Source organism: Chenopodium album, chromosome 18, assembly GCF_948465745.1.
Source record: "Chenopodium album chromosome 18, dcCheAlbu1.1, whole genome shotgun sequence".
NCBI classification, from domain to species: domain Eukaryota; kingdom Viridiplantae; phylum Streptophyta; class Magnoliopsida; order Caryophyllales; family Amaranthaceae; genus Chenopodium; species Chenopodium album.
In genome coordinates, this window is record NC_137851.1 from 11,765,433 (window position 1) to 11,837,495 (window position 72,063).

The 72,063-nt window shown below is 35.3% G+C and overlaps 2 protein-coding genes and 1 pseudogene across 5 annotated transcripts; all 3 read right to left on the reverse strand.

Annotated features, from left to right (window-relative positions):
* Positions 1–8,090: 8,090 nt before the first annotated feature.
* Positions 8,091–54,412, reverse strand: LOC145591492 (protein KAKU4-like). 3 transcript variants are annotated; one of them, XM_081647955.1, is made up of 11 exons: positions 54,021–54,412; positions 51,719–51,786; positions 51,041–51,114; positions 49,457–49,521; positions 49,228–49,358; positions 48,565–48,735; positions 46,799–46,979; positions 46,517–46,581; positions 46,278–46,329; positions 8,565–8,646; positions 8,091–8,458 (listed from the first exon to the last, which is right to left on the reverse strand). In XM_081647955.1, the coding sequence occupies exons 1-11, from the start codon at positions 54,283–54,285 to the stop codon at positions 8,140–8,142; spliced, it is 1,473 nt and encodes a 490-aa protein (XP_081504081.1). In that variant the 5' UTR covers positions 54,286–54,412; the 3' UTR covers positions 8,091–8,139. The 3 variants fall into 3 exon arrangements, with proteins under 3 accessions (XP_081504081.1, XP_081504084.1, XP_081504083.1); XM_081647958.1 differs by lacking the exons at positions 8,091–8,458; positions 8,565–8,646 and adding exons at positions 44,990–45,653; positions 45,760–45,814 and having other exon boundaries at positions 54,021–54,409; XM_081647957.1 differs by lacking the exons at positions 8,091–8,458; positions 8,565–8,646 and adding exons at positions 44,990–45,653; positions 45,760–45,841 and having other exon boundaries at positions 54,021–54,409.
* Positions 9,915–12,911, reverse strand: LOC145590621 (putative disease resistance protein RGA1). The gene has a single exon (XM_081647040.1). It carries the CDS (start codon positions 12,909–12,911, stop codon positions 9,915–9,917), a length of 2,997 nt encoding a protein of 998 aa, XP_081503166.1.
* On the reverse strand, positions 20,829–22,701 carry LOC145590755 (F-box/kelch-repeat protein At3g06240-like; annotated as a pseudogene). Its single transcript, XR_014102146.1, has 2 exons — positions 21,608–22,701; positions 20,829–20,949 (listed from the first exon to the last, which is right to left on the reverse strand). The product of XR_014102146.1 is annotated as an F-box/kelch-repeat protein At3g06240-like (transcript).
* Positions 54,413–72,063: the final 17,651 nt, after the last annotated feature.

Genomic DNA, 72,063 nt, shown 5'->3' on the forward strand with positions numbered 1-72,063 from the left:
AATAATCCCAACTTTGCTCGATTCGCTAAGAATAATCCCAACTTTTCTCGATTCGCTAAGAATAATCCCAACTTTTGATTATTTTTTAATAATCCAAACTTTAATATGAATTTGCTTTTAATGACCGATTGAGACTATTAGAACAATGGTAAGACAGATGTTAGGTGAGTTGTTATAACAAGTTTTATGACCGATTGAGACTATTAGAACAATGGCAAGACACATGTTAGGTGACTTGTTATAACAAGTTTTATGACCGATTGGGACTATTAGAAGCAAATTCATATTAAAGTTCGGATTATTAAAAAATAATCAAAAGTTGGGATTATTTTGAGCGAATTAAGCAAAGTTGGGATTATTTTTGTCAATTTTTCCTAATAGAAATGCCACAAGGGGGGGGGGGGGGGGGGGGGAGAACAACTCACACAGGCCACAAGGTCATCATACATTGCTAGAATTATGAGCAAATCTACAAGACCAAGGTAGAAGAGTTAGTATTAACTAGAAATAAGAATTAAGAGAACATTAGCATGCTTTATCCAAAAAAAAGGGAGAAAATCAGCATGTAACATAGCTTAAAGTGAGTTAAGCATACATTAAGGACCTAAACTTTTTAGTTTTTCACCCTTAAGGACCTCATGTTTTTGTTTTCACCTTTAAGGACCTAAGGTTAGCATTCTGGACACTTAACTCATCGTTAACCAAAGGTTGACTGTCAACCATAAAATACTTTTTTTTTTTTTTGAAATAATCAACCATAAAATACTTTAAATCACTAAATTATTAGAATTAAAACAACAATAACAAAAACCATATTCAATGCAAAAGTAATTCTTAACAAAATGACATAATTGTTTTCAGTTTTCATTTCCCAAAAAATACTTCCCCTGCTTTTGCAAAGAATCATGAACAAAAGTAGCCAAAATTATAATCATCTTCTTTGACCTTCCTAACTATGCACCCCCTGAAGAAATTATTATTTTTTTTTTTAAAAAAAAAAAGATGATGAAATGTGAATTAGAAGAAGTTGATGTCAGAAGATTAAGTTTCTTAAGATTGACCAACCACATTAAATAATTTAAAATTTTTAGCAACCCTATCCCCTGCTTTATGGTAATTAAACACAACACCACTAAAAATTTCACAATCTTAAGACATGCAAACTATTCTTCCCATAATTAAACACAACAACACTTAAAATATGTAATTACATTAGTTGCTACCACAAATAAACAAATTAATTATAAAAAATTAATATATTTCAAAAACCCTAAACCAATACAAAAACCCAATGATATAACACCCTCAATTATGTAATAAAAACACAGAAATTGATTATCTAATGCCTTACCTTCAATTTCTAGATGAAATTTGCTGCAAACCCTTCAAATTCTTGTAAAAATGGAGGCTTTCACACTAGAAACGCTGCAAAGAAGTTTAGGAGTAAGAGAGAGGGAAGATGGGTTGGCGCCAGTCTTGTAATTGTTCCCAATACTCGTATGTAAAATTTGGGGGTAAGTATGATACGAGTAAAATTTTGTTTTCTCCGAAACATTTAAGTAAATTGTCATTTATTTACATTTAATAATAATAAAGTATTAAAATTTAACTAAAAGGGAACCACTAATTTAGAGCTTGTTTGGCATTATTTTTTGTTTTCAGTTCTTTGTTTTTTTTTTAAAAAAAAAAACAAAAAACCAAAAACAGGAAACAAGAAAAAGGAGTTTTCACTTTTTGGTTGTCAGTTTTCAAAATTATCATGACTAACAAGTTTAACTAATTTTTGATTCATTATATGACATATATCATGTTATTTTGAAAAATAAAAAACCAAAAAACAGAAAACCACAGTGATGCCAAACGAACACTAGAGTGGTTAATTTTCACTGGAAAAGTGTCAACGGGTCCTTAACGGTGAAAATAAAAATAAGAGGTCCTTAACGGTGAAAAAAGTAAAAGTTAAGGTCCTTTGTATATGCTTAACTCAGGAATGAAGTATGAATCGAAGCAAGCTACCGAAGATGATAACAACAGTTGGCCCACCAAAAGAATTTACTCACTTTGATATTCTCACAACAACTTCCAAATCATCAATGAAATGACTCAAGCACTTAACATAGTTGTTCTTATATTGAACATTATAAATTACTTGCTCCAAGTCCTTAAATTGATCTCTTGATTTGATTCAATTTATTGTTAATTGTAGGCCAAATTTTAGCAAATACATGCATCATTTTCATATGACAGTGCCAAATTTAAACCCATGGAAACCAAAAAATAGAGCAAACTCAACACTAAATCAGCGTTGTGCAATTGCATTTCCATCAAAGCATAATTTACAACAAACCCTATGAAACTCGTAAGATGACTTAGAATGTGATTTCCTTACAATTTGATCCCAAACCTCTAAATATTTCACAAAAATCAACAAAGTTGTAGCACATTAGCAGTAAATTGACAATGAACAACAAATTAGCACGAATCATGAATAAAACTTAAATTTCAAACTAAAAACGGAATAAATTTCAAAAAATAACCAAACATAATTAAAATAAGAAAATCAATAATATCAAGCAAGTAAAATACATTAAAATGAATTTTTTTTTTAAAAAAAATACTAGCATTTTGATCGGCTTCACTAGCAGGTGTATTTTTACCCAATTTCTTCATCGATTTACTCAAAGTTCTTGAACTGCTGAAAAATTAACAAATTTTTTTAAAAAAAAAAAAAAAAAGCAAAAATCTGAAGAAAAATGCATAAAATTGAAAAATTGAAGATCAAAACAGAAGAAAATTATCAAAATAAAAAACAATAACATAATTGAAATTGAAAATAATAAGACCTTTAAGTGCAGAAGAGAGAGAAAGTGAAGAAAAGAGAGAAAGTGAAAGTAATTAACAAAAGGAAATACAGAGTATAGAAGAGAGAGAAAGAAGAGAGTAAAATATTACATGTTCACACATGTAAGATTCAGTTTTAGGAAAGAATAGCTTTGTCATACATTAATGCTAGTGTAAATCGGCCTTAAATGAACATTTGTAATAAATTATGAAAATGTAATGTGAATGATCGACATGCTGATAAATTATAGAGAGGTAACAATCAAATTTTCCAAAGGTAACATCAAATTTTCTATTCAAACGATTGTCGGGAACATTAACATTACCAAACAATCCTGTAACTGCTTTACAGAAGAAGCCGTCAGAAGGAGCACTCGAAACAACATCATCATCCGAATGCTTCCCCCCCTGGCCGCCAAAACCCTCACGACATCAATTGGAGCCAACTATGCAAATTGCGGTGATAGGGAACAACGGAGATGTTTCATCATCTCCGGACATTGTATGAGTTTGAAGAAAAAAAAATCAAGAAATTTAACCTGCTCTTAGCTTAACACCTTTAAATTATAAAGAGAATATGATAAATTGAATAAACTCAATTGCTTGGTTTTCATTAATGACGGCCATGGCCAATAAATAATACAAGGTTTTCCTAACCCGATAGAATTAGGAAAACCAAAGATCTCAAAAAGATAATATGCTTGGCATAAAATATGGAAACTAAATATATCCTATTAATTTCCTAAAATATATCTCAATACATACTCCGTAAATGATTTCTAAAAATATAAAAATACTTCTATATTTTTCATTTTGGTCACTCCACTCACTTCAAATAAAAATGGACATGATAATCCCTATTTATTCAAATCCAGTTCATCATCAAAACTCACCTAAATAACAACCTTTGCCACTAAGCTCAGGTAATTTGCTTTAACTTCCATTGCTTCATCAGTCTATCCTTTTTTTTAAAAGCAAGAAGCAGATTTCATTAATTAAAGAAGATCAATTTCTGCCAAAGTTGATAAACTTTGTGGAAAAGGACCAAGATATACGAATTCATCACATCTAAAGCTGTCAAAAACTGATCTGACCCGAGAACCCGACCTGAATTGGCAATGATCTGAACCTGATTTGTACCCGAACAATACGGTGAAACTAGTGACCTGTAACCTGACCTGAATCGACTTGATGTTAACTGACAATCGATTTAATCCAATTTTTTATGACCTAAACCCGAACCTGCACCCGATCTGATAGTTACCATCAACCGATTTAATCCGACCCGACAACAATTCAAACCCGAATTAGTACCCGATCCAATTAGAACCTGAAAACGATTATAACCCAACACAACCTGTTATTGACCCGAGCCATGAAAGGTTTAATAAAATTTTACACACCTTTCGTTCAGCTGGTACAGTTCTGTAAACCCTCAATCCTTAACAAAATATTGGTACAATTTGTTTAGCTTATATACCTTATGTTCTCTATTACTTCGCATATCGTCTTAATAAAATCTTGATAATGTTTGATCAAATTATAAAAGGCGTAATTATATAGGTTCAGATTCACCACATCGATATTTATTCGAATTGAATTTGAACCAAAACCAAGAATGATCTAACTTTAAGATTATCTGACCAAATAATTATCTAACCCAACCCTAACCCGAACTCGAATGTACCATCTATTAACCCACCCAAACCCGACTCAACACAACCCGAACCTGAAATTGAATCCGATCTGAATTTGACTCGATTCGAACCCAACCTATACCCGAAAAGGTAAACGACCAGGAATAATCTAAACCGAAATTGACCCGACTTGAACCTGAACCTGATCTGAGGCTAGATTGACCTGACATAACCTAATCCTAATTCAACTCGAAACCTGATTTGACTCGACCCGAACCTAACTTGAATACCCAAATTGACAGCTCTAATCACATCCCTAACATCCCACCTTGCCACACTATGAGCTAGAGTATTACCCGACCGCTTAACATAAGAAAAAACAAAAGAACTAAAACTGAAAGAAAGACTAATTATAACATCATACAAAAGGAAGATAGGAGAAAATCCTATTAATTCAGTTCTTTTTAATTATTATTTTTTTTACACCTTTTTTAATTATTATTTATTTTTACAAATAGTTTATTTAAATTTTGATTTACAATACTTTAATTTCTTAAGCTATTTGTCAAAAGAAATAATAATCACAAAGAACCAAAATTTTTAAAAAGGTTGGTCTACCTTGTACAATTGTGGTTCATAAAACATGCCTACAAAAGTACTGTACTACGTAGTGTGAAATTGTGAATAATTTGATGGGGGCAAAAGAATAAGACACTCGCTGGGTCAGTGAGGAAATAATTCAGATGTGAAAACTGAAAAGATGATGCAATCACTGTCTTTATTTTGTCATATTAATCTGAATTTAATTGGCTTGAAATTTAGGGCTTGTCCAGTTGATCTTCATGATTAACATATTTTGTTAATCTAGTGCTTATTCATACTAGCCAGCTCATACTTGTGCTTTGTCAGCCGCTTAATCACCAAGAACGCAAGCCTAGATCTTAACTCCGTTTTCTAACGGTAACAGTAGTAGTGTTCAAGCTGCTTCCTCCATTGAAGCTACCATACCACAATCTTCATCATCTCCAAGCTGCAACCAATAAACTGACCACCGACACCGTCAATACCACCATTTCCGGCGGCTTCGCTGCCGAATCAAACGAAAACCTGAAGAAGAAAAGGTGAAATTAAGGGCTTGGTCAAACCCAAAGGTTAAAGGTGACCATTTTTCCATGAAATTACTAACCTAGGGAGCTTTGTCAAGAAGCTCTTGGACATAATTCTTGCCGAAGTTGACGGATGAGAGATCGATTTAAGTACGGACACCACCACCACCACCCTCCGTTGCCGGAGTCATAGCTAGTTGTTGCCCAGCACTAGTTTCAGTTTCATTGTCACCGCTACACCCTCCATCACCGGAGCTACTACACACCCGCCATTGTTGGGACTTTGAGAGAGAGGAGAGAGAAGGAGGGTGGGGATTTGGGGCTTTGAACTTAGTTGTTAATGCCATTATATTGCATACCTGGCAATATGAACATGTCATTACATGTGCAATGACATTACTATCCTTAACTTAATGAATGAAAAGACACTATCACCCCTATGATTGACAAATTATGTTAATCATGAAGATCAACCAGTATTTCCCCTTAAAAAAAAAGCATAGCGTGAAAAGCAAATTCATTAGCATTTTGCTACTATCTCAATCACAAAGACAATAAAAGTGGGAAAAAAAACTTAACATACATAAAGGCTACCATACATGAGCAATTGAGCAGCCACTTATGTTATTTAGATGAAATACTACAAGAGGGGGGTGAATTGTAGTATGGAGATTGCTAGTCACTTTTTGCGGAATTAAAAGAAACTTAACGCAATAGAGAAATAGTGCAAGAGAGATTTTACGAGGAAAACTTCCTAGGCCAAATAGGAAGTGAAAAACCTCGACCCAAAGGGATTTTGACTCAAAACATTCCACTAAAATAGGCTAACGACTCTGTTACAACCTATGAGGAACTTGAGCCTCTACCGAGTTCCTCAACAAACTCATATCCCCAACAACTATTCCCTCTAATAGTTGCAGCTCGAAATCTTCCCTCAAATACCTCTCTTCTCACTCAAGACTTCCCTCAAAGCCTTACTCTTTCTCTTTCTCTCAAGCTTCACTCAAAGCTTTAATCTATATACAAAGAACTCACTCAAGTTCTCACCCCAATACAAGAGTTCACTCAAACCCTTATAAATTCCCCATTACAAGAGTTTACTCAAACCCCTTAACAACTCTCAAATACATATAAAAGATATAATGTATAAAACTAATATGTTGGACACTTTGAGATATGTAAGGAACTTGGAACCTGGAGGAACTGGCTCACCAACGTGGAGAGAAAATAAATTTCTTTTCTACTGCTCTACCACTTGGGACGAACTCCATTATAGAATGACTCTCTTAAGCCAGACAGTTTGAAATGAATGAAAACATCTCTTTTTATAGGTTTTCAAAGACGAACACATTCACCCCATGATCTTCAACCATAATAGTAGTGCTTCCTAAATTCTAGGCATTATCTCCATTAACTCCATGAGCATAAGAAGTAATGGAAGACATGGATTGGAGTAAAAAACATGTTCTCCATGATCTCCTTATTTTTCTCCAGTAAAAAGTTGTTTCAAATTAAACGTGAAAAGTAATTTTTATTTTTCCAAAAACTTAATAAATAAAAATAGAAAATATAAAATAATAAAATCCTAACAAAAATCAGATTTTTTATCAATTAAAAACTGATTCGGATTTTATTCATTCAAAATAAATATTTTATAAAGATATTTTATCCTAAAACAACTAACCCATTTAATTTGAAATATTAAACCAATTAGAGATTAGATAGGAAACAACCTAAAACAAATCCCTAAAATATAGGAGAAGATAAGGAGAATAAATTATCTATTTGACTAATAAGAAAATCAGATTTTATTTTAAAAACTTATCTTTTTTAAAAAAATAAAATCTATTTAAAATAAATAATACCAAGTCAAAACTAACTACCTAGAAAGTAGGCAAAGATAATGCAATGACTATTAATGTTGAAAACTCTTCCCCTAGATCAAATGCCGCAATAACAAATGAGTCATCTGAAGACCTACCAACCAACCAATGGATATAACCACCGACTGAAACCCCTGATTCACGATTATAACCAGCAGAATGATTATATAGAGAACTCTCAACATTCTTCCAAATACCAACATTAACAAATGCTTCAGTACAATGAAGCTTATAGCTATGCTTCTTATAAGTTTCAACATAAGAAATGTTAATAATCTTATGATCATCATTAACTGCATCATACCCAAGTCCACACATTGTAATGTTATTTTTAAGAGCAAAAGGTGAGATAGGCAACTCCTTCATGGCTGTCGTAGTTGGATTTACTAATAACCACGTGTTAAATGGTTCATTATGCAGCAATATCAACCCATCAGAGGAGGTATTATTACTCCTTTCGGTCCGAATATAAATGCGATCACTAAGATTAAGTTTGCTAGCAAAAACAGTGATTTCTTCACTCCTGTAGAGGGCATTTTTAAAATGGACAGAATAGAAAGATGAAGCAGAATGATTGGAAACAAAAAGGAGTGATTCTTGTGTTGTTAAGATTACGTCTACACTAGCATACAAGGCATGATACAAATGGAGTTACAATTTGGAGTCAGCAGTTCATTTACCCTTTCCTCTGCCTATCCGTGTGTAACCTCTCGATTTTCTCTCCTTTTGTGTGTCCTTCACTTTGGATGCTGGGCTATCTCCTGCAACCGGCTGGCTAAAATTTTGTGACAGTTCCTCCTGTTGCATGCTAGAGCTGTTTTGGGAACCATTAACCACAGCGTCAGTTGGTATGTCAATAACTGGCTCCTCTTGAGGGTTTACGTTATCTTCCATATGAATATCACGTTCTGCTTGGCTTGAATCAACCAAATTCCCATTCTCTCCTTCAGATGGCCTTGCCTCATTAGCAGTGTCCTGTCCTTGAGCCAAACTGCCCAAATGATGAGGTATAGATATGACAAGGTTTTCTTTGTGTTACAATTTTTATATATAGATAAGTTTTTCTCAAGAAAGTGTACAAGTTATGCCTGACTCACCCAGATGCAGAACACCCGTAGCCATTTTCTGCTGCTGTGTCCTTCAGCTGCTTCACTTCATCATTATCATTCTGCATCAACTCTAACACATATAGCATAACATAAGAGTAAGCTGACGACAGACAACAGATTATCAATATTCTTTTACTTTACCAGGCTTGGTGGACTGCTGTTCAAAGAGAGGGGGGCGGGGGGCGTGGAGAAAGTTTGAATCATGGAAGCAGCTTCTAAAAGCTAACATCTACGCACAAAATTATACCAGTTCCAACTTATAGTCAATGAAGCTTTTCTACTACCAAATATGCCAATACTTCAATTCTTACACAAAATGTAGATTACCAATGAAGCAGATCTATTTCTCTTTTCCTTCAAAAATAAGACACTTGCTCCACATTTTTTTCTTCTTATCAAACCAACAATGGAAAAAGAAAAAGGCTGACTTCCCATCATGTATTTTCTTCCTTTCCATTTAACATTGTGAGTACAACTGAGCAATAAGTACTGCACTAAAGAGAACGAAAGTATTACCCGACTCAAGTTGACCCGACCCAGACTAACCCGACTCAAACCCGACCCGTTTACCTGAATTGACACCTCTAAATAAGAGTTTCAAATCTAAAAATACTAATAATACAGAGTATTAAAAAGAGGGTTAATACTGTCTACTAACATCAGTCTTAACATTTAACTAAAAGTTTAAAACTGACTTTTGCCACACAAAATTAAATTTTTTTATTCCCTGTTATTTTTTTTTTAAAATATTTTTTTGGGCTATCCACTTACAATGTATCTCTGTAGAAGATTATTTTTATTACAATATTTAGTAGCATATACAACATCAAAAATGTGGTTTTTTTAAAAATAAAATGATGTTTTTCTCTTCTTTTGGTTATTCAATTGTGATTGATAAGCAAGGATTACAAACTTTTGCCAGACTTGAGTTTAAGAAAAAAGGTTATACTAGGATGACAGCACCTCAACAGCTTGACAATCACATACTTGAAAGAGATAAGAGTGAATGAGATAAAGTTAGATAACAGTGACATATTCCCAATCAAATGAGAAAAGCGTGCAAGAAAATTGAATAGCAGTGTCATACAAATTTAAAATGCCACTTGAGTAAGAGTTACACTACTTATCACACAATTTCGTTGAACAGGTGGTGGGTAGAAATATAAAATAAAGGTAGTAAGAATCACAGGAAACAAAGGAGTAATTTCATTTACAAATAACAGAGCAACGCAAGCCTAAAGACTACAAATACACTTATAATTTCGATTTGTTACACTAATTTCGTAAAATGTATGAAAAAATTCAACAGTTTACCTCATCACGATGAAACTAGTTAGACTAAGACTTGAACCCGAATTTAACGTTAGGGATGTGTTGAATGTGAGGCCAATCCTCTCCGGTTGATTCTTGGCATCTTTCTTTTATGCGTGCTGAGTAAAAATCAAATCGAAGTAGCTTAAGAGAGGTGAGTTTGGGCATCCAATTTGGCAATGATTCCAGTTCTTTACAAGCCCAAAGTGTAAGGGATTGGAGGGCAGTCAAGTAGCTTATCCAATTGGGCAGCTCCACCATATGAGACACAGAGCTTAATGTCAAGGAGCGGAGGGAGTGACAAAACGGAACCTCTCTCACTGCCGCTACTACTGATAGACTTGAATTAGAGCGATGTGTAATCTCTAACACCTCCAAGGCAGAGAGACATGCAAAACTCTTCATATTGGCTTTATTCGCACCACTCTGAAAGCGCAGCGAATCAAGCCATGCCAAGTTGTCTATTTTGACCACCCTAATATTGGAATCAATATCGGTTATTTCCAATCTATCACTGAAATTGATCAATCTTATTATAACCAATGAAGGACACTCCAGAACGCCGGTTAGGTTTGGGCATTTCTCCACGGACAATATTTTCAAAAGAGGAAGCCTTATTTGTCCCAAATTCTGCAGATTCAAACAACCATAAAATTCCATCTGAACAAGATTGGGGAGAAAGGTTGCCGGGCTATTTTCCCTTGGCCACCGCGACATTCTCACACCATGATATCTACACACAAACAACACCCTGAGATTAGAATGAGGCTGCAACATTTCCATTACTGCTTCATCATACTCCTTCCTTCCCACCGCCTTTTCATCACCAGAAAATAATAACTCTACTTTTTTGAGATGTTCCTTGTTACCAAGGCACCCTCCCTCCCTCCCTCCATTTATCTTATAAGTATTTGCACTTGTTTTCTTAAACTGGATAAAAATACGAAGAGAATCGTTCAGGTTTTTTAAACCTTTTAAATCTTCTAGCTCATCAAACACCTCTTTCTTACTTGAACTCATTCCTCCCACTACAAACTTGTTAAGAGTGTGTAGGCAAGTCAACACACCCATGCCCCTTGGCATATACCTCAGCTTATCACAAAATTGTAAATCCAAGACCCTCAATTTAACCAGCTTCCTCAAATCTTTTGGCAACTCCTTCAAATTTCTACAACATCTTAAGTCTAAAATCTGGAGATTATATAGTTTTGTAATTGATTCAGGAAGAACTTTTAGATCATAATTGCATGAGAGGTCTAGATACCTCAAATGTATCAGTTCACCTATTGAGCTCGGCAAACACTCGATCCTTGATTCACTAAAGTCTAAAGCTCTTAAATACTTCCAATTAGCTACTAATGCATCCACACAAAGCTGATCCATCTTGAAAATTCCAATTGACACATTGAATTGAAGACATGAACGTATGTGGGTCTTACTAGAAAAATAATTCAAAGGTTTACCTTGTACAGCGAAATGTCGTACTTTTTTGTCCATATCTCCATTCATGGTTTTCACCGTGCAAATCTCCTTTCCAACGACTTCTTGAGCAACATCATGCATTAAATCATGTACCTTACATGATCTAATTTTACCATCATTATCTTTGCTTACGTCTTGGAAAAAACATCTTCGCAACAAGACAGAGAAGTATTCCTCAGCAAGATCTTCCGGGCTATGAGAATCATTAAATGAGATGTAGCCATGTGCCATCCAAAGCCTTATCAATGTATCCTTCTTCATAACATAATCTTTAGGGAAAATTGCACAGTAACCAAAACAAGCCTTTAATGGAGATTCAAGCTTATAGTAGCTAAGCTTCAATATAGGCATAATGTTAATTTGGCTCTCTTTAACTTCTGCTAATCCCAGCTTCCGAATTGAAAGCCACTTATTTTTTTCTTGCCCATAGAGAAGACTTCCCGCCACTCTAATTGCAAGCGGAACGTTAGCACATTCCTTTACAATATCTTCACCAATTTTGACCAAGTCTTCAGGAGGATTGGAGTGTTGTGATCCAAATGCTACTCTTTTAAAAAGACACATTGAATCTTCCTTTGACAAGCCTTTTAGCTCGTGCCTTAGACCATCTCCTATGATATTTGCAGTTAGATGTGAACGTGTTGTAACAACAATCCAACTTCCTTTCTTACCTCCCACCAAATATTGTGTCAATCTATTCCATTGCTGGCGACTTTCAATCCACACATCATCTAAGACAAGCAAATATTTATTCTCAGCAAGTTTTTTTCGAAGTTGGTTTTGCAACATATCCATGGTGGACCCTTCATCCTTCTTATGACCCGTAGTTAATAGGATCTTATCAAGAATCCCTTGCACATCTAGCACCTCCTGATTTTCATCAGCAACACAAGTCCACAACTTTAACGAGAATGCAGTTGTGACTCTTGCATCGTTATACACAAGTTGGGCAAGTGCTGTTTTTCCCAATCCACCAATCCCCACAATAGAAAGGAAAGAAACATTTTCCTGAACATTAGAACCAAGCAACACTCCTACAATCTTCTCCAAATCAAGCTCTCTTCCAATAATATCAGCTTCATACACATAAGAGCTTGTCTCAAGCCTTCGATCCTTAATAGGATTAGGGTCAATGCTCAAGCTGAACCGCTTATCATAAGCAATAGCATCCAGCTTGTTCTTGATCTTCTTAACCCCTTGAGTCATGTTGTAAGCAGTACCAAACTTGGTAAAAACAGAAAGCACACGAACCTTGATACCCTTGGTGAGCTGCTTACGCTCAGCAAGAGTGACAAACTCATCAAAGAGATCATCGGCTTCATAAACAGCATCCTTGAGTTCTTCAATATAGACCTTTTCTTGTTCGGACAGCACTTGCTTGGCCTCAGCGTCCTTGAGCACAGCTTCGATTCTTACGACGGTGGCACGGAGTTGATCAAGTTTGGATTTGTAGTCAGCAGTGGAGCATAGCTCTTTGAGCTGAGAACACTGCAGCGCTGCAAACAAAGTTTGAGCAACAGACATGGCTGTTCCAACGTCCATTTTTGGCAGCAAGAACTTTCAGAGAGTGAGAATGAGTTTTGTGATAGAAAAAGAAAATGAGAGTATGAGAGTGAGTGAGTGATAGGAAATTTTTGTAGAATGAGAAAATGAATTTTGTGATAGAAAGAGAGAGAGAGAGCGCAAATGAATGTAATTTATTCCTAGATTTTTATAAAGTTGGCTAACTTTTAATTTTTTTTATAGGATTTCATCATCACTAAATTCGACCAACATTTTATGGTCGGTTGTTTTAAAATTTTGACTCGTTATTACATTTATGTATTTTGTCCACACCTTTTTACAATAATATATTCTAATGTCGGGAATGCCCCACTTTCTTATAGTGAGTATTTTCCTACATAAACCAACAAATTCAATTTTATTTAATTATGGAGCCCACAATAATAAATAAGTTGTTGATTTATTCACGAAAATGCTCCTATGAGAATTTCTTTCTCAATATGAGAAACAGGGAATTTCCCTATTCTAATTGAGTTGGGGTTTTGATAATTTGGGTTTGGGTAAGATGGGATTTCCCTGTTTAAGGGATTTCATTTGGTGAAGTTAGCAGAAGTAAAGAATAATAAAACTAAGATTAGACCCCTTCAAAAAAAAAAAAAAAAAAAAAGGACCTATGATTAGAAACATAATACAAACTCATGAGAGATATTAATTCTTGTACTTTGGACTCTCATAATAATAAGAGTACCTAATAAAATTCATGCATCCTACTCAAAATGAAGATTTCACATATGTATATACATTACACAGAGTACAAAATATAGTACTCTTTTATATGGAGTAATGAATATTGTAGAAGCAAAAATCTCAATATTGATTGAAAGTAAAATATGTAAATATATACCAACTATTAAATAAGAAAAATCAAATAAAAGTGTTTTGGAAGTGTTGCAACATATTGCAATTACGTATCTGCACAAGTTCACGAAATCATTAGTCAAAATTCAAGCAAGCAAGGCCTAAACAACACAAATAAAGTTGGCGCTCTTAACCTGAAACGTTATCGTACAACTTATCGACTCATACGAGATAGAAATCACAAACTCTAATAATGTGATTTTAATTATACTATGGTGTTGAGCACCAAAATTAAAGAACACTAAACATTATTAAAGTAAAGTTTAGGTTCCAATAAAAAAGAAAACTTAATGGTTTGCTGAGGTGTTGTAGGAATAATGGTATTAGTACACCACCCCGACATGATATCCGCATATCATGGCTAGGATTTACTCAAAAGCAAGTTAAGGTTGTTTAAATAATGCATGTACTACCACCGTCTCCGAAAAAACGATTCATTTGGCCTAATTTTAGTCCCAAAAAGAATGACCCATTTGTATTAAAACACCCACCAATTTGCAACAATATTTGTGCAAAATTAGCTTCTCCATATAAAAATTTGATTTTCTATGTAATTTTATTACTTTCTCTCTCTATTTTTTTTACAAATCCCATGTAAATTTATATTTTCAATATACTTTTACTTCTTTTTATTTAACTTTCTTAATACCCGCATAATCAACCTAAATGAACCGTTCTTTCGGGGACGGAGGGAGTAGTTGCTCTGCTTTCGTACTGTTTTTGTTTTCCAATTGTTTAAATAACTTGGTTATTACAATGAATCTTTTACTAAATAATCTGGGTCTACATTGAATGGCTCAACTATGATATGGGTGTCTCTTACTAATTGTCGTATAATACAAGTGAAGTAGCTGATCACGTGCAAATATGGTTCAACGTGAGCCTTGTCCTTCTCTAATATGATGTGGTTTAAAAAATAACATAAAAAGAATGAAATACTAGCTAGCTACAAAGCGTGCTATAACATGTGATTAAGAATTTGAACATGCTGCATTAATTAAACAATAAAGTTCAACCAAGTTCACTATTATTACTACGTATAAAAGATATAAAGACTAAAGAAAAATCATACCCAAGTCCAAAAATGGTGGATCATCAAGAGGATAAGGCGAGCTTGGCAACTCCACAATCTCCCTCAGCTTGTTGTTTGGTTTAATGACTACTATAACTAATCACACAATTAAAGCCTTTTTGACGAAGAAAAACAGTAATGATCAATACTGAGCTCGGTAGCAAATAAAACAAGTACAGGAAACAGAGCGTGTTAAAGAAGAGATCGAATTGAATGACCATGACAAGCCATCCTCAAGTCCATAATAGACTTCATAATAAAAGGTAAACTCTAGTTAGGAACATTTGGAAGTGAGTGCCTAGATAACACTTATTCAAATTTGGCAGAAGTACAGAAGTCTCCGGATCTATTTCCTCACATGGCAGACTGCATCAGCAAAAAGAAAAGAAAAATGTTACATCAAATTACCAGTAGCAAGGATCAAACATGTCTGACAATACCTACTACATACTTCTCCAAGGAACTCGATAATGCACAACCAAACCTCCAATAATCCAACAAGAATAAAGGCAGTAAGAATCACAGGAAACAAAGAATGAGCGATTCCTTTTCATTTACAAATGATAGAGCAATGCAATCTTAAATACTACAAATACACTAGTTATTTCGATTGGTTACATTAATCTGACAACATAAATGGTTCCCAATCGCTAAAAGAGTCGACGTGAATGTTAGGGATGTGTTGAATGTGGGGCCAATCCTCTCCAGTTGATTCTTGGCATCTTTCTCTTAGGCATGCTGAGTAAGAATAAATTCTTAGTTCCCTAAGAGAGGTGAGTTTGAACATCCAGCTCGGCATTGATTCCAGTCCTTTGTAATCTTTTATTTGAAGGGTTTGGAGGGCAGTCAAATAGCTTATCCAATTGGGCAGTTCTACCGTCTGATCAGAGGCAAACCTTACTGTCAAGGAGCGGAGGGAGTGACGAAAGGGAAGCACTGATAGACTTGAATTAGAGCCTTTTGTAATTTCCAACTCCTCCAAGGCAGGGAGACATGCAAAACTTTTCATATTAGCTTTATTCACAACACTCTGAAAAGGCAGCGAATCAAGCCATGAGAAGTTGTCTATTTTAACCTTCCTGAAATCAGAACCAATGTCGACTATTTCCAATCTATCATTAAAATTGATTAATTCTAGGTGTCCCAATGCAGGACACTCCAGAATACAAATTAGATTTGGGCAATTCTTCACGATTAATCTTTTCAAATGAGGAAGCCTTATATGTCCCAATTTCTGCAGATTCCAACAACGTTTGAATTCCATCTGAACAAGATTGGGGAGAAAGGCTGCCAGGCTATCTTCCATTGGCCAACGCGGCATTCTCACACCATGATATCCAAACACACATAACGCCCTAAGATTAGAATGTGGCTGCAACATTTCCATCACTGCTTCATCATACTCCTCCATTCCCTCTGCCTTCTCATCATCAGCAAATATTAAATCTACATTGTTGAGATGTTCCTTGTTAACCAGGCACCCTTCCTCCCTTCCTCCAGATATCTTATAAGTGCTTGCACTAGTTTTCATAAACCGGATTAAGATACGAATATAACCTCTCAGGTTTTTAAGAGCTTTTAGATTTTCTAGATCATCAAACACCTCTGTCTTATATGGACTTAATCCTCCCATAAACTGATTAAGGGTGTGAAGGCAAGTCAACATCCCCATGTCCCTTGGCATATATGTCAGCTCCAAACAACGTAATAAATTCAAGACCCTCAACTTAACTAGTTTACTCAAATCTTTTGGCAACTCCACCAACTCAATACAACCTTGTAAGTCTAAAATCTGCAGATTATATAGTTTTGTAATTGATCCAGGAAGAACTCGTAGACCTCTATTATTTGAGAGGTCTAAATACCTCAAATGTATTAGTTCACCTATTGAGCCCGGCAAACTCATCATGCTTGACCAACTCAAGTCCAATGCCCTTAAATACTTCAAATTTCCTACTAATGCATCCACACAAATTTGATTTATCAAGAAAAGTTTACACAATACTGCTGGGAATTGAAGAAATGAGCGTATATGGGTCTTACTGAAAACATGATCTAAAGGTTTACCTTGTACAACAAGATGTCGTACTTTTTTGTCCATATCCCCGTTCATGGTTTTTAGTATGCAAATCTCCTTTCCCACTACTTCTTGAGCTAAGTCATGCATTAAATCATGTACCTTACATGACAGAATATTACCATCTTCATCTTTGCTCACATCTTGGAAAAAACACCTTCGCAACAAGTTCAAGAAGTATTCCTCACCAAGATATTCCGGGCTCTGAGGATCATTATATGGGATGTAGCCTTGTGCCATCCAAAGCATTATCAATTTGTTCTTCCCTATCACATAGTCTTTAGGGAAAATTGCACAATATCCAAAACAAGCTTTTAATGGAGATTCAAGCTTATAGTAGCTAAGCTTCAATACAGGCATAATGCTAATCTGGCTTTCTCTAACTTCTGCTAATCCAAACTTCCTAAGTGAAAGCCACTTACTTTTTTCTTGCCCATAGAGAAGACTTCCCACCACTCTAATTGCAAGAGGGACGTTAGCACATTCCTTTACAATATCTTCACCAATTTGAACCAAGTCTTCGGGAAAGTTTGCGTGATGTGATCCAAATGCTACTCTTCTAAATAAGCACCATGAATTTTCTTTTGACAAGCCTTGCAGATCGTGCCTTGGACCATCTCCTATGATTTCTGCCGTCCTCCGTGAACGTGTTGTAACCACAATCCAACTTCCTCTTTGACCTCCCATCAAATATTTTGTCAGTGTATGCCATTGCTCATAATTTTCAGTCCACACATCATCCATAACAAGCAAGTATTTCGTTGCAGCAAGTTTTTCTCGAAGTTGGCTTTGCAAGCCATCCATGCTACAGCCCTCAAACTTCTTATGATTCTTATGTTCTGTAGTTGAAGCTAGAATTTTACTGATAACCCCTCGTACATCCAGCGGTTCCTGATCTTCATCAGCGACACAATTCCACACCTTCAATGGGAATGCAGATGTGACTCTTGCATCGTTATACACAAGTTGGGCAAGCGCTGTCTTTCCCAACCCACCAATCCCCACAATAGAAAGGAAAGAAACATCTTGTTGAACATTAGAATCAAGCAGCACACCAACAATCTTCTCCAAATCCAGTTCTCTTCCAATGATATCAGCTTCATACACATAAGAACATGTCTCAAGCCTGAGATTCTTAATAGGCTTAGGATCAATGCTCAAGCTGAACCGCTTATCATAAGCAATAGCATCCAACTTATTCTTGATCTTCTTAACCCCTTGAGCCATATTGTAAGCAGTACCAAACTTGGTAAAAAGAGAAAGCACACGGACCTTGATACCCTTGGTGAGCTGCTTACGCTCAGCAAGAGTGACAAACTCATCGAAGAGATCATCAGCTTCATAAACAGCATCCTTGAGTTCTTCAATATAGAGCTGTTCTTGTTCGGACAGCTCTTGCTTGGTCTCAGCATCCTTGAGCACAGCTTTGATTCTAACGACGGTGGCACGGAGTTCATCAAGTTTGGATTTGTAGCCAGCAATGGAGCAGATCTCATTGAACTGAGGACACTGCAGCGCTGCTAACAAGGTTTGAGCAACAGACATGACTGTTCCAATATCCATTTTTGGCAGCAGAAAAGAGACAGAAAATGAGAGTTTGTGAGAGATAGAGAGTTTTGTGAGTGAAAGAGAAAAGGTGAGTGATAGTACCGAACTTGATGACATAATTCCGCATGATAAGGTTGGGTAAATCTTGGAAGTCTTAAAAAATGATCTGAAATACCTGCGAAGCATATGGGGCTGCTTACAAGAAGGTGGTCCTTGTGTGAAAATTGCAAATTTTTCCAAAATAAAAGCATCTTCAATTGATCAATTTAAAATTTGTAAGAGGAGTTGGTAGAATTCAGTACAATACCAAATTAAAAAATGAGTGCGAATGGTTTTAGTGACTCCAATTCAACATGATATCCGCATTTCATGGCAAGGTTCTAAGATTAAATAATGGAACAACAACTTTATTTTCAACAACTTGTGAATAATGAAATGTAACTTTAAAGCAACTTAGTCTATTAAATAATCTTTGTTTTGATAGGCTCATCTTTCTCTTGGTTAGCCATATATTTTAGTTGTTCCAGAACAGATGGATCATGTGTGGGCATGGTGGAGCACGTGACTTGTTCTTCCCCATGAAGTTGCAATTTTAATACAAAGTAAAAATAAAAACAAAGCAAACTTCTCTTCTCAGAAATAATTTACTGTGATAACATGTGATATGTGAGTAAGAAATCGTAATTAATAGTTAAAGAATGAGAAATCATACCCAATTCAAGTCTAAACATGGTGAAACAACTACTGAGGATCATCAAGAGCATAAGAAGAAGACCTCGAAAACACCTTAATTAATCTCCCTAGTAATTGGGTTTATTAATTAAAACCAACCCGTCAATCACATGAAGCAATTTCAACTCAGCAAATGTAATGTTGTCATTTTGACAACAGAAGGTGTGCATTATTTCGGATAATTGGGAAAATGAGAATGGATTTTTTCGGTGAAGTTACTGATTATTTACACAAAAAAAAATAAATAAAAAAATAAAAAAAATAAAAAAATTCAAGCTGAAAGTCCTCAGTTTCAGTTTCAGAAAATTCAGAATCATCTATCACAGACATGAAGCAATTTCAACACGAAACGAGGGAAATTTGTACTGTGATCATCAATATGAGTTTGGTAGTGTGCATTATTTAACTGAGTGAAATAAAGGGAATAACGAAATGGAAAGTGAGGATGATCGCATTATAATGTACTCCGTAGTAAATATCAACAAAATTAATAATCTGAAGCATAAAGCAATCAAAAGAAATTCAATACACCTAAAACTTGGTAGCAGATGCTGTCATTTTGCCAAACAGGTGCTGTGCATCAGCTGGTGTATAAACTAGGGTTTCTGATGATGGTTATCTTTCCTGTTGGTTGACTTAGGAGGCCATACATCAGGCCAGCGCTTCAGCCTCTCTGAAAACAAGTTAGCATACTTTGCATGGACGAATATACATACTCTATCCTTTAATCCTTTCATCATGTGAATATTTTATGCTAAGAAAGAAACATCCTAGAAAATATTCACAAACCACAATTCAAATCACGGAAGTTCTTGATAGATAGTGTACCTTCTGGAAATTTTCAACTTCTCAAGCACACAACACATGAAGTTAAATATGATTGAAATCAAAGTGCAGCATAAAGACATAAACTGAATCTTACATATCACCTTAAAAGGACCTGTCAGGCTGTGCCTATCTACTGCAAGAATCAACACGCTCACAATAAGGTTTATATCTCATTTTCTCGAAGCAGTGATTTAAATAGGGGTATCTGAAGTACAATTCTACAGTGTCGTTACACTTCATATGAAAGGATTTGGCTGGAAATGGACTTTCTAGGTTTGCATGTCTAGCAGTACACAAACTACATAGTTAACAAACCACATTCATCAAAAAGCCTGTCACCTTTAAGTCATATGACAATAGCAATTAAAATTACCAGCATGATTGCATTTTTCTACAAATATCAACTAGATCATCGGTATGAACCGAAATTAAAGCACCTTACAATTCACACAATCACATAACAGTGCGTGAGAAAAAACATAACTGACACACTTGGGAAGGTTCTAGTGTTCTACTCAAAAGCAAGCTAAGAAAAATTGATCATAGTATCATACAAAAATATAAACATTGCAAGTCTCTTTTGGGAGAGCAGCAACTCTGTCTTACACTCTTAAAGAAACATGGCAACACGTACTTTCACAATCACGTACAGAGTAAGAAAGCGTGAAACTTTTGAAAGAAATATATACTTAGCTGTCATGCGCTCCCTAATAACTGAAATCAAACAATCTTTTGTAGTCACGCAACAAGGAGAGATAAAGCTAGCTCTCCGTGAAGATGCCTCTAACCCCAAAAACATCTGGAATGCCATAAACAATGAAATCCTTTATTCCAAATTGAACATATCAATTCCTCAGCAGACAGCAGTGGTCTCCTCGTGTATCACCAGCACCATTTGTTCCCTAATAACAAAATACAGGCCTAATCATTAGTTATTTGATTTATAGCCAAATATAAATTATAACCATAATTTTCATCATCCAGGCAGCATTTACACACCCATTGATTATAAGTTTATGACCATGAACTTTGAAGGAAACCCACAAAAGTACCCTCCAAGCAATACAAGACAATTAAAAACAAGCATCTTCCAAATAAAATCAACACAAACTTCTCTCCATCAACCAAACAAAGCTGTGGCACTTTGAGAGACTTATCTTCCTTAACTAGACTCACGACATCAATGAGTTAGCTGTATTTCAAGTGATGCAGCAACTGCATATCACCAGACTCTTCAATCTCTTTCCTCTGTCTAAGGAACAAAGCAAGGATACTCCATCCATATACATTTATTTTGTTTCTTTCATTGTGAAAGTTAAAATAAAAAAGCACATTATGCAATAAATGGCCTTAGCACTTAGCAGTACATAGAAAGTAACTTAGAAATAAATCACATACGAGGGCCCTGAAAACCAAGTTTACAAATATGAGCGCTAACTAACAGCCAAATAACATGCAGCCATTTGATTACCAAAAACACCAAAACAATGCAAGAGAAATGCAGCATAAGCAAAAAAATATGTTCTACACAAACTTCTCCATGACCAAGTAGCTACTTACTAACTTAGCTTTCTTCCAAAGCTTCAATATTCTAAACGAGGCGAGACAAGGCTCTCCATGAAGGTCCCAACAACATAAAATCCATCCAGGATGCCATGAACTACAACGTTCTTAAAAGCTTCTTCTTCTAAATTATAAATCACCAGTTTCTCATCATCCGTCTCCTCATCCTTCACAAGCACCACTGGTTCCTTTTCCAATAAGCATACAGGCCTGAACTCTGACTTCTCATGGTCAATGATCATAAATCTAGTCCAAGACTCTTCCACACCGTATTCTTTCATCACCAAACATCAGTTTCACAACTCCCACCCAAATAAAACATACAAAGACACCCTCCAAGCACCGCAAGATGATAAAACATGAACTTCTTCCTATCAACCGAACTAGGTGGTGCCACTTCGCGAAACCTTTCTTCCTCTAAATCAAGCAAGTCAATTAATACACCCACCAACAAAAGCCCCAGAAGTAAGATGACCAACAGCATGATCATGCGGAGAACTCTCAGCTCTCTTCCAAGTACCATTTCTAACAGAGTACACATTAACAAACATCTCAGTACAATCAGGTTCATGCTCATTATCAGTGTTATAATACGAAAGCGTAACAACCTTATAATCATCACAAACTGAATCATACCCAAGTCCATACATAGTGAAACTAGCATAAGGATCAAGAGCATACGGATAACTGGGCAACTTCTTAACTGCCCTCGTTATCGGGTTTACCAACAACATATTGCTTTCGTCGTCACAAACAAAAACTAACCCATCACAAGAACACGCATTTTTAAAAACGGTCGAACCAAAACGATGATCATCAAAACAGAGCTTGATAGCAAAAGTGGTAATTTCGTCGAACAGGTGGTGGGCATTATCCAAGTGGGTAGAATACAGGTAATGGGATTCCGCTGAAACAAGGATTAGCGATTGATCATGTTTAGGAAGATGTTTGGTTCGATAAAGGTGGGTTTTGATGGAGTGGGGTTGGGTTAGAAGAGATTTCCATGGTTTTGAAACACACCGAAATCGGCCAATGGATTTTGCAGGTAGTCGTGAAAGTATGTCAAATAAGATTTCTTCTTGATGGATCATCTTTGTGATTTGTGAAAACTGGTGGTAATCTCCCAAGTTCGATACGAATATATTTTAGATAACTGAATGAATCAAGAGTTTAACGTGAAGTACACAATCTTTGTCAGTTTTGATGGATTATCTATTGTAATCTTAACTGCTCACACTGAGCTTTAAAAAAAAAATTAAAAAAAAAAAAAAAAAAAAAAAAACCCTTAACTGCTCACACTGAGCTTTTTTTTGTAAAAAAAAAAAAAAAGGTTTCATAGCATATTTTCAGTTGGTTTTATCTTAAAAAAAAAATTTAAAAAGTTATTTGGTTTTTTAGTTATAAAAAAAATTAAAACTTCCCACAACTCACAACCCACAACCCACGTTTTGTTGGTTTTTTCTTCAAAAAACAAGTTATTTGAATTTTTTTTAAAATTGATCCATGTTTTCTTTATTGACAGTTGAAAAAAAAAAAATATATATATATATATATATATATATATATATATATATATATATATATATATATATATATATATATATTTTGATATAACATATTCATTCATGATTTCACGTAGTCCACATTCATCAAACTTTCTACAATTTTTTCTTTGTATTATAACTGTATACTCCAATTCCATCATCAAAAAAGGGAAAAAAATTCATAGTCCACATATACAAAAGTAACTCTATATCTTCAATCTTTTTATGCTTAAAACTCAACAATTATTTTTTTGAGGTTTAGTTACACTAGTACAAAATGTCTAATTGATTAATATAAGTTCCTACTTTGCTCTCAAAAAAAGTTACAACTGTACAAAATGTCTACACCATAATACCATATGCTCCTTTACTATATTTACATCCATATTCTCGAAAGTGGAATGTGAAAGCCCGCATTATCAGATTGTTTAACATTATACGAGACACGGTCGATAAATATGAAAACTGATTTTAATTGATGCTATAGTACGGTATCCATTATTGGTTGATAAATTTGACTTTTTCCAAAATGCCCTTCTCAATTTTCAAATCTACTAATTCACATTTTTTAAAAACACAATTTATTCACAATTTTTTAAAAATAAAACTTTATTTTGTTCTTTTTTTTTCCTCCCTCAAAAAAAAGTTGTTAACTGCTATAATTAAATATTAAATATTTTTGTTTCAAAAAAAAAATTAAATATTTTCTTAAATAACTACCCCTAATTCCAGGTTTCAAAAAAAAAAAAAAAAAAAAAAAAAAAAAAAAAAAAAAAAAACTACCCCTAATTCCTATTAAAAAAAAATCGAAAGTTGAGCGGATACCCCCTAAAGTTGGGCTTATTTAATAATAATCTAAAGTTGAGCTTATTTAAAGCGAATACGCGAAAGTTGGGATTATTATTGACAAATTTTCATATATATATCTTAGGAACAAAGATAAACTGGTTCAAAACAAAAAGGAACATTGATGATCTTTTAGTCATGGTTAATATTTATATTTTATCATCAAAAGTAAATTTTTGGAGTGATGTATGTGTTGTGGGGGTCTTGCACTAAATCTTGGAGTTTCAAGGTTCGTCCACTCTATGATCAAGAGTCTTAAGGGTTTTAAGGTTTGTCCACCCTTAGACTTGTAGTTCATTGCCTCATTTCACTAAGCACTAGATTACAAATTACTTATGTAATATCTGAGTGTTATGTATTGATCTCCTCTTATGCCCAATATGTTGCTTATCTTCATCTTTTGTTGGCTTTTCTTCCCTTCCTTTAGTGGGGGATTGATGGAAATAAAGAAAGGAAATTCAAAGGGTCACGATCAGGCGCGAAAAGAGTCGTAAAATTCTGGAGTTCTGCAGCCCGATCGGGCAAGCTCTGCCTGATCAGGCGCCCGACCGAGCGCGAGAAGAGTCGTAAAATTCTGGAGTTCCGTCGTCTGATCGAGCAAGCTCCGCCTGACCTGGCGCGAGAAGATGTCTGGAAAAAGGGAGTGTCCGCCCGATCGGGCGCGTGTTTGTCTGTTGGACGGACTCCAACGGTTCCCTTGGCCTGGATTCCTCTTCTTGTTTGATTTCTTATAACCCCCCATTTAAGAGGTTGATTATGGTGTTTTAATCACCATAATATTTCTGATTTCATTTCCTTGTTCATAGAAGATTCCTCCATGATCCTTCATCTTCTTCTATCATTCATTTCTATAAATTGGAGGATGTTTTCTGATTTTGATATACACAAGAAATACATATCAAACACAAGCTTGCTTAAACACATATATACTCTATTATAACACCCCCAAATCTCCCTCTACGGAAATACTAGTATAATACGTATAATTATACCGTAGAGATAGACTTAGGCGTATTACCGCCGCGTGATTACGCAATGCTACTCAAACTCACTAAATAAACCAATACTTTGCAGCGGAAACTTCAAAATTCTTCTTTATTAATAATAACTATAAATAGAAACCAATGTTATAAGTACTCAAAAATAGATACAAAGACCAAGATTCCTAACTTAGTGAAACCAATTCCGAGACTCCGATGCATCAATTATGGATTTCAACCTGAAAATAAGCAACACTGCTTACCATTACGGTAAATAGGGCGAACCAAAACAAATAAGAAGTACGGGTTAGCAAAATATGCTAAGTACGATAAGTGCAAGATAATGTAAATTCAATTTATTTGCAAACATGCTTTTAAAATCAATTCCAATAATTAATGTAACACCCCCAAATCTCCCTCTACGTAAATACTATATTTATACGTATACAAATACCGTAGAGATAGACTTGGGCGTATTACCGCCACGTGAAAACGTAAGGCTTAATTAATTACTCAAATTGCAGCGGAAAAATAACTAACTTTTATTAATAATAGGAGTAACCATAATAACTGTTTCAAAATAAACTAATAAAAACTTGTCCATAAATAAAATTAATTCCTAACTATGTGATCCCAATCCCGACTCTAGTATGCGCACGAACAACTTCACACCTGAAATCAAGACTGCTTACCAAAATAGTAAACAGGGCGAACCAAAACAAAAAGGAAAACAGATTAGCAAAAACGCTAAGTACGTGTAAGTGCAAGGCATGTAAATACTTTTATTAGACAAACATACTTTTGAAATAACCCATTAAATTTAATTGTCACAAGTCAATTTCCAAAATTAAACTTTCCAAAAATAATTAAACCTTCCAAGGGTAGTAATATTCATCAATAAAAGCTTTCCAAACCAATAGATTTTCAATTTATAAACTTCTCAATTTTTGATATATTCCTAAACCAATTTTCCTCACCTAAGTGTGCACACCCCCCAAGCAAGTTATATTATACTCGAGGAAAGACAAGATCATACAAAGCTCATGGTCTTACTTAACCAGTCCCGGGTAGAGGGACAATTAAAATACCAAATACTCAGGCCCATAATGAGCTGCAAATTAATTGAATCAAGTAATTTATAAATCAACAACTTTTATTAAATCGATCAATACTTTTAAAGATTAAACCGTTAAATCGTGAAATTATATATTTCAACTTATTATGAAAATCGTTAACTTAAAAATTCATACGTTTACTCAAACAATCATCCAAACAAACATTTACCAAAACACGCATTGCATCAAGGGCCTAGCCACCTATACGTACCTTGATCACGAGAACAATTAAGGTACGATCACTAAACTTGACCACGATCGAGGGACTCCTCCTACACAATTAAAATAACCTTAATTAATATAAGGTTAACAAAATTAACACAAAACTATAAATAATACTCCACTAGTGCATGAACTACCAAACTATTAACTTATAAACCAATCCTTTAAAATGATGATTCTTAGTACGTATAATTTGTACATTAAAACTATAACATTAATAAAAGTATAATAGTATTATCTTTAGGGTAGTAGTAAAAAAAAAAAAAAATAATAGTAGTATTATGGATACATAAAAAAAATCAAGTTACAATAAGTAGAAGGGTGCGTAGCACCTTAGCTTGCGGCAACGATATTAATATGGGTCAGCACAAGTTGTTGACGAGAGAAGGGTAGTGTATGGTTGGGAGAAATGGTGGTTTGGTTGAGCACAAGAAAGGAATAGAGGAGGGCTTGAGATTGAGAGTAGAGAAAAGAGTTTTCTAATTTTTGGTGTGAGGAATTTGTGAAGTGTTGAGGGTCTATTTATAGTGTTTAAGGGGTAGTAAGATAAAGTTAAAGGAGGGTTGAGATTAGCATGGGAACATGATAAATGTAAGTTTGTTAAATGAATATGAGTGAAATTTAGTCTAGGTTAATTCATGTGGGAAAATACAATGGAAATGATTAGGGATGGAAGTAGGGTAGATGCTAATATGGTTAAGATAAATTAAGAGAAATTAAGGGATTTAAGTTAAAATAGGATAATGATAACAATGGCTTCATAACTACTCAAAACTCACGGCCCTTTCATTTCATTTTTTTTTTCTAAATAAAAAACGAAAATCATTCTTAAATAAATAAAATAATTAGATTTGATAATTAAATCAAGTTAAAATATATAGATAATATCAAAACTAAGATTTGTTGTAATTCATGAGATAATAATTAAGCTAAAGTTGTTGAGTATTATTAAGATAAAATCCGAAAAATAAAATTAAAAACGGAATATAACGGTAATTAATAAAGTGTGGACCGACCAAGATCATAATTTAGAAATATTTAATTATTTCAATTAATTAAAGAAATTACTAATTAAGAAAATATTTCCAAAAATTAGGGGTATTACAATTAATCCAGTAATTCCAAACTCATGATTCAAAACCAATTCTCAATATTCAAATCCCAATAATCAATAAAACCAATTCCAATTATTTTAAAACCAATTTAACCAATTCCTCTCCCAAGTGTGCACACCCCCCAAGTTATTCTCCTTATGTTACAAGGCTATTCTTGAGAAAAGATCCGGTCATACAAAGTCCAAGGCCTTATCAATATACCAAATCCGCATAGTGGGATTACTAACATGCTTATAAAGCATAAATAATAAATTTAATTCAATGATTAAATAAATCCTCTTTAAATCCAACAATTCCAACCTTTAATAATAATAATTCAAATTCCCTTTTTTTTATAAATCCAACAAGCTTTCAAACCAATCCTTTTTAAACATGAATAATAAATTAATTAATCAAAACATGTTATAAAAAAATCAATACTCCAATTTAATTATTAAAACCAATCTTTTAAACATACTTTTATTTCATAAACCATAATTCAAGTCAATTTAATTCAATCACCATAAAATCATTCAAACATGCTCATTCAAATCAAACTTTTTTTTTCAAGGTATCTAACTACCTAACGTACCTTGATCCTTGCTTAGAAAAACACACAAAAGGAACCTCAAGATTCTTGATCGAACACACCCTACAAATAAATATAACCTTAATTAATATAAGGTTAAAAAATAATCACAATAATTAAATTAAAACCCCCCCAACTATATGTACATGAACCTTTTAAATTAATTTCATAAACATCATTAAAAATCTAATTTTATATAATTAAAACTACTCATAATAATTATTATAAATCCCCCATAATAATAATAATAATAATAATAATTGAATAAGAGAAGAGAAGAAGAAAAGATAAGAAACCAAGGAAAAGAGAAGAATTGGATTTTCGTTGGAAAGTATAGGCAGAACTTGCAGAGGCTATAACTCCTTCGATATAACTTTGAATTGGGTGATTCTTGAGCCTAACCTCAAGGATTTTTCGAGAGGAACAATCTTCTGTGAAACAACAATACCCCAAAAACTGACCAGAAGTGCCCGAAAATTGGCTTCAAAGATAAACGGGATGATTTGTGTAAAAAGAGGAGAAGAAAAGAAGAGAATTGGTGTGAAGAATGTGAGAGGTATGGAGGGTATTTATAGGCTAGCTCATGCAAGAATTATAGCAAGAGAATGTGGGAAGAATTATGGCAAGTATGGTTTAAGGGATTACTTGGAGAAGTGAGTAAAAGAATTAAGGAAAGTTTTGATATTAAAGAGATTGTGTATAATTGAATATGGAAGGTATGTTTGTCATGAAAAATATTAAGGAAATTGGAATTACTTGGGGAATAATTAAGAAGAATGGATGGCAAGAAAATATGATGATTGGATATTAAAGAGATGGAGAATTAGAATTAAGGAAAATAGGAGATTTTAAGGAAATAATTAAAAAAATATAATTTTACCAATTAAATTCCCCCAAAATATTTCATGAGGGCCGAAAATATGGAGCTTACCATAGCTCTAATTTTCAGATTCCTCTAGATATATTTAGGAATATTTTGCTCGGTTTTTAAGGAATAAAATAATTGTAAAAATAATATAGAATAATAATTAAATAATTAATTAATTAAATACCAATTATTTACCAATAAATAACCAAGAAAAATCAGATTTTCCATACATGGAAAATCCGAAAATCCTAGCTAGTTATTAGGTAATTTCGGCCATAATAATTAATTAATTTAAAAATTTATTTTGCTTTAATTAAAATATCCGAAATATGTAAATAATCCGGTTTTTAAAATAGGATAAATGGATAATAAATCTTATCCAAAATAATAATTTGTTTTTAAAATACTTTTGGCGCCAAAATTCAAATATCCTTTTGGCTCCAAGATTTAAATAGTAAGTTGAATTACTAAAATACCCTTTTTAGAAAATAATAATTAATTAATTAATTAATTAGGAAAATACGTATAAAAATACAGGGTATTACAGTCTACCCCCCTTAAAATAAGTTTCGACCCGAAACTTAGTCAAAAGAAACGAAAATCATTTTGAAATTATTGCTCGTGCACATCCTAACTTGACTCAAGACTCCAACTAAACTCAAATAAGACTCGAAATCACTCAAAAATGACTCGAAAAGTAGACGCGCGAAACTCTATCGCCTCTACCCCCCTTAAAAGGAGTTACGCCCCCGTAACTCGACCACTAACCTTAGGCAAACAGCTCTGGGTATCGTTTCCTCATATCAGCCTCAGCTTCCCATGTAGCCTCTTCAGTTTTTTGATTTGACCACAACACTTTCACAATGCTCACATCCTTGTTCCTTGTGCTCCTTACCTTAGAGTCAAGAATCTTTACTGGTCTTTCCTCGTAAGTCAAATTCTCATCCATCTCAATGGTTTCTGGTTGTAACACATGTGTCACGTCCGGAATATACTTTCGAATTTGGCTCACATGGAACACATTGTGAACCATTTCTAGCTCGTTAGGCAGATCCAACTTATAAGCCACTTTTCCCACTTTCTGGATGATCTCATAAGGCCCTATGTAATTTGGGCTCAGTTTTCCCTTCTTTCCGAACCTCATCACCCCTTTCATGGGTGAAATTTTCAACAAAACCTTCTCACCAACTTCATATTCTTCCTCCCTCCTTTTCAAATCAGCATAGCTTTTCTGTCGATCCTGGGCTGCTTTAATCTTTTCCTGGATTAGCTTGACCTGCTTCACCATATCTTCAATCATTTCTGGCCCAAAAACCATAGTCTCACCTATATCATTCCAACAAACTGGGCTTCTACACTTCCGACCATACAATGCTTCAAACGGTGTCATTCCAATGCTTGCATGGTAACTGTTGTTGTAAGAGAACTCTATCAAATCCAGGTGGTCTTCCCAAGACCCTTGATACTCCATCACACAGGCTCTCAACATGTCCTCCAATGTCTGAATCGTTCTTTCCGTTTGACCATCTGTCGCTGGGTGAAACGTTGTGCTCATTAGCAACTTAGTTCCCATTGCCTTATGCAAACTTTTCCAAAAGTTAGTCAAAAATCTTGAATCTCTATCCGAAATGATATCCGTGGGTACCCCATGGTACTTCACCACAAACTTCACGTATGCTCTTCCCAACTGATCCATGGTTCAAGTACTTCTCATGGGTATGAACGCTGCTGACTTCGTCAACCTGTCCACTATTACCCAAATAGTGTCATTCCCTGCCTTGGTCTTTGGCAAAGCTCCCACAAAATCCATAGAAATTGAATCCCATTTCCACTTGGGCACCTCCAAGGATTGGACCTTTCCTTGAAGCCTGCGATGCTCAATTTTCACCTTCTGACACGTCAAACACTTAGCCACAAATTCATCCACTTCTCTCTTCATATTGGGCCACCAAAAAGTCTTCTTCATGTCCTTATACAACTTATCCCCTCAGGATGCATTGAATAAGGAGAATTATGAGCTTCTTCCATCAATCTCTGTTTCAGATCTCCACGATTCTGCGGTACACACCATCTTCCCTTAAAATGAACACTTCCCTCATCACCAATGGTGAAATCCACCACTTCTCCTTCATCAATCTTCTTCTTTATTGCTTTTAACTTCTCATCTTCCAATTGACTTCCCTTATCTCATCATAAATGGATGGTTGAACCACCAAGGCATTCAACATCCTAGCCACTTCATCATGCCCCACTACCTCCAAATTCAACTTCTGAAATTCCACACACAACTGATCTGGTACTACCATCACATTCACCGTATGCTCTGACTTCCTACTCAAAGCATCTGCCACCACATTAGCTTTTCCCTCATGATATTGAATATCCAATGTATAATCACTCATATACTCCAACCATCGTCTCTGGCTCCCATTCAAGTGCGTCTGGGTGAAAATGTACTTCAAACTCTTATGGTTTGTGAAAATTCTACAAGTCACCCCATACAAGTAATGTCTCCAAATTTTCAAGGCAAACACTATTGCAGCTAACTCCAAATCGTGGGTTGGGTAATTCCCTTCGTGAACCTTCAACTGCCTCGAGGCATACGCAATCACTCTTCGATTTTGCATCAACACGCATCCCAATCCCAACTTCGACGCATCACTATACACGTCATATAGATCACTTCCATCCGGCAAAGCCATCACAGGTGCTGTGGTTAACCTTTCTTTCAAGATCTTAAATGCCTCCTCACACTCTGGAATCCATAAAAACTTATGCTCCTTTTTCATCAAACTTGTCATGGGCTTCGCGATCCTCGAAAAATCCTTCACAAACCTTCTGTAATAGCCTGCTAAACCTAGAAAAATCCTTACATCCGACACATTCTTTGGGGTTGGCCAATCACTCACAGCCCGAATCTTGCTTGGGTCCACTAAAATTCCATCCTTGGAAATCACATGGCCCAAAAATGCTACTTCCTCCAACCAAAACTCACACTTAGACAACTTGGCATACAACTGATGCTCCCTTAAACATAACAACACTTGTCTCAAATGTTCCTTATGCTCTTCTTCATCCTTTGAATAGACCAAAATATCATCAATAAACACTACCACAAACTTGTCCAAGTATTGGTCAAACCAAATGGCATAACTGTGAACTCATAGTGACCATAATGGGTCCTGAAAGCACTCTTTGCAATATCTTGCTCCACAATTCTCAACTGGTGATAACCCGATCTCAAATCTATCTTTGAAAATACTCCGGCTCCTTTCAACTGGCCAAACAAATCATCGATCCTTGGTAATGGATACTTATTCTTCACTGTTACCTTGTTCAACTCCCGATAATCAATACACAACCTCATACTTCCATCCTTCTTCTTCACAAACAATATTAGGGCTCCCCATGGTGATGAACTAGGCCTAATATAACCTTTCTCCAACAAATCATCCAACTGGGTCTTTAACTCCCTCAACTCAGCTGGAGCCATCCTATATGGAGCCTTAGAGATAGGTCCAGTTCCAGGCACTAGGTCAATAGTGAACTCAACATCCCTTACGGGCGGCATACCTGGAATCTCATCTGGAAACTCTTGTACAACAGGAATACCCTCTTTACCTTTCTTTTCCTCACTTTCAATCTCTTGAACACTACACAAAAACAAAGGGCAACCCTTCTTAACCAGCTTCTGTAGTTGCATTGCAGACACAATTCTTAACCCTGAGCTCTTCCCCTCCTTTTTATACACCACTTTGGTCTTACTTGGGCTAGACAAGGTGACCTTTTCAGCCGCACAATCAATCTTTGCTTCATACTTTCCCAACCAATCCATACCCAGAATTACATCAAAGTCATTCAAATCGAACTCGATTAAATCAGCCAGAAATTCTACCCCATAAATGGAAATAGGCACATTCAAAAACAATCTCGAACAACTCCTCACTTCCCCAGACGGGATAGACACATCTAGAGAAACTGACTCAGGACTCTTTAAACCGAGACTCCCAACTACTTTCTTAGAAATAAAAAAATGCGATGCCCCTAAATCAAACAAGACTCTCACAGGAGAAGAACTTATAAAGAAAACACCAATTACCACATCATTAGTAGACTCATCCTGATGGCTATTCATCACGAATACACGACCTTTTGGGGCACTTCCCACACCGCTACTGGTTTCCAGCCTTGGTTGTAGGTCCACTAGACTGAGGTAGTTTGCTAGGTGCACTAGACTCTTTCACCTTCCCAGACTTCACATTAGCTTCCTTCTTGAAACACTCGTACTCACGGTGTCCCAACTTCTGACAATAACGACAAGTTACTGGGATTCCCTCACAGTCCTTCCCTGGGTGGTCCTTCTCACACCGCTTGCAGAAATACCTCCTCTTGGGTTTCTCACCCCTTTGGTTCCAATTCCCTTTATGGTTACGACTGGCCTCCATTCCCCTTCCCAAAGTTTCCCTTGATGTCCCTCCTATCACCAGAATTCCCTTGGTAGTTCCCATTGGGCTTGAGCCTCTTTTCACCCCCGTGAAAAGAGTCCGTGTTCTTCTTTTTTTCTCTAACCTGCTCCATCTCTCTCCCCTTAATTCCGTACAGATGAGCTGCACGACCATAAAATTCATCCAGAGTCTCAAAGGTCACTCCCCCTAGCTTCCCTTGGAGGGTCAAGGTTAGCCCTTGCTCAAATCTTTGAGCTTTGATGGTTTCAGTAGGGACTACTTCTGGGGCAAACCTCATTAGCTCAATGAACTTGTTATAGTACTCACTGATTGACATGTTCCCCATTCTCAGGTTGGTAAACTCCATGCACTTCTTCTTTCTCAGGTAGGAAGGGTAAAACTTTTCTCTCAAGGCTTCCTTAAACTCATCCTACCCAAAGTTTGGTTTCTTCAACAGCTCATCTTTTATTTAGGGCCACCATAAATCAGCTTCTTCCCTCAAGTAGTAAACCCCATTGTTCACCCTCAGCTCACTTGGGCAATTGATAGCATCAAACAACTTGTCAAACTCCCTAATCCAGTTTTCAAGACTGGCAGGGTCCTCCTTTCCCAAGTAAACAGGCGCCTTAGCTGCAGCTACCCTCTTAAAGACTTCACTATAGGAATCAAGCTCGGGATTTCGGTGTTCCCTTTTCACCACTTTCGTGATGTTCTCAGTAATATGGGCTAACTGCTTAAGGACCTTCCCAACTTTGGAACCAGTGCGCTTACTCCTTAATTGATCCCTCATTCTTTGAGACATACTTCCTGGGTTTAATTATAACACTTTGAAAATCAAAACAAGTTTTATCATATAAGCATTTAATTCACTTAACAACATAGAGAAATTTCAAATAATTCATTTTATTTCATTAATAATTAATGAAAATACAACTTTGTCATTTAGGACAATTATTGAGACATTAAACAAAACCATAGTTCAAGAAATCAATTAATCAAATAACACTATGAGCATAACCATCTTCAATAGGATCATAATCCGGATCCTCACTTCTATTACTTGGTTCGGCCATAAGAGTTGGGTTATAACCACTATAGCTTGGAATAAGGCCTAATGAGCTTGACCCAGATTTACTTATATTTTTGTCCGGGCCAGGAGTGTAACTTGGGCTTTTTGTTGGGCTTACATCCCGACGAGGTTGGCTTGAAGAAGCTTTGGGGTTTTGGGCTCTTTCTTTTGCAGTTTGTGAATGAGTTCTAGGCCTTTTTGCACCATGGAAATGGACTTTTGGGCTAGGTTGTTCTGAAGATTCATAGCTTGGAGTTTGGCTAAGAGAACGGTAATGCTTGCTCCTACCAAGAGGTGGTATGGACTCATCACTAGATTCCACATACTCATGTCGCTTCTTTGGGTATGAAAAAGGTACTTGGGCATTTAAGAAGTACATTTGGTCATTAGGTCCAAAGGTTCGATCTTTTGGGATCGTGGGAATTTTCACAGCTTTCCTCCTAGGTTCATACTTGCACTCCACATAGTGCAAGTCCCTCTTAAGACTAGACATGGTTGCCAACCACTTCCCTTCATGATGATGCTTCTCATTACCGCCGCGTGATTACGCAAGGCTACTCAACTTACTAACAAACAATACTTTGCAGCGGAAACTTCAAAACTCTTCTTTATTAATAATAACTATAAATAGAACCCAATGTTATGAGTACTCAAAAATAGATACAAAGACCAAGATTCCTAACTTAGTGAAACCAATCCCGGGACTCCAATGCATCAATTATGGATTTCAACTTGAAAATAAGCAACACTGCTTACCATTACGGTAAATAGGGCGAACCAAAACAAATAAGAAGTACGGGTTAGCAAAATATGCTAAGTACGGTAAGTGCAAGATAATGTAAATTCAATTTATTTGCAAACATGCTTTTAAAATCAATTCCAATAATTAATCCAGTAATTCCAAACTCATGATTTAAAACCAATTCTCAATATTCAAATCCCAATAATCAATAAAACCAATTCCAATTATTTTAAAACCAATTAAACCAATTCCTCTCCCAAGTGTGCACACCCCCCAAGCTAGTCTCCTTATGTTACAAGGCTATTCTTTAGGAAAGACCTGGTCATACAAAGTCCAAGGCCTTATCAATATACCAAATCCGCATAGTGGGATTACTAACATGCTTATAAGGCATAAATAATAAATTTAATTCAATGATTAAATAAATCCTCTTTAAATCCAATAATTCCAACCTTTAATAATAATAATTCAAATTCCCTTTTTTTTATAAATCCAACAAGCTTTCAAAACCAATCCTTTTTAAACATGAATAATAAATTAATTAATCAAACATGTTATAAAAATCAATACTCCAATTTAATTATTAAAACCAATCCTTTAAACATACTTTTATTTCATAAACCATAATTCAAGTCAATTTAATTCAAGCAACATAAATCATTCAATCATGTTCATTCAAATCGATCACTTTCAAGGTATCTAGCCACCTAACGTACCTTGATCCTCGCTTAGCCAAAAACACTTCAAAAGAACTCTCAAGTAGCTTGATCAAAAACACCCTACAAATAAATATAACCTTAATTAATATAAGGTTAACAAATAATCACAACAATGAAATTAAACCCCCCCCCCCCAACTATATGTACATGAACCTTTTAAATTAATTTTCATAAACATCATTAAAAATCTAATTTTATATAATTAAAACTACTCATAATAATTTTTATAAATCCCCCATAATAATAATAATAATAATTGAATAAGAGAAGAGAAGAAGAAAAGATAAGAAACCAAGGAAAAGAGAAGAATTGGATTTTCGTTGGAAAGAATAGGCAGAACTTGCAGAGGCTATAACTCCTTTGATATAACTCCGAATTGGGTGATTCTTGAGCCTAACCTCAAGGATTTTTCGAGAGGAACAATCTTTTGTGAAACAGCAATACCCCCAAAAACTGACCAGAAGTGCCCGAAAATTGGCTTCAAAGATAAACGGGATGATTTGTGTAAAAAGAGGAGAAGAAAAGAAGAGAATTGGTGTGAAGAATGTGAGAGGTATGGAGGGGTATTTATAGGCTAGCTCATGCAAGAATTATAGCAAGAGAATGTGGGAAGAATTATGGCAAGTATGGTTTTAGGGGATTACTTGGAGAAGTGAGTAAAAGAATTAAGGAAAGTTTTGATATTAAAGAGATTGTGTATAATTGAATATGGAAGGTATGTTTGTCATGAAAAATATTAAGGAAATTGGAATTACTTGGGGAATAATTAAGAAGAATGGATGGCAAGAAAATATGATGATTGGATATTAAAGAGATGGAGAATTAGAATTAAGGAAAATAGGAGATTTTAAGGAAATAATTAAAAATACAAATTACCAAAATATTTTTCCCAAAATCTACATGGGATGGCCGAAATTTTTGAGCTTTCCCAAGCTCATATTTTCGGCCCTCCTATTTAGTACTTTAGGAAATTATTTTGCTAGTTTTAAGGAATTAAAATAATTGTGTAAATAATATTTATTGTAATAAATAATTAAATAATAAAATATCAAATATTCACCAAATAATTTAACTAATAAAAATCAGATTTTCACATAGGAAAATCCGAAATTTATTAGCCAAATAATTGGGATTTTTGGACTTATTAAAATAATAATAAAATATAGCTTTTGTCTTAATTAAAATATCCAAAATATATAAATAATCCGATTTTTAAAAATGGATAAGGGATAATAAATCTTATCCAAAATAATAATTTCTTTTAAATTCTGGACTTCTGCCGCCCGATCGGGCAAGCTCTGCCTGATCAGGCGCCCGACCGAGCGCGAGAAGAGTCGTAAAATTCTGGAGTTCCGCCGTCTGATCAGGCAAGCTTTGCCCGACCTGGCGCCCGACCGGGCGCGAGAAGACATCTGGAAAAGGGAGTGTCCGCCCAATCGGGCGCGTGTTTGTCTGTTGGACGGACTCCAACGGCTCCCTTGGCCTGGATTCCTCTTCTTGTTTGATTTCTTATAACCCCCCATTTAAGAGGTTGATTATGGTGTCTTAATCACCATAATATTTCTGATTTCATTTCCTTGTTCATAGAAGATTCCTCCATGATCTTTCATCTTCTTCTATCATTCATTTCTATAAATTGGAGGATGTTTTCTGATTTTGATATACACAAGAAATACATATCAACCACAAGCTTGCTTAAACACATATATACTCTATACTGGGCTCCAACCTTCCACTCAAAAGTGCCTTTGTGTAGAAGTGGTGTGTTAACCTTAGGGAACGTGCCGGCGAATACAATTGTGCACCCCGGTTGCCCCGGAATTTCGTTTTCAAGTCAGTGATTTGCATTACAACACACCGTACTCTTTCATTGTCATAAGATATCTTTTCGATCTTCTTATTTTAATTTCAATATAGCCTTGAAAATACTTCTTATATTACAACATCTAGCGTGCTGCCTATTAATACTTCGTACTGGTATAATTTATTAGGAATACATAAATTCTTTTCTTAAAAAAAAAAAAGGAATACATAAATTCTTGTTGAATTAAATTTTGGCTTATCAATTTGGATGTTCCAAAATATGAATTAATGTGTCAAAATCATTAATAAATCAGGTGGCATTTTCATAAATAAATCAACAATTATGGCATAATTCATTAATAAACTAAATCTGTTTATCAAATGACAAAACCGTTAATGAACTAATAAAATAGTGTAGTTAGCATGACATGTTCGTAATTATATAACCAACTCTTAGCCCATATTTACTAAAAATTGTTGATTTACTTACAATTTTTTTGAAAGAAAGCAGCGGATTTCATTAATTAAAGAAGATTAATTTTTGCCAAAGTTGATAAACTTTATGGAAAAGGACCAAGACATACAAATTCATCACATCCCCTAGCATCCCACCTTGCCAGGCTATGAGCTAGAGTATTACCCGATCGCTTAATATGAGAAAAAACAAAAGAACTAAAACTTAAAAAAGACTATTAATTCAGAAGGAAGACAGGAGAAAATCCTATTAATTTAGTTCTTTTTAATTATTATTTCTTTTTACAAATAATTTATTTAAATTTTGATTTACTATACTTTAATTTCTTAAGCTATTTGTCAAAAGAAATAATAATTACAAAGAACCAAAATTTTTAATTGGGTTGGTCTACCTTGTACAATTGTGGTTAACATGCCTAAAAAAGTACTGTACTAAGTAGTGTGAAATTGTGAATAATTGATGGGGCAAAAGAACAAGACGCTCGCTGGGCCAGTGAGGAAATAATTCAGACGTGAAAAGATGATGCAATTACTATCTTTATTTTTTCATATTAATCTGAATTTAATTGGCTTGAAATTTAAAAAGCGTATTATAAGTTTGCTCCCTTTGTTTTTTAAGTGACACATTATGATTTTTTTTTTTTTTTCATACGATTCACTTGTTAGATTTTTTTACAGCACAATATATTCATTTTGTTATAATTCGTATTTCCATAATATCAATACGTATCATAATTGTTTAACATAAACTCGATATCTGAATAGAATTGCTTGGCCTAAATTCTATGAACCCTTTTTGATAAATTACTGTTACTATTCATCAGTAATAATTTAGTATCACTAGTGTGAAAATAAAAAAGCAACTTTAAACATGGAAAAGCCGAAGCCCATTGAAAGTTTGCTCGCTGGGTCAGTGAGGAAATAATTGAGATGTGGAAAAGATGTGCAATTACTGTCTTTATTTTTTCAAATTAATCTGATTATAAATTGGTTTGATACTTGAAAGCCCATTGAAAGTTTGCTCCCTTCATTTTTCAAGTGATACATTCCAGTAATCTTTTGCACGATTCACTTGTTAGATTTTCATTTACTTATCTATTTAAAATTAATGTTATTATTGTACTACTACTAGTGTAATATGTTCATTTTGTTATAATGCATATGTTCATAATATCAATATGTATCATAAATTCATTATTGTTTCACAGATATTTATTGGGTTGGTTTAACCTATTAAAAGTGAACTGAAAGTTCAAAGAAATTACAACTTACTGAATACTGATAAAACTGTCAACATTCATCAGTATTATCACTAGAATGAAAATGGAAAAGCAACTTTATAAACATGGAAAAGTCGAAGAAATTACAAGTTACTGATAAAACTGTCACCATTCATCAATATCACTATTTACAAGTGTGAAAATGAAAAAGTAGAAGCAATTACAGCTTGCTTGAAAGTGACTTTATTGATTCAATAATTGAGATGTAAATTATATGAACCACTTATTGTAAGGATAATTGTTGATATACAATGGGATGGTCTTTATGTTCATCACCCCATTTTCACCATACCTTTTACTATCACTCTTCTCTTCTCCTTTTTCTCACACAAATTTCTGCAAATCAAATCAAAAATGGACGTTGGAACAATCCTTTCTGTTGCTCAAACTTTGTTGGCAGCGCTGGATTGTGATCAGCTTAATAAGATTTGCTCCACTGCTGACTACAAATCCAAACTCAATGAACTCCGTCTCACTGTCAAAAGAATCGAAGCCGTGTTCAGGGATGCTGAGGCCAAGCAAGAGCTGTCAGAACAAGAACAGCTCTATATTGAAGAACTCAAGGATGCTGTTTATGAAGCCGATGATCTCTTCGATGAGTTCGTCACTCTTGCTGAGCGGAAGCAGCTCACCCAGTGTATCAACGATCGTGTTCTTTCTGTTTTTACCAAGTTTGGTACTGCTTACAAAATGAGTCAGAAGGTTACGAAGATCAAGAATAAGCTGGATGCTATTGCTTATGATAAACGCTTCAGCTTGAGCATTGATCCTAAGCCTATTAAGAATCGAAGGCCTGAAACCTGTTCCTATGTGTATGAAGCTGATATCATTGGAAGAGAGATTGATTTGGAGAAGATTGTTGGTGTGTTGCTTGATTCTAATGTTCAACAAAATGTTTCTTTTCTTCCTATTGTGGGGATTGGTGGGTTGGGAAAAACAGCGCTTGCCCAACTTGTGTATAACGATGCGAGAATCACAACTGCATTTCCATTGAAGTTGTGGACTTGTGTTGCTGATGAAAATCAGGAGCTGTTGGATGTACGAGGGGTTCTCGATACGATTCTAGCTTCGGCCACAGGTAATAAGAAGATGAATGAGGATTTTACCATGGATGTGTTGCAAAGCAAACTTCGAGAAATTCTTGCTGGGAAAAAAATTCTTGCTTGTTTTGGATGATGTATGGACTGAAAATTATGAGCAATGGCAAAATTTGAAGCAATACTTGATGGGAGGTCTGAAAGGAAGTTGGATTGTGGTAACAACACGCTCACATCGAACTGCGGAAATCATAGGAGACGGTCTAAAGCATGAATTAGAAGGCTTGTCAAAGGAAGATTCATTGTGTTTACTTAAAAAAGTAGCATTTGGATCACAACACTCAAACCCTCCCGAAGACTTGGTCAAAATTGGTGAAGATATTGTAGTGGAATGTGCTTTTGTCCCTCTTGCAATTAGAGTGGTGGGAAGTCTTCTCTTTGGCCAAGAAAAACATAAGTGGCTGAAAATTCAAAAGTTGGGATTAGCGCAAATTAATAGACGCGAAAATAGCATCATACCTACATTGAAGCTGAGTTACTATCAACTTGAATCCCCATTGAGAAGTTGTTTCTGTTATTGTGCAGTGTTTCCTAAAGATTATGAGATGGAGAAGGATACATTGATAAGGCTGTGGATGGCACAGGGCTACATCCAGTTGAATGATGATCATCAAAGTCCGGAAGATCTCGGTGAGGATTATTTCTCGATCTTGTTGCAGAGATGTTTCTTCCAAGACGTGAAGGAAGACAAAGAGGGTAATATTGAATCATGTAAGATACACGATTTAATGCATGATCTTGCTCAACAAGTTGTGGGAAAGGAGATTTGCACAGCAGAAACCATGAATAGGGATGTAGACAAAAAAGTTCGTCAGCTCCCTCTTATTAATAAAGAATTCAAGATGGATCAGCTTTGTGTGGCTGCATTAGTAGGTTATTGTAAGTATTTGAGGGCATTGGACTTGCGTCGTTCAAGAATCAAGAGTTTGCCGGACTCAATAGGTGATCTGATACACTTGAGGTATCTAGGCCTCTCAGAAATTAAAGATCTAGAAGTTCTCCCAAGATCTATTACAAAACTATACAATCTCCAGACTTTAAACTTACGTTTCTGTAGAAGTTTGAAAGAATTACCAAAAGATTTGAGTAAACTGGTTAAGTTGAGGGTCTTGGATTTAAAATGTGGTTTTGACTACTATAAAAAGCTGAGGTGTATGCCAAGGGGCATGCGTAAGTTGAGTTGCCTTCACACTCTTAGTCAGTTTGTGTTGGGAGACATGAGTTCAAGTAAAAACAGCTTACTTGAAGGGCTGGAAGATCTAAAAGCTCTAAGTAAACTGAAAGGTTCGCTTCATATCATAGTTCGACATATGAAGACAGGTTATAAAACAAATGGTGGAAAGGAAGGTGGGTCCCTGGTGAACAAGGAACATTTGAAAGAAGTGATCATTGATTTCTTGACGAATGAAAGAAATGAGTATGAAGAAGCAGTGATGGAAGAGTTGCAGCCTCATTCTAATCTCAAGATATTTAGAATGAGTGGATATGAAGGTGTGAGAATGCCAAGTTGGGCAAGGGACAATTATAACTTGGCAACCTCTCTCCCTAATCTTGTTGATATATATTTTTATGAGTGTAAGAAATTGCAGCATTTGGGACAATTACGACTTCCTCAATTGAAAATATTTGAGTTGTATGATTGTCCAAACCTAACAGCTATATTGGAGTGTCCTGCATTGGAAGTGCTACGATTAAAGTCATTCAATGAAAGATTGAAAATAATAGCAAAATCAGGGGGAGAGGCCTCATCTTATGAAATTGGTCCCAATTTAAGGAAGGTTGAAATCGATAATGTGGCATGGCTTAATTCGCTGCCCATCAACTCTTTTCATGATTGTAAAGAATTGACAATTGGGGACAACAAGGTGGAAAGTTTGGGAGAAGCTATGGAGGTGTGTCAATTAATGGCTTCCCTGAAAAAGTTGACAATTAGAAGTTGCTCCAAATTGAAGAGTGTAGTACGTGGAGGTTTATGTATTGATGCTCAGGTTTTTCTCATGAAGGAAATGGTGTCCAGGAATCTTGTACTATATCTCAATCAACGACCCTAACTCGCTATTTTCTTGAAGACGGAGTTGCTACTAGCCAGCCATTCTCCCATCAGAAAATTGTATTAAAAAGTATAAACTGAGATTATACTTTTTAATACAAATGTTGGTGCAATCTTTTCATTTTTCTTCTTTTACGGGTAGATTGTAATATTGTATGAGATTATGTCATAAAGTTTTTCTCATGCACTCTTGTGTGATTATGAAACAGTTGAGATGCTGATGAATTTACTTTATAATTCTTCATACTAATGAATTCAGTCATTCTAGTAATTTGCTTCAAAGGGTAGGACTAACCCAACTCATTATTTGCTTGCTGTTATCGTTCTTACAACCTGAAGGTCCATGGGGTTCGTTTTGTTTCTGAACCAGTAGACCTCACACTGTTTCTGAAAAAAACTCATTGGATATGCAGCTGTGTTGTGTAATGTTTAAATCCACTAGTGAAATCGAGTCTCTGCGGCTTTTTTAGCCTATTGTGTTTTTATTTTTAAAATTTTTATTTTGATGAGAAGCACATTGCACACATAGTTTACTCATACTACTGGCAGTGACAGGTAAGCAACAATCCCTCCAAGTCTCAGAGATTTGGACTCTTATGAGGTTTCTTAAAAATATCTACATGGTATGAGCAGCTTCTTAAAGATGAAGTCAGGAGAAAATACTCAAACAAACAGTATAGGATCGTAAGGAGAAAACTATATACCACTAGTACACTACAACAAAGCATCCACAAACCCCGTCACTGGCCTTCAGGTCTTTCTACCCCTCTGTATAGCTGAGTTCCTTAGCCCACCCTATTAGGTAAAGTGATAGCACGAGTGCAGTACAGTAAATATATAAATTCATTAAATAAGCATAGCGCGAAAAGCAATTTATCAGCATTTTGCAACTATCCCAATCACAAAGACAATAAAGTGTGAGAAATACTTAGCTAACATACATAAAGGCTACCAAACATGGGCAAGCACTTAACATAAGAATCTTATTGCAAGGTTCTACTCAAAAGCGAGAAATTTTAAGATAGTACTTTCATACAAAATCCAAAACTAGGGATCTCTTACTGAAGAACCGAAGAAGAAAGCAAGGTAGTTAAAATGAAACATATTCTACTTATCTGTCTATTGAATGAGCAGTAGAAATGGAATTCAACAACCTCTCGCAGCTTCATCACTGCAATAAGGCAAGACAAGGCTCTCCACGAAGGTCCCTACAGCACAGAAATTTTCAGGGATTCCATGAATTACAATATCCTTAAAAGTTCTTCTTTTCAAATTGTACATTACAAAACTCTCATAAGTCATCTCCTCATTCTTAACCATCACCAGTTGTTCCTCCCCTACCATATAAAGAGGCCTAAAATCTGAATAATCTGTGTTTAAGATTCTGATTTTAGTCCAAGACTTGTCGACACCATATTCCTTCATCATCCAAACATCCGCTGCATTACTAACAAAGTTGAAGGAATCAAACCAAGACACCCTTTGAGCGGCACAAGATGATCAAACTCAAAATTCTCGTTATCAACCGAGCTAGGCAGAAGCACTTCCCGAAACATCTCTTCCCCTAGATCAAATGCCGCAATATCAAATGAGTCATCTGAAGACCTACCAACCAACCAATGGATATAACCACCAACTGAAACCCCTGATTCACGATTATAACCAGCAGAATGATTATATAGAGAACTCTCAACATTCTTCCAAGTACTATTTTTTACCGAATAAACATTAACAAATGCTTCAGTACAGTGAGGCTTATAGCCATGCTTCTTATAATTCTCAACATAAGAAATGTTAATAACCTTATAATCATCATTAACTGAATCATACCCAAGTCCACACATTGTAATTTTATTTTTAAGAGCAAAAGGTGAGATAGGCAACTCCTTCATGGCTGTCGTAGTTGGATTTACTAATAACCACTTGTTAAATGGTTCATTATTCAGCAATATCAACCCATCACAAGAGGCAACATTACTCCTTTCAGTCCGAATATAAATGTGATCACTGAGATTAAGCTTGCTAGCAAAAACAGTGATTTCTTCACTCCTGTAGTGGGCATTTTTAAAATGGACAGAATAGAAAGATGAAGCAGAATCATTGGAAACAAAGAGGAGTGATTCTTGTGCTGTTGGGAATATATAGATGAAGCAGAATCATAGCAACGAATATAAAGTAAAACAACATACTCTTAATTCAAACCCAAATAATATAGGTTGTTATTTTGACCAGACACCATCTAATTTGCAAGTCCTAATACTCCGAATACTAGGTATTCTTATTACCCTTAATTGTGTCCTCTTCTATTCTACTCGGTATTTCTATTCTACTCGGTAGTATTTATGTTAATGTGAGAGCTTGTAAGGAAAGGGGAAGGCTAATTGACAGAGTTATCACATGTAAGAGAAACAGTTACCAATTTACTATGTAAAGATGAGCAAAAGACCAAAAGTTGAGATTATTCGTGTAATTTTTCCATTTAAATTAAGATTAAAGAGTTTTTCAAGCTTCCAAATGTTGGACATCATTGAGAAATTAAATCATGTGGGAATTATCCCAATAACTACATAAACCATCATGTAAATCAAGCACTCTACTGAGATACAAATTGCCCACTACAAAGGACCTATAATTACCGCGATTGGACTGATTGGAGGTTGATAAATTACTGCTACAAGTCCGCTTCAAAGTTCAAACCCTACAGATGCTCTCTATCTGCGTTAAGATTACGTCTACACTAGCATACAAGGCATGATACAAATGGAGTTACAATTTGGAGTCAGCAGTTCATTTACCCTTTCCTCTGCCTCTCCGTGTGTAACCTCTCGATTTTCTCTCCTTTTGTGTGTCCTTCACTTTGGATGCTGGGCTATCTCCTGCAACCGGCTGGCTAAAATTTTGTGACAGTTCCTCCTGTTGCATGCTAGAGCTGTTTTGGGAACCATTAACCACAGCGTCAGTTGGTATGTCAATAACTGGCTCCTCTTGAGGGTTTACGTTATCTTCCATATGAATATCACGTTCTGCTTGGCTTGAATCAACCAAATTCCCATTCTCTCCTTCAGATGGCCTTGCCTCATTAGCAGTGTCCTGTCCTTGAGCCAAACTGCCCAAAAGATGAGGTATAGATATGACAAGGTTTTCTTTCCCTTACAATTTTTATATATAGATAAGTTTTTCTCAAGAAAGCGTACAAGTTATGCCTGACTCACCCAGATGCAGAACACCCGTAGCCATTTTCTGCTGCTGTGTCCTTCAGCTGCTTCACTACATCATTATCATTCTGCGTCAACTCTAACACATATAGCATAACATAAGAGTAAGCTGACGACAGACAACAGATTATCAATATTCTTTTACTTTACCAAGCTTGGTGGACTGCTGTTCAAAGAGAGGGGGGGGGATGGAGAAAGTTTGAATCATGGAAGCAGCTTCTAAAAGCTAAGATCTACGCACAAAATTATACCAGTTCCAACTTATAGTCAATGAAGCTTTTCTACTACCAAATATGCCAATACTTCAATCCTTACACAAAATGTAGATTACCAATGAAGCAGATCTATTTCTCTTTTCCTTCAAAAATAAGACGCTCCACATTTTTTCTTCTTATCAAACCAACAATGGAAAAAGAAAAAGGCTGACTTCCCATCATGTAATTTCTTCCTTTCCATTTAACATTATGAGTACAACTGAGCAATAAGTAATGCACTAAAGAGAACAAAAGTATTACCAGCAGCTTCCTGGGACTGTTGGTGCTCCACAGATTGAATAGCCTCACCCTCCTTCAGGCACAATTTTTAAGAAAATCAAAACATAAACATACAAACCCAAAAACTTCCCTTAATCATACCCGACAGCCCCCCCCCCCCCCCCCACCCCCTTCTCTGCCCCAAAAATAACTAAAATTAATATTTTTTATTTAAAGTGGTATAAAAGAAAATAGCACACACAGATCTATCAAGTACAAACCTGGCTGACTCTGTAAAGAGTACTTGTTTCATTTTCTGGCTTATCATGTGTAGACTCTGCAGGGCCTGAAAATAGAGTCAAAATTAATTTAAAGATTAAAAGGTCCTTTTGAAAGCAGAGTAACCAAATTGCTTAGCTAAAAATCAGTCCACATTTATCATTTAGCCCAAAAGGTATAATTCCATTAGGGTCACAATAAAAAATTCACATCACATTACTTTAATGCCATAGTAAATGCTTCAGTGAAACTATATTCCAGAGAGTACAGGATATACAACTGACCTGCTCCTTCCTCAACTGCTTTATTCAACACTGAATCTTGAGGCAGATTACTTTCAGAAGAAAACAGAATGGTCTTTGTCAGTGGTGCAGCAGCTAATAACTCTTCTGTAGCTTTAGAGCGCACTCTTCGAATTTCCTCCAATAAATTCCAAGAACCAGATGTAAAAGAACTCTTTTTCATCTGCGCACACACATGATATTCCAAAAAAATTAACAAGAGGGAAAACTATATGTTACTAACTATTTTTTCAGTAAAAGTTATACTTCAAGCACATGTTGAAGATAACAGAAATAGGAAGCAATAATGATCAGTAATTCAAAGTAGCAAAAAAACAATCATATAAAACCCCCCAACAAAATTGCAAGACTGCATCACATGAAACATGACTGATTGTGCCATAAGCTATATCAAGCAAGGACAAGACAAGAACACATCAATACTAGTTCTACCTTCAATTTTTATGTTCTGATATGCAACTTAGGTGAACTAATTTTTTTTTTTTTTTTTTATAATAAAAAGCACAAGTCAGACTAGGATGGCAACCTATTTTACCAGATTGAGAAGTACTATAATAAACTTTGCTATGCATTGTAAATCAAACCACGATAGTAAAGAATATTAGATTGAAGCTCTAGAGTTTCACAAAACTAAAGGAATCACAAGCAGGATCGGCTACAAATTGCACAAAAGATCAATCTCACAAGTGAGTACCCCAGGAACAAGTCAAATGTCCCCATATGAAGATTGTATACAAGGGGGAAAAAGTAAGAAATTGTAAAACTGAAGGAAAGTCGAAACCAAAATAAATCTCCTACGTCCTAACTTTAATACCTATAAGCACAACTACACAACTACAAGTTCATTGAGAGGCTTTAAGATAAAAATATCCTGATCCACCTAAAGCTGGAAATAACCTACTGGACCTAATGTTTATGCAAGTCCAAACACAAGTTGAGAATGGAAATTCAAAGGAGCAGAAGACATCTAGAGAAAAAGACACTTCACTACAGAGAGAGAGAGAGAGAGAGAGAGAGACTGGGATAGTTTAACATGATTATTTCCCAAATGCATAAAGCTGTATTCAAGATGTGGGTTAAGTACATAATTTTTTGTAACAAGTTGCAATATTATAATTAAGGAAAGGGTATAATTTGGAATACTTAAACTCCGGAAACAAAGATCTCAACTGAAGGTCAGTCAGCACAATGAAAAGGAGTTCAAACTCAAGTACTTCAAAATTGGAGCAATGGGGCAAATGTCACTTGCCAAGCAATATAAGATTATTTTCCAAATTTTATGAGGCCAGTGGCGATGACCTCCAATACCATCCTCAAAGAAGAAGAGAAAAAAACAAAGGAAAAAAAAGATAATGTTGTCTCTCCTAATTCATATTAAGCATAGCACACTAAGAATATGAAATATATATCTTGTACACCCAACCTAAATCCATGTGTATAAATCTAAAGCACAAAATGGCAATCACTTGAGAGAGTAACCAGCAAGCAAAAATGTTCTTAGCAAAATAATAATAAACCTTCAGCATAAAAAACGAAAATAACACCGCCACAAAAAGAAACATCGCCCAAAGGTAAACCTAACAACTCATTATGTCTCTTCAAGCAAAAAAGTCACTCCTAAAGTAGGAGAAATTCAAGGAAACACAATTATATAAAACATTTTCAAAATATGATTGTCGAAGTAGCAAAAAGTAAATGGATCGTGAGTTCCTTTGAAGGCAGTAGTTAACAAAAATCAAATATAATACCTCAGAGCTGCGTACGGTTGACATCGGTGTTTCTTCCTTGAAATGTAGCATGCCCAACGGTGATGAAGATCCAGCCTCAGCTTGCTTTAAAGTTGGAGATGCCCAGGCAGGACGATTCTGCATATATGATCTTGCCATATCCACAGGGGAGCCCTTCTCACTTCTGGAGATCTAGTTCAATGAAAAAATATGATAGCATGTTACCCGCAAATGGCATATACATAGCCGGTATAAAAAGTCAAATTAACAAGCCTTAACACAAGTTGCTGTGTGCTCATATAGATAGCCGATATAGTAATACATATTACATAAGACAACATTTTGTCTGAGTAACATGTTATAAGCAATCCTCCAAACATCACAGCACTTTCCACCCTTTAAAGCATCAAAATAGCACAGTTATACCAAAATACCTATGCCCACATATCAGCCAGTAACTCAGAACCTGATAGCAACCAAAGTTAAGGACACTCATGAACATATACAGCAGACGCAAGGTTGTACAAAGTAATCATAAACACACGCAGGACAAAGACGAGTATACCCAGATTTTAAAAAACAGTAAATCAACACACAAAAGCTGAACATCCAGGCAACCTTGTTAAATTTTGACAACATATCAACGTTAAGACATGGACAAGATTTGTAAGAAAAGGTACTGACTTGGAATGGTGATGCCAAATTTGCCGAATCAAGCTCCATCTCAAACTTTTTCTTTGAGCCTGATCTTTTCTCCTGCAGCCATTTCCTGGCTTCCATGATTGCTGAGGTTCGCATATTTGGAGTAGTTTCGCCTTGAGGAAATATATCAGGAAATAAGAACAGTTCTATCAGGTAATTTACATAGACATTGCTGTCAATATCAGGATCAAAATCTTGCAAAGCAGTTTACCAAAAGTTCCATTGCTGTCCACTATACGAGACCTGACAAGTTTTATCAATTCATTTGCTTCTTTCCTGGTCAGAGAAAACATCAACTGACATGAATATACAACTCCAAATTAACATGTTAAGTAAACTGATAAAAAGATATGAAGTCAACCATATCTGCTGTAAATTCCAGACAGCAAAAAGGGGAATAGTTGATTCAGTTAATTGTTTCCCTAAGGCCAATGTCCAGTACCAATTATGTATATGATATCCTTAAGTATGCTTATAAAGTAATTGCATTGCTATTTTGAGATAAACTATTCTTAAGCTTGCTAAGATACCTTGTATAGTCATACAAATTCAAATGTTAGACATCATAGATCTAATAAAGGCAGTGAGCGAAAAAAACATAAATAGAAGAATAATGAAAGAACAGGGAACTGTCAAGCCATATTAATCCAGTAGAGAAGCATTTACAATCCCCCATGGCCTAAAGAGAAATCGCCATTTTTAATGCCTCAAAATATATTGTATGTAATAGACTAGCAATCTGATTTGTGTAATTATATGATTAAGCAGAAATTTAAAGCTGAAAGCTTGAAATTATATTAAACTTGATGGTCTTTTACAAAAGGTAGTAGGTTTAGCCTACAAATCTCAAATTAGTTAGGTCACCACTCTCAAAATAGTGACTTGAGGTCACAACTCTCAAAGGATTTACTCTAAAATTTCTGCCTCTTTCTCCTTTCTCCCTTCACTCTATTGATACTAAGGCTAAAAACTATGAATCTAATAATACTAGACTTCCCAAATTGCCCCTCCTAGAGTTAGTCTATTACATTAAAGGGAAGGCATTTTCAGCCACTTGTCAAATTTATATTAAAAAATTATCAGCATTCAGTGGGGCATGTAACAATGCAGAGAACAGACTAACCCATGATCCATTCATCCACCATTAATGTTGACTATGTTGTCCCTTCTATAGTCCATTAAGTAGTATATCTGCATATGCCCTTGAGCATAAGTATAGTGTATAGTCTAGCTGTAGGCTCCTATGTTGTCAACTCTAATTTATTGAGTATGGCCCTAATACATAGGAATCAGTTATTTTATAGGCATACTATATGAGTCAATGAAATGACCTTTTAAAAAGCTACAATCAAATAATACTGTCTATAGTCATATATAAACCACATTCACTTCATGAATAACTTAATTGCCATTAGTAATAAATCATGATCCTACTAAACAACTAGTATTAATAGATATTGTGGAATGAAAGGGAGGGAAAGAGGGAATAAATGAAGAGTAAACAAAAACGAAGGTTAGGGAAAGGAAGATGTTAACTTGCATATTTCTTCCAAATCTTTCATTGGAATGTTTTGGTTTATTAAAATGGAAGGAAAATGGATCCCTTCCAATTTTGCACCCTTCCCACCCCCGAAATCATACCCAAAGGTCCCAACAAGGAAAGATAAATACCTCACTTTTCTTCCCCCCCCCCCCCCCTTTTTCCCTTAAAATTATCCTTATCCAAACACATTGTACATGTGGACCAAGAAGCTTCAAATAGAAAAATAAGCAGAAATCTGCAAACATTCAGTACCTTGAATATGTCTCTTCAGTCACCAATTGTTCAATTGCACGCTTATTATCACTCTTGCTGGATGGAGAAAGCACCTTAGAAATGAAATACAACGCGTCAGCTCTCATCTTAGCCCTAAATTTTAGTACCGCTAGAGGTTGCAAATATTCATGAAAGGTAACAAGAGGCAAATTATGGACAGTAGAAAACACCCATTCAAGTCCCAAATGCACACTATACTACTATAGCTCTAAGTAAGCAAAGTACCAACCCTTATTAGCTTGAAACAGCCTAAATTTGATTGCTAACTGTTGTGCCAAAACCTCAGCCAGATTATATGTATACCACAAAGATACACACACGCACACGCAAACCTAATAAAAGCATGGGCATGAAACTCAAACCGCCATAAGGATATATCCAAAATCAAAGTGCGGTCAATTACAAACCTAATAAAACATGGGAAATAAAACTCAAACCACCATAAGGATACATACAAAATCAAAGCTCTAGAGCTTAATCTAAATAAAGGCTAGAACTGCACAACCATCCTTCATAGATTACAAAAATAGAAAGATTGCCTTCAACTGTGGATGATATGAAACAGCTTACATATTCATACAGATATATATAATTACTAAAACAAATTAAATCAAAGCTTATGACTTGCAAAAAACAAGGAATTAAATAGACTCTAACCTTATCTAGTCTATCATCCTCTTGAAATGAGATGTCATTCCCAATCTTCTCCTCCTCGTCATCATTATCTGAAATTAAACAAACTCCATGCTTTTGATTGCAGATAGAGACAAAGAAAAACAATCCACTCCACAAAAACTTCAGAATATAATCACACTACTTAGCACTAGTTGATGCAGAGAATAAGAAAAGTAGCCCCCACAATGATAGCTGCAGCAATGATGAAGACTGATGTGCATAATAGTGTATATATATTTTTTTACTTATGCTATGATAGCCTGGCATGCTTGGACAGTAAAAAAAATGAATATCATGACTCCAAATTAACAGAACTGAAAGCCATAATCATTCAGAAGAATCAAAATGTGACAAACCATCAACTTGTGGAAGCATCAAGAAAAACAAATCAATGCCTCTTTAAAAGTAAAAGCACATGTTTGCACCAATCTAACAATATACAAGAAATTTTAATCAAACAAATAAAGGTCATTGTTTAAAATAAATAAATAACACTCTCTGTTATATTTTGTTTGTCCCATTTGAAATCTTGGAAGATTATAATGCAAATAGAATCTTATACTTTAATGCCTCTTTATTTTGTTTGGATCTTGTTAGATTTGTTTCAATTTTTAGTTTTCAAATATATAAATTTTATAACTTTTTGTATTAGCTACAATAGTGCATTGAAAACTGTGCAAAAAACAAACATTAAAAAACAGTAGTCAACAATAACGATAATATATAGATTTATCAGGTGTAGATGAAGGATACATTCAGGCATTATTTGACAAATGAATTCAGCCAACTGTAATGTTGGTTTCTGGGAATTAATTTAGTGACATATTCATAGATTAACAAAAATAGATAGATAAATGAATAAATAAATAAATAACTTGAATAATCACTAGAATAGCCTACTCGCCAGCTTTTCTGGCCAAAAATGGTTTCTCATTTCACATTGTAAATCCTATATCTATTTGCAAAAACCTAAAAAGATGGTTACAATACACAAACAGGATATCATATCATATTTAATTATAAAAACCCTGTAAAGGTATATGTCTCACATTCACATCAACTCACGCAAAATGTGATCTATGGCACTTGGTGGAGTGACTATCTAAAGCACTGGAGCACAACCACCTTGGCTACCACATTACATCTTCAAGCATTGACAGCCTAAGAACCTAATACTCTTATATACTGTGAGTCTGATACAAAACAAAAGCAAAAGCCCCCCCCCCCTCTCTCTTCCGGTCTACAATGACAGAGGATCAAATCTGCATCCCTCCCCCCTTTCAACCCCTAATCGTACACTGTACACTGCATCTTTGTGCAACTCTGATCAGTAGTCTTCCAGAAATAAACCTGGCTATGGGACAAATTGACAGCTAGCACAGCCCTTGCTTCTTCGTATTAACTTGAAACTCAAGTCCTCTAGCCATTTATGCCAAGAGCAACCATTCTACTTCTAACTCTGATAATCACATATTTGAGTAACACTTTTTCTCCAAAAGGGAAAATTTCAGCTTATAAATTTTTATGCTTTTTCTTAAACATCAATCCTAGTCCTAGAACAAAAATGAAAAAAACATTGCACTTCATCAGCTAGATTCCAATGACAATCTAATACATTATTCTGTTATTCAAGATAGCTATTAATCTTCTGCATTGTTTTCTCTTTTGCTTCAACTCTAATGCATCAAAAGGAAAATAATTTCCACTACCCATTTCTTATTGCATATGACTTCAAGCTTTGAAAGCATGAGCTCCAAAAAGGCCATGTTCGAAATCCCCAACACCACGGCAAACCAACCACTCATCTCTAGAACCAGGCAACTCCTTTCACAAATGTCAACACACCAATCCTAAATTCCTTATCATAACAAAGTAACTAACTTGATTCAATTTATGCCATGAGGCATTCGTCACACCCCTCGACCACCAAACCAAGACTACCAAATGTAGAAATTTAAAAATTCATGAAAAATAAAAATTACATGCAAAGTTTCATCTTTGCATAACATTCAAGCAATAATCCACACATTCCAAAACCCGAATCCGAATACCCCTCCACCCAATCAAAATACCCCTACATTACAAATTTACACAATCTCAAACAGCTTTTCAGATGCATACAAATTTCCACAAAATCAAACTACACAAACATAAAACCAATCAAACCATCAATCATTCTTTCACTACCTCCATTTCCCCATCCTCAAACCTCAAACAATCACCAACAACACAAAAACAAAAAATCCAAAAAAAAAAACACAAAATTCAACAAAATCAAAATTACCAGAAGAATTTCCATCAGAGGAAGAAGATGACGAAGAATAATCATTCGCGAAAAACGAAAGAATCTTTCCAGCACCAGAAGCAATGACTTTTGCAGGATAAATCAAACCAGAAAGCCAATTAGGGTTTTCAGGGTCGTCGGAAGGCGGAGGACGAGGAGGCGGAGATGGTCGAGAATACGGAGTGCTTCGAACTCGCCGGTTTTTCACTATCTTTCCGCCGACGCCGCCGTCGCCGGCGGTTCGCCGGGAAGAGGTGGTCGCCATTTTTGGGAGGAGAGAGAAAGTTGAACAACGACAACGAACTGTGGAATGCAACGATTTTGGTTTTCGGATGAGAGAGAAAAAGAGGGGTTCAGATTTAATTTTGTTTTTTTTTATTTAATTTATTTTTGTAATGTTTGTTTTTATTAAACTGTTTTTTTTATGTTTTTTTATTTTTATTGGAAAGTGGGGGTGTTTGGTGTTGTGTAGCCGTTGGTGAGCGTGTGGTTTGAAGTGGATTTAGGGCTTTTTTTTTTTTTTTTTTTTGGTGTGGGGGAGGGGTATTTTTGTAATTTGGATCATTTGGTGGTAGTGAAGGAGAGGTATGGAGTAAATTTTGGAATCCGCTTATATATTCCACTTTCATTAGATTGAGGTGTTGAAAAAATGTTACCTTTAATCACCTTAAAGTAGACTTGTCTGGTTGAATTCGAATTAGACTTGGATAGTGTTAAGAAAAACTATCTCAAATATTGTAAAAGCATATTATCATTGCAAAATATGATGTTAGATCAAATCGGGTTGAGGTCAGGTCATTTGGATTATCACTTGGTAAAATTCATATCAAATGCAAGTTGGGTCGAGTTAACGGGTCAGGTAAAGGATTGACAGATCTACCTCAAAGATATTAAAAGACATTAGGTTTCTTTGATTCATGTGGATTTTACCTAACAAATGTACTTATATTTTAGATAATTTTATCAAGAACTACCCCATAAATGTTTTGTTTTGTGAACTTACTCGGGTTTTATGTTAAAACTTTATCTATTAATACTCTCTAACCCGTCCAATTTTTCCGTTTGTGGAGCCCATAATTACTTTTCCCCACCTAATTATCTCCGCCCTTCCCAACTACCTCCCTTATCTTTCGTTGAATCCCTCCATTTTTCTTTCACTCTCTTTTGATTGACCTAATCTTATCTTATTGCTCCAAATTTTCTCTACTATTTCAGTAAATTAACATGTTAAATGCCTTTTTCTCTTAAACGTTATCTCTTTCCTACTTATCTTCTTAATTTGTTGGGTAAGTCCATGTTAGTGACTCAAAGTAATACCATAGACAAATTAGTGTAGTAATTGATATGAAACTGTGACCTTTTCATTCAATTGAAGCCATAAACTCTAAACCCAAAAAATGCAAAACCCCTAATCTAATTTAAATCCTAAACACTAGACATGTAAGTCCTCTCACTCAATTGAAGCCATAAACCCTAAATTAATTTCCTAATTATGATAATTGAAGTAAACTAAAACCACTAAATTGATTACATTGCCAACAAATTACAACAATAACTTTAAAAAATTACTTGTTTTGGTGATGAGTAAATTGTGTTCAATTGCTCGAATTAACGGTTCTTGGATTTTTGGTTGTGATTGAGAAAAAAAAAAAAAAAAAAAAACATCACGAGTGTTAAATAGGTGAGAAATGAGTTAATTGGGTGAAAAACATAACTATGAGCCCTACAAACGAAAAAGAAAAATTGGATAGAAACTATTAAAAGATAATCCTATATTAAGTTTTTACATCTTAGGGGTAGTTGTTTGCAAAAAAAAATTGAGTAATTGTTCACAAAACATGTGGTTTATTATTATGTTGTAGTTCCTAACAAAATTTCATATATTTAACTTTGATTATTATCTTTGATTTATTTGATCTGGGGAATCTATATGAATTTCGTCTACAATATATCAATTGAATTAGATTAAAATTTACCTTGTAATCACAACTCATTAAAAGCCTTTTTGTAGAAAGTTATTTTTAACACCGATTTGGAATAGGAGCATGAAGAAATTAAAACTCATCCTTAAAGATTGGGTTTTTAACAAATTTGAGCCTTATTTATTCAACTTTGATTTATATCAAACTAGTTTGTGGCCCGAGCGATTCCCCGGGTTGCTTGTATGTACTTCTTTAATTTGATTATTATGTTCAACTGTTTATATAGTTAGTGTGTGGTTCGGGCTCTGTCTCCGATATTTTTTCTATTCTTATTTTTTTTACCTCATACAATATGTATTTATTTTCTAATATTGTGAAAAAAAAAATATATATAACCTCTAATTTACTTAATATATTAAAGGAATATATAATGTTAATTATGTGAAATCTAAGACATTAATCAAAGTTAGTTGAGATGGTAAATGTATGACCTTTGTATTTTGGAGGTTACGGGTTCGATTATTGGTCATAGCCTAATTTATTTTAAAAAATGAAGTGGCAAATTTATGTGGTGCATATTCCTGTGGATAGTGACGTGGTATTGTGCAAATAATTTGAAAAGTGTCACGTGACACCGTTCCTTTAAAAGGAACGCCTTTTAATAAATAGTATAGATAATAATAATACTTAGCTTATATAATGATACTAGGACGGCTTTATCGCACGCATTGCACATCATAAATAACTATGTTTGGAAAGCTATTTCGATTTGACATTGGGCCACAAATTGAGTTGTTAATAAATTAATTTTTGAAGAGACGAGACGGAGTATTAATTAGGGAAAATATGTAGATAAATATTTTTAGGTATACATGTCCGCACGCTATTAATAAGAGGAAAAAAATAATAATAGTTGATATCAATAAGGGAAAACTTTGAAGCACTAGTTAATATCAATAAGCCACCACAATCCCAACTTTGATTGAGCTGAGCTCGAACTATTTACAAATAGGTCATGCTCATTATCACCGCTAATTAGTAATTACATGTAATACCCCGTATTTTTTGAAACGTATTTCTAATTATTTAATTAATTACTTCCTCTGTTTTTTTTTTTACATGACCCATTAGTTTTAGGCACAGTTATTTAGGAGAGGAGAGAGAAAACAAAAGGGGGTTGATTTTCCCATGTGGGGGTATGCTTTAATCAAAAGTTAAATGACCCACCACTCTTTGATTAGACGTGTAAACTAAGTGGAAAATGAAGGAAATCAGTTTTTTCCCTCCAAACTTTTGGTGAAATTGAAACCAAAAGTTTACTTTATAGTTCAAAATTTTGGGTAAATTTTTGGCTCCCTTTTATTTACAGCATTATAAAAGGAGAACCATGAATACCCATTTTGCAGTAACTACTCTTTCTCATTGCACACACCTCACAAAAAGTTCTCCAAAATAAATTACACTTTCACAGCACACACTTGCACTCTACTCCATGTAATGCAGAATTTTAATTTTACAGAGTACATTCAACAATTTAGTAGTGACAAAAATGCTGGAGGAGGAGACTTTAGCATGGATGATCTTGCATTGCATGAGGACTTCAGCATGGAGGAATTGTTGGAGTTAGAAGCTGCTCAAATGGATGAAGATGTTGACAGTGACAGCGAGGAAAAGGTATGGATTTGTAGTGAACCTGAAAGTGAAAGCGATAATGATGATGAAACAACTGAAAATGCTAATGAAACCACTGAAAGTGCTAATGGAAATCAGGAAACCATAAATGTGCAAGTAGTTGAAAAGAAACCTAGGGAACAAACTAACAAGCAAAGAGAGCATTTAGCACAAAGATTATTAGCATTATCTAGTGATTGGTCTCTTCGTAGGGGTGCCATGAAAACTTGCATGCATGAATTTGAATTAAGTAGATCAATAGTATCAAGAATGTGGAGATCAGTAAAAAAACAGGGGCTCGAATCTTTTGATGTCATTGATGTCAAACATAAAAAAAAACAGGAAATGTGGGAAGGAAGTGTAGGAATTTTGATACCGAAGTCTTAGTTCAAATTAGCCAAAAACAAAGAACAACAATTAGGACTTTTGCTATTGCTCTAGACGTCAGTCCTTCTACTGTGTATAAGTTGCTTAAAAAGGGTATTATTAGAGCACACACAAACTCAATCAAACCTTCTGTATCAGCAGCTCATAAGATTGTAAGATTGAAATGGATTTTAGGGCTAACTTTGCCAAAAACAGTGACTGAACAAGCCAAATTCATGAATTTGTCGAATCTAGTGCATATTGATGAGAAATGGTTTTTCATGTGCAACAACACACAAAGATACTACTTGCTTGCAAATGAACCTAATCCATACAGACACATACAATCAAAGAACCATCCAGAGAAAGTCATGTTTATGGCAGGGATAGGAAAGCCTCAATTTCAAGGAGGAAGTATGTCATTTGATGGGAAATTTGGCATTTTTCCATTCACTAATGAAGTTCCAGCTCAAAGATCAAGCAAGAATAGGGAAAGGGGAACACTTATCACAAAAGCCATACCATCAATTACTAGCTGTCATCAGAAGAACAATGATTGACAAATTGCTACCAGCAATTAGAGAAAAATGGCCAGAGAATGCATGTAAGACAATATGGGTACAACAGGATAATGCACGACCTCACATACAACCTGATGATCTAGAGTGGATGGAAGCAGCTAGTCAAGATGGATTTGACATTCATTTGATATGTCAACCAGCACAATCACCGGAACTTAACATACTTGATTTAGGATTTTTCAGAGCTATACAATCACTACAAAATCAGAAGTTTCCTAATGATGTGAAAGAGTTGGTGCAAAGTGTTATTGATGCATACAATGAATATGATTCTACTTTACTCAATCATACATGGTTGCAATTACAGTATGTGATGCTAGAAATACTGAAAGACAAAGGAGGCAACAACTATAAAAATCCCCACCATGGGAAGAAGAGGTTGGAGAGAATGGGGTTACTGCCAACAGTCATAGAAGTGCCTGACGAGCTGCTGCAAGAAACAGTGGACCATCTAAATGAAGGCGTAGTAGGTGTGCCTAGTGGAGAAGACCAACATGAAGCTGACTATGCAATGAACCAGTAAAGGGTGGATGAAGTTTTACCTTTTGAAAGCTTAAGGAGTAGTGTCTAAAAACAATTCTTGGAATCTTTTGGTAGTAGTATTGTGATAGACACTTATTCATATTTTTGCTAGTTTAGATTATGTACATTGCTAATCCTTAGCATGCAACTAACAATAGTTAGCCTTTTGTAATTCAAAGTAATGGGTTGTATTTTGGACATATGAAATGGAAATGCAATGATGTTTGTAAAGTTTTATTAGATCCTTCCATATTCCATTAGTTAAAGAATGTATGCAACCTATAATGAATATAATTATCATTTGACAGCTGTAGTACTCCATCTCTCATAATCGAATCCTTGAGATGGATTTCCTCTCAGAAACTCTTACTAATCATAAATGCCACACTTATGACACACACAACATGTCACATCTTGCAAGAACTAATAATGAAATGGACACATATGACTTGGTTAACATAGACAATGGGTAGAAGGGTTCACATTTCAGATTTGAAATCCCACATTATTCCTTGTCATCATAGAGGTATGTTACTATAAAAATTACCTCTCAGATTACATATAAACTTTCTTACCCAATGTGATGCAATACAAGAATCACAAAGATAATCAACATTTCATTATAGTCATTACAGGCATCATAAAAGTGAGGTCATAGAGAAGACATCTAATTATAGTGGGTTCATCATTGAGAGACACATAAAAAAAATCAATTAATCAGGACCAAAAACAGAAGGTGTCAAGTGTAGCAATAGAGTTAGTAGGACTGAGATGCAACACAAGCCAACAACAATCAATGGGCAATATAATCCAACAATAGCCAGCACAAGCCATCACAAATATAGGCAACAAAATCCAACATAAGCCACCAAAAGCCACCATAAATATAGGCAACAAAATCCAACAACAATCAACCATTTATCACCAAACAAAATCCAACACAAGCCAACAACAATCAACCATTTATCACTAAACATAAACATATTACTCATAAAAGGAGGAGTTAAGAGGACTTAGCTACGTAATGGAGCATCACCACCAATAGAGGACTCATTACAATTTTTTTGTTTTTTCTTGGCAGGGACAAATTTAGTAGGACTGAAATTTAACTTTCTCTTTGTTCGAGTTCTCAACGCAGGGGAAGTTATCTCTGTTTCGGACAATTTACATTGAGGAGTTTCAGGCACAACCAAAATAGATTCATCAACTTTAAAGGGGAAAACATTTTCAGCATCACTCAAAAGTCGTCTGGTCATAACATTTTTAGAGGCGAAAAGGTTTGTAGTTTTGCAACCTTCATATCTTTCAACCCAAGCTCGTGGATTTGTTGCACTAGAACGAGAACCATCAGCCTCCTCACTGCCATTGGTATACATGGAGTCTGCTTTAAATATCAAATCTACCTCCTCTAAGGCCAACCATGGTAAATTCGAGTTGTGATAGTTATCGTCTATAGTGTTCAGCTCTGAATCATATTCCCATGAAAAATTTTTGGGAAGTAGATTCCAATCACTGAATTTTTCTTTATCCATAGCAAGAAAAGGCTGAAATACGAAAACAACCCACAAAACTAGAAAATGTGTATGGTAATGAGTATGAAGTATGAACATACACATCCACAGAAACAACCCAAATAAACCCAAAATATCGTCATAAATTCAACCCAAGAAATACGAAGATAATTGAACAATAAGGGGTAAAAATCGATTAAACACGAAAAAAAACAACCCAAAAAAACGAAAACAGAATTACCCAAAAATATTGGGTAAATATCGCAAGACAACCGAACAAATAAACCCAAACAAAACGAATAAGTAAACCCACAAAATCCACGACAGTCGAACAAGCTCACCCACAAAAAATCCACGAACAGGAAAACCCACAAACAGGAAAACCCACAGAAATCCACATAATCCACAAATCCCCACCAAAATCAACGAGCAAGTAAATCAACATAATTCGAACAAAACTGAACAATTAAACCCACAAAATCCACGACAATCGAACAAGTAAACCCCAAAAAATATGAAATTAAATCAACACAAAGAACCGAACGCACCTGATGAATTTGATGATTGGAATACCAGATCTAGGGTTCTACTTTTTCAAAAATAGCAATGAAATGCAAGACTAGAAGAAGATGAGCAAGAATGATTTTCGAAGTCGACCCATGAAATTGAAGAAGATGAAGGTGGCGATTAAAATTTCAGATGGGTTCTTGGTTTTCAAGAACACTGATGAGAGAGAGAATGATTTTCATCTTAATTTAATTGAAACTTCTACACAGTTGACAACAAATACAGTTGGGTGGGTGAGTAGGTTAATAAATATGGAGGGAGTAGTTAGATGAATGTAATTAGTAATAAGGAGTAATGAGGGGTGTTTAGTTATTAACAATGTTATATTAGTAAGGGTATAATAGTCAACTTACAATGTAAAATAAGCCAAAAAAGGAAACAGGTCAAGTAAAAAGAAACTTCCTAAAAAGGAATACAGGTCAAGTAATAAAGAACGAAGGAAGTAGTATTCTCTTAAAAAGGGTATTTTAGTAATTTATTTTACTATTTGAATTTTGAAGCCAAAATGATATTTGAATTTTGGCGCCAAAAGTATTTTAAAAACTCAATTATTATTTTTGGATTTTGGATAAGATTTATTATCCATTTATTTCATTTAAAAACCGGATTATTTATATATATTTCGGATATTTTAACTAATCAAAAATTATATTTTAATTAGGAGGTCCGAATTTCCTAAATAATAAGCTATGATTTTTGGATTTTCTAAGTGTAGAAAATCTGATTTTCTTAGTGAATTTATTTAGTGAATAATTGGTATTTTCTTAGTTATTTTATACAATAAATATTATTTACACAATTATTTTTAATTCTTTAAACTAGCAAATTAATTCCCTAAATATCTAAAGGGAGGTCCGAAAATATGAGTTTAGGAAAGCTTAAATTTCCGGCCACCATGATGGATTTTTGGGTGACTTATTTTGGTAAATTATATTTTTAATTATCTCCTCAAAATCTCTTATTTTCCTTAATTTCTATTTTCCATCTCACAAAGATTTGATTATCTTATTTTCCTACCTTATTTCATCTTTGATTATTCCCCAAGTAATCTATTTTGCCAAATTATTTTCATGACAAACACACTTTCCTAAATTATATTATTCTTAATCACCTTAATATCAAAAGTTTCCATATTTCCTTATTCACTTCTCCAAGTAATTCCCTCATTAATGAGCCTATAAATACCCCTTCATACCTTTCATATTCTTCACACCAAAAACCCAATTCTCTTCTTCTGTCTTATTCTTCTTTTCCCTAAACCTTTTCATACTTTTCTTCTCCACTTTTCATACAAATATTATCCCGTATACCTTTGAAGTCAGTTTTTGGGCACTTTTGTTCAGTTTTGGGGTTTTTCTATTTCACAGAAAATTGTTTCTCTCGAAAAATCTTTGAGGTTAGGCTCAAGAATTACCCAATTCGGAGTTATATTGAAGGAGTTATAACCTCTGCAAGTTCTGCCTATTCTTTCCAACGAAAATTCAATTCTCTTTAATCCTATTTCTTTATCTTCTTTATGGTTAGTTTTCTAAAATACAAATACCTATTTCAAAGCTATAATTTTATATTAAAGTATTATTTTAAAAGAGTTTTATAGTCCATGCACATTAGAATGGTTTGAATTACTTATCATGTTTAAATAAAGGATTTGATTTTAAAGGGTTTGTTGAATTAAATAAAAGGTTTTTCAAGGAAGAGTTATTAATTTTGAAAAGTTATTAATATGAATTTTATTCTCGAGTATCTATTTAAAAGGTTTTGATTTTGAAAGTATGTGGAATTATTAAAAAGGAGTTTGAATTATATTAGAATTTATTGGATATTAAAAGGATTTATTGAACCATTGAATTATTATTATTAATGCTTTATAAGCATGTTGGTAATCCCACTATGCGGATTTTGTTTATTGATAAGGCCTTGGACTTTGTATGATAGAGTCTTTCCTCAAAAATAGCCTTGTAATATAAGGAGACTGGCTTGGGGGGTGTGCAGACTTAGGTGAGGAATTGGATTAAAAGAAATTGGTTCTTAATAAAGGAATTGGTTTTATTAACTATTATTTTGAATGTTGAATCATTGGAATCGGTTTTGGAATAATGAGTTTGGAATTTATTGGATTAATTATTGGAATTGATTTTTAAAGCATGTTTGCAAATAAATTGAGTTCACATTATCCTGCACTTATCATACTTAGCATATTTTGCTAATCTGTATTTCTTATTTGTTTTGGTTCGCCTTGTTTACCGTAATGGTAAGCAGTGTTAACTATTTTCAGGTGGAGTCATGAATGAGCATATGGGAGTCCCGGGATTTGCTTCACCTAGTTTAGGAATGTTGGTCTCGTCTTTATTTTGAGTACTCATAACAATGCTACTATTTTTATAAGTATTAATAAAAGAAAGTTGAGTTTCCGCTGCAAGTTTTGTTATTGAGTTAAGTATCTTGAGTAGCCTTGCATAATCACGCGGCGGTAATACGCCCAAGTCTATCTCTATGGTATAATTATACATATTATACTGGTATTTCCGTAGAGGGAGATTTGGGGGTGTTACATTACAACATTACACCAAATGAAACTGTAGTACGGCTACTCCATTTCTTTTTAGTTGACACATTTTGACTTTAACACTATTCACACACTTTCTTTTAATCGTATTTTGTGACTTTTTTTTTTGTAATGAATAGTTATGTGGAATCATCTTTTTTTTTTTTGAAATAAAATTGATTCATAAATAAAGCCATACGACATCTCCAGAGAGATTTAGATCTAATAAATACATAATAATTGAATCAAATAAAAACATTCCGTAAGCAAAGCTACGATCGTTGTTGTAAATCGTACATCGTTCATGCCCTCTTTCATATCGCTGTGATTTACAACCTTCATTGGCGAGAGGGTCTATCGATCTGTTGTAGCCGTGCAGAAATTTTCCGTCTGATTCTTTAGATTGTAATCGAAATATGAACCTCTTTTTCGACCCCGCACAAAATTTTACCCATGAAACAACTCTATAGCAATTCATGAAATAAAAAAGCAAATCCTCCCTCAAAAGAGAGAAGAAAAATCCGGTCTTTCGAAGGAGCCAAATCCTCCTAAATAAGAAGAAAAACCCTGTTTTTCGAGGGAGAAATATTCCTCATAGAAGAGGAAGAGTTATTATAAACCTAAAATAATAGATAAAGCACACAAAAACAAACGATTGGGGCTTTCCACCGATAAAAATCGATGGAAGCCCCTCCAAAATTCTACAATGGAGGGTAGGGTTTTAGAGAGATGTGGAATCATCTTAGATTAACTATTTATGTGGGATCGATTCTCACCCCCGTCCTAAAAAAAAAAAATTATAATTTTTACTTGTCAATTTATTTTTTAAACATATTACTGTAATAATTTTTAACTATTAAATTTGAATATATATAAAATCTATATTCTAATCTATATATATATTAAAATAACAACCGTTGATCTCATCATTGCCTACATGTCACTTTTTTATTTAATTTTTTCCCTCCAAAATGCAAGGATGATGTCATATTTTTTTCCTTTATAAGCTACCCAATTTAACATAACTTTGAAAATATATTCCATTTGGATTTTTAAATTTTAAAATTTGGATTTTCTACATATATTATGATATTTAGTTATTTACGAGTTGTAAACAATAGTTAATAATATAATTTAATTAAAATTTCTTAATTAGATATGAAAATTATGCACTTTTGGATATTGTATATTCGTATTTAATTAGAAAATAGTTAAGGAAAAATGCGAAAGTTATTTTCTTTCAATACGTGTTAAAAGTTTATGACTTAATTCTTATTTTAAAACGTGCATCGCACGAGGTTAATCTAGTTAATACTAAAATAACAACCGTTGACATTATCTTTTTTTAAAAAATTGTACATGTGTCAGCTTCTCTTTTAATTTTTTACCGCCTAAACTTTTTTTTTTCTCTTCCAATTTTTTTTATTTATTTTATTTTTTATTTATTTTGGAAAAGGTAAATATTGACTGCAAAATACTTTTATCTTAAGTTACATAAAGCTAAATAAAAAATTAATTGGTAAAATATACAAGAAAAACTTTCGAAATGCTCTCTACAAAAAACCCTTCGAATGCGAACAATGGTCCCTCTTCCAATGAGGAGAGAGACCAATTGGATCGATCTAATAAGAAACCTAAGAGAAAAATAACACAGTACATCTTTGGTACACCTGCTGTTAATGATGAGGAAATGATTGAAGTAAATGCTGAAGGTCAAAAGGAATCCATGGTCAATCCTTTGGAGAAGCAGGCAAAGGCTAATCCATCTGGAGGTGCTATGTCTTTTAGAGACATGTTGAAAGGGGATTCTTCTAATGGCAATATCAATAACTTCGTTGGTGCAATCGATATAGATGAGGAAGATGAGAATTTGGAATCTGACGATGAAGAAATCCCTGAAGAAATCTTGAAGGATGATAGATGCCCTGTTATCATCCTTTCAAAGGAAGAGAAAGCGAGACTAAGACAGCCATGGAGAACTTCACTCATTGTCAAGCTCTTCAGTGGAAAAATAGGATACATGGGGCTAATGAGACGATTGAAAAAGAAATGGAACATTAGGGGGGAATTAGCTTTAACTGACATTGGTTGCAATTACTACATTGCAAGGTTTACAAATAAGGCTGATTACAATTATGTTCTTACTCAAGGTCCGTGGCTCTTGGATGATAACTACCTTACAATTCGTAAGTGGATTCCTAATTTCATCCCTGATGAAGCACCAATCAAAATCCTCACTGCTTGGGTGCGTATTCCGAATTTACCAGTAGAATATTTTGATATTAGCTTTCTTAACAAAGTCGGTTCAAAAATTGGGAAGGTACTAAGAGTGGACAAAACCACAGCACAAGCAGAGAGAGGGCAATTCACGAGAATCAGTGTGGAAATTGACCTTACAAAGCCCCTTCTTTCTAAGTTCTGGTTAAAAGGAAGAGTTTGGAGGGTGCAATATGAGGGAATCCGAATTATTTGTTTTAAATGCGGGAAACTTGGGCATGCTGAAGATGATTGCTCTGTTTTTCAGAAGGAAGATCAACCACAGGCCATGACTGTACATGAGAATCCCTTGCATAACCATAATCCTAGACCGGAGGAAACTGAAGATTTTGGTTCATGGATGATGGTGAAGAAACCGACCCGGAAAAAGAATCCATGGGTTGAAAAAAATCTGAATAATACTACCAAGTCCAACCCGGGTGGAGTCCAAATTTTGGAAAGAAATCAAAATTCTGTTTTGGAACAGAATAAGTCAAACAAGGGAATTGCTGAAAATAAGGGATTGGGATCAAGATTTGCGCTTTTGAATAATCAATTAGAAGGTGAAGGGGATTTTAACAAGGAGATAGATATGGAAAATGAAGATATGGAAGAATCTCCTCAAGATAATTTTGGAAATATTTTTGAGACGATCAATCTTAGTGAAAAATCTCAGAATATTTTAGCTGAGGAGAATATTACTCCTAGATTCCAGCTCAATTATTCTGCCTCGACCCCTTCTCAAGCAAAAAATAAGAAGAATATTTCCAAAACTTATCAGGAAAAGAAGAAAAATCTTGTGAACAAAAGTGTCAGCGCACCTCTTAAGGAAATTAATGACAATACTGATATCATCAGTAACAAAGGGATAAGTCAAGCACATGCTAGAAAAGAAAACTCCACTAATCAAGCTAACTTAATTGCCATCAATCAAGCTATCCCTAAAGAAAACACAAGCAGCATTGTAAGCGAGCAGGAGCATAGACCAGTTGTGGAAGAAGGAGAAGCTATCACTCATGTCTCAGATTCCCTCATCAATCAATCTTTTGGTTCCTACAGACAAGATACTATGTGTGGGTCACTCGATGGAGGATCCATACATGGTAACTTTGAACCCCCTGATTCATGTTTTGGAAGTGGAGTTAGACTTAATGTTACCACCAACCACAGTTCCAAAGGAGTTGGTGGCAACCATGAATATCCCCAATGAATTTAAGCGGTTGCTTAGATTCATTTGTGAAGCATATATGACCTCTTTACCTTCTATCCCGGTTTCTATGGAAGACACAATCCCAAATTTAGCTCCGGACTCATTACCTATCACTTGTATGATTTGGAATGTACAAGGTGCGGGTAGTAGAAATTTTGTTACAAACTTAAAAGACTTGGTCAAGGTTAATAAGCCAAACGTTCTTGCTTTGGTTGAAACCCATATGGGTGGAGATCAAGCTGTGAAAATTGCTTCGATTCTTGGTTATGATGGTCACACTAGAACGGATGCAGTTGGTTTTAGCGGGGGAATTTGGATTTATTGGAGAAAGGACTTGGTTACTGTAAGTCCTATTATGCAGCATAACCAACATATTACCATGGAAATTTCTCGAGTAGGGGCTATACCTTGGTACTTTACGGCAGTATATGCAAGTCCAGATCCGCAAAAAAGGAAGGAGTTGTGGGATGAGTTGGAAAGTTTTGCAAACTCTCATGGAAAACCGTGGCTTATAGCAGGGGATTTTAATGATACTCGTTTTCCCTCTGAAAGAAATAAATCATGCAATGAAACCAACAGGAGATCGGCTTTGTTCAATGCTTGGGTTGAAACAATGGACTTTCTTAAAGTGGAGTTCTCGGGAGCAGCACATACTTGGGCTAGAGGGAAGACCCCAGAAACTAGACAAAGTGGTAGATTGGACAGGGCATTGTGTAATGATCAATGGGCTTTAAGATTTGAGAATGCCTCGATGAGGCATCTAACTGCTGCAACTTCGGATCATTGCCCTCTTTTCATCTCCCCTAATGGATTTGTTCCAATGGAATCCTTACATAGACCCTTCCGCTTTCAAGAAGCGTGGTTGCAACACGAAAACTTTAGCAATTTTGTTGAGCAGCGTTGGTGTAAAGAGAAACCTTTAGTCCCAGCTCTAGCCCAATTATCTTCGGATTTGCAGACTTGGAACCGTGACACCTTTGGTAACATTTTCAAGCAAAAGCGTATTCTCCTTGCTCGCCTTGGTGGGATTCAAAAGACTCTAGCAACTCGTGTTGACAGAGGTTTACTGAAATTGGAGGCTAGACTTCGCAAAGAATTGGATGAGATATTAGAGCGTGAAGAAACTCTATGGTATCAAAAATCACGGGTTACATGGCTGCAAGAGGGTGATAAAAACACAACATTTTTTCACCTAAGCACAATAGTGAGGAGGTGGAAAAATAAGGTGACATCTTTGAAGAATATGTAGGAGTTTATAGGTACTACGCAGCGGAAATGACATATATGAATCATATTCAATAAAGTACCTAATCCAAGGATCGCATGCATAACACACAAGACACATAATCATACCTTTGAAGCGTGAATTCCACGAAGCTATTCGACAGGAAAATCAGGGAGAGAATAGAGCCCCAAGTGTTGCTCCTCTACTTAGTCCACGAGATTCGAACGAGCCGTCCACCAATACTAGATTGGTCGAGTGATTGAGGAAAACCGCGATCACCACCTTTTCGGACAACCGACCACCGCACGAACCACCACCACCACGAGACACCACCGCGCCTAGGAGGAGGAGAGAGCCGTGAGAGAGGGAGTATGAGAGGGGGTTGGTTTCGTGTTTGCTAATTAGGGTTTGATCTAAATGATCAGTTAATTCCTTACTTGCAAACCTAGGCACCTAGTCTATTTATAATCTCATTATAATTAGACTAGGGCACGAAGCCCAATAGCCTCTTAAAGCCCCATATGGCCGGCCACCTAGAGTGATGAGGCCCATGATGGGCCTCGTCCTCTAATGCTTGATCTAGCCCCTTTGTGTGACCTTATAGGATCCGTCCAATCGGGCTTTGGCCTATTTTACTAGTCCAAAGATCGTAAGTACCTCTAGCTATGGAAAAACGACGACCCAAATGTCCGGACTTAATTATCTCCATAATTTGATCCAATTATATATCTAGTAATTGCACACGACGAAGACATAACTCCTTCAGAATAAAGAAGGGATTTGGATACAAGATAAATGTGAAATTCAGAATGTCATAGTGGATTTCTTTGAGAACTTGTTTACTGAAGAAGGGGAGCAAGATCTGAGAGATATCCCGCAAGATATATTCCTTGAACTGTCCAATTCAGACTGGAGTTTGCTTACTAAATACTACACAAGGCACGAAATTGATGATGTGATAAAGGATATGGGTGCATTGAAAGCACCATGTCCTGATGGATTTCAAGTCCTGTTTTACCAGAAAAATTGGGACTTGGTGTCAAAGAATGTCTATGATGCGATCTTGCCGATTCTAGAGGGTAAAAAATCTGCAGAAGAACTCAACCACACCTTTATTGCTCTAATCCCAAAAGTCGAGCAACCAGAGATGGCTTCCCAATTCCGCCCAATTGGGCTCTGTAATGTGGCGTATAAGATAATCACTAAGGTCATTATAAACCGTATTAAACCTGTGTTACCTCACCTAATTTCAAATACTCAATCGAGTTTTGTTCCGAGGAGGCAAATAACAGACAATATAGTGATTATGCAAGAAGTAATTCACACTATGAGGAAGAAACAAGGGGCAACAGGATATATGGCCATTAAAATCGACTTTGAAAAAGCCTACGATAGGCTTAGGTGGGATTTTATCCGAGATACCCTTCTGCAGATGAATATTCCTATTACCATGATTGAAGTCATCATGGATTGCATCACAACAGCTTCTCTGCAAGTTTTGTGGAACGGAGAGCCTTCAAAACCTTTCAAGCCTTCAAGGGGAATTCGACAAGGTGATCCATTGTCACCTTATTTATTTGTCATGTGTATGGAGCGCTTCTACCAAGTAATTGAAGAAGCAATTATAGGGGGTAAATGGAAAACTATTCGAGCAAGCAGAGATGGCCCGGAATTATCAAATTTATTCTTTGCAGATGATATAGTTTTATTTGCCGAAGCAAGTGTGGATCAGGCTGCTCTTATCCGAGATTGTTTGAGCAGGTTTTGTAAAGCTTCGGGGCAAAAGGTATCCTTACCAAAATCCAGGGTGTATTTCTCAAATAATGTGAATGTGGAGCAGCAACTCGACATCAGCATAGAGCTAGGCATGGAGGTAACCTCGGACTTGGGTATGTATTTGGGAATGCCTACACTTACTAGCAGGGTGACTAAAGCTACATTCAGCCACCTTTGTGAGAAGATAGACAGAAGACTTGCGGGATGGAAAGCCAAGTATTTATCATTGGCAGGTCGTATCACTCTGACTAAGGCATCTCTCTCAACCTTGTCTTATTATTCAATGCAAACAGCCAAAATCCCAAAATCAATTTGTGAAGAAATCGACAAAAAATCGAGAAGATTTGTTTGGGGTGGAAATGAGGATAAAAGAAAGGTACACCTACTCTCATGGGAATGCTTACAGAGACCAAGAGAGTTAGGTGGACTTGGCATATATTCTGCCAAACAAGCCAACTCGGCTTTTCTTGCCAAATTGGGGTGGAGGATGCTAAGTGAAGCCCATGCTTTATGGTCTCGAGTTTTACGTGCCAAATATTGTAAGGGAAGATGCGATTTGGATATGTTTAATCCTAAGATTGGTTGCTCTAATGTGTGGAGTGGTATTGTCGAAAATGCTACAGTGCTTGGGGAAGGTGTGCGAGTTGTAATTGGTAATGGTGCTAGTACAAGATTCTGGGATCATAGGTGGGCTATGGATAGACCGTTGAAAGAACTTACAATACAACCAATACCTATGGAACTCATGGATGCTAATGTTGAAGATATGTAGGAAGAAGGGCAAGGATGGAGATGGAGTATCTTTGCACAATTTCTGCCTTAAGAAGCTCTCAAGCACATTCAAAATCATGAGGTCCGTGCTGATCCTGCAATTGGTGATTTAATGTATTGGAAAGGGAATTCCCAAGGAAAATTTACCATCAAATCTGTGGTAAGTATAATGCGGCATGAGACAGACACTTTGGATGAGAAATGCTGGGATATGATATGGAAGTCACCTGTTCAACAAAGAGTCAGAGCCTTCTTATGGATAGCTTGTCATGATAGAGTGCTTGGAAATCTGAATCTGTATAAAAGAAAGCTAACAGACGATCCAAAATGTTTTATTTGTGGCAATGGGGATGAAAATACATTACATATTCTTAGAGATTGCCCAAATGCGAAGCTTGCTTGGAACAAGATCCTGCATCCTAAGTTCCATGATCAGTTTTTTCGATTGAATCTAAAAGACTGGTTGAGCTACAATTTGGATGGTTCAAGTGCCATAAATGTCGAGGGTTGGGATACCATGTTTTGTACTGCAGTATGGTGGATTTGGAGATGGGGGAACTGTCGAATTTTTAACCGAAGAGATGAAATTCCAATTGATGTGGGAGCCTTCTTGAGAGTCAGGTTCAGAGAAGTTCGAGAAAGCCTGAAGAAGCAAGAAGATAAAGCAGCAGGAAGAAGCAGCCAGAAAATTGAAGTGAATGTGCCTTGGCATTCCCCTGCTCCTGGGTGGTTTGTGTTGAATTGTGATGGAGCAGCCAAGGGGTGCCCTGGTCCAGCTGGGGGAGGTGCTTTAATCCGTGATCATGAAGGCCAATTTATCTCTGGTATGTCTGCTAATTTTGGCTACTGCACAGCTTTCAGAGCAGAAGTTATGGCTCTTGTAAGAGGTCTTGAACTTGCACAAAATCTACAAATAAAGAAGCTGGAAGTGCATCTAGATAACCAAGCATGCGTGAGAATTTTTCAGAGTAATACCAATGGAAGGGGTGAGTGTTTTCATGACATTCAACATTGCCTAAAGCTACTAAAGGATGCTCAATGGGAAGTTTGAGTGGTGCACATCTATAAAGAAGGAAACCGAGCGGCGGATTGGTTGGCCAACCGCGGCGTCTCTCAAGAC

Coding starts and splice junctions, on each gene's coding strand:
- LOC145591492 (XM_081647955.1), bottom strand. CDS start 54,285: ATGGCGACCACCTCTTCCCGGCGAACCGCCGGCGACGGCGGCGTCGGC. Junction 51,115..51,718: donor AGGATGATAGACTAGATAAG/GTTAGAGTCTAT, acceptor TTCATTTCTAAG/GTGCTTTCTCCATCCAGCAA. Junction 49,359..49,456: donor GGACAGCAATGGAACTTTTG/GTAAACTGCTTT, acceptor TATTTCCTCAAG/GCGAAACTACTCCAAATATG.
- LOC145590621 (XM_081647040.1), bottom strand. CDS start 12,911: ATGGACGTTGGAACAGCCATGTCTGTTGCTCAAACTTTGTTTGCAGCG.